General features: G+C 53.2%; 3 protein-coding genes, 1 long non-coding RNA gene and 2 other non-coding genes across 11 annotated transcripts; 2 read left to right on the top strand and 4 right to left on the bottom strand.

Annotated features, from left to right (window-relative positions):
• Positions 1–4,033: 4,033 nt before the first annotated feature.
• On the top strand, positions 4,034–14,023 carry GAMT (guanidinoacetate N-methyltransferase). The gene is made up of 6 exons (XM_049876162.1): positions 4,034–4,286; positions 5,184–5,329; positions 5,463–5,526; positions 6,634–6,701; positions 6,932–7,042; positions 13,639–14,023. The coding sequence occupies exons 1-6, from the start codon at positions 4,229–4,231 to the stop codon at positions 13,777–13,779; spliced, it is 588 nt and encodes a 195-aa protein (XP_049732119.1). The 5' UTR covers positions 4,034–4,228; the 3' UTR covers positions 13,780–14,023.
• On the bottom strand, positions 8,965–10,834 carry LOC126071838 (uncharacterized). 3 transcript variants are annotated; one of them, XR_007516386.1, is made up of 4 exons: positions 10,806–10,834; positions 9,813–9,996; positions 9,689–9,781; positions 8,965–9,595 (listed from the first exon to the last, which is right to left on the bottom strand). It is a non-coding gene; the product is annotated as an uncharacterized LOC126071838 (long non-coding RNA). The 3 variants fall into 3 exon arrangements; XR_007516387.1 differs by lacking the exon at positions 10,806–10,834 and having other exon boundaries at positions 8,965–9,322; positions 9,383–9,595; positions 9,813–10,141; XR_007516385.1 differs by lacking the exon at positions 10,806–10,834 and having other exon boundaries at positions 9,813–10,141.
• A 1,300-nt stretch (positions 14,024–15,323) lies between the features above and the next one.
• On the bottom strand, positions 15,324–24,430 carry NDUFS7 (NADH:ubiquinone oxidoreductase core subunit S7). Its single transcript, XM_049876151.1, has 8 exons — positions 24,193–24,430; positions 23,453–23,489; positions 21,609–21,677; positions 21,014–21,131; positions 17,546–17,725; positions 17,432–17,478; positions 16,376–16,464; positions 15,324–15,499 (listed from the first exon to the last, which is right to left on the bottom strand). The coding sequence occupies exons 1-8, from the start codon at positions 24,206–24,208 to the stop codon at positions 15,402–15,404; spliced, it is 654 nt and encodes a 217-aa protein (XP_049732108.1). The 5' UTR covers positions 24,209–24,430; the 3' UTR covers positions 15,324–15,401.
• A 31-nt stretch (positions 24,431–24,461) lies between these two features.
• On the bottom strand, positions 24,462–24,535 carry TRNAN-GUU (transfer RNA asparagine (anticodon GUU)). Its single transcript has one exon. It is a non-coding gene; the product is annotated as a tRNA-Asn (tRNA).
• A 109-nt stretch (positions 24,536–24,644) lies between these two features.
• On the top strand, positions 24,645–24,717 carry TRNAF-GAA (transfer RNA phenylalanine (anticodon GAA)). Its single transcript has one exon. It is a non-coding gene; the product is annotated as a tRNA-Phe (tRNA).
• Positions 24,718–28,427: 3,710 nt separating this feature from the next.
• PWWP3A (PWWP domain containing 3A, DNA repair factor) lies at positions 28,428–51,472 on the bottom strand. 4 transcript variants are annotated; one of them, XM_049876146.1, is made up of 14 exons: positions 51,402–51,472; positions 49,885–50,012; positions 49,227–49,312; positions 48,031–48,101; positions 45,488–46,381; positions 44,367–44,465; positions 41,636–41,706; positions 39,586–39,662; positions 38,299–38,359; positions 36,246–36,321; positions 35,844–35,894; positions 34,970–35,406; positions 33,521–33,609; positions 28,428–30,742 (listed from the first exon to the last, which is right to left on the bottom strand). In XM_049876146.1, the coding sequence occupies exons 2-14, from the start codon at positions 49,939–49,941 to the stop codon at positions 30,685–30,687; spliced, it is 2,127 nt and encodes a 708-aa protein (XP_049732103.1). In that variant the 5' UTR covers positions 49,942–50,012; positions 51,402–51,472; the 3' UTR covers positions 28,428–30,684. The 4 variants fall into 4 exon arrangements, with proteins under 4 accessions (XP_049732103.1, XP_049732107.1, XP_049732104.1 ...); XM_049876150.1 differs by lacking the exon at positions 45,488–46,381; XM_049876147.1 differs by lacking the exons at positions 49,227–49,312; positions 51,402–51,472 and having other exon boundaries at positions 49,885–49,973.
• Positions 51,473–60,948: the final 9,476 nt, after the last annotated feature.

Here is a 60,948-nt window from a genome sequence, read left to right as displayed (position 1 = left end):
AGTCTCTGAGGCCATTGTTGCAGCAACAGAGCCACTGTGTCAATCCATCTCCCGGAGGGTCTTCCTCTTTTTAGCTGACCCTCTCCCAAGCATGACGTCCCTCTCCAGGAACTGTTCCCTCCCGATAGCATGTCCAAAGTACGAGAGACAAAGTCTGGTTATCCTCATTTCTAAGAGCATTCTGGCTGTACTTCTTCCAAAACAGATTTGTTCCTTCTTCTGGCAGTCCATGGTATATTCAGTATTCTTCTCCAACACCATAATTCAAAGGCATCAATTCCTTGGTCTTCCTTATTTTTCGTTCATTTTTCACATGCATGAGGCGATTCAAAGTACCGTGGCTTGAGTCACTCCGACCTTAGCCCTCCAAGTGACATCTTTACTTTTCAACACTTTAAAGAGGTCTTTTGCAGCAGATTTGCCCAATGCAATACGTCATTTGATTTCTTGACTGCTGCTTCCACGGGTATTGATTGTGGGTCCAAGTAAAATAAAATCCTTGACGACTTCAGTATTTCCTCCATTTACCAGTTGTATGGACTTTTGTTTTCTTTATGTTGTGGTGTAATCTGTACTGAAGGCTGATTGCTGTGTATTCCATCTAGTGAGGTCCAGGTGTATAGTTGCCATTTATGTTGTTGAAAGGTACTTCCACGGAATTAGTTTTGCAAAATTCTGTCATGTGATCTTCAGCATCATTTCTGTCCCCAAGGCCATATTTTCCAACTAGTGATCCTTCTTTGTTTCCAACTTTTGCAATCCAATCACCAGTAATTAATTATCAATGCATCTTGATTGCATGTTTGACCAATTTCAGACTGCAGAAGTTGGCAAAAACCCTCAGTATCTTTATCTTTGGCCTTAGTGGTTGGTGCGTAAATGTGAATAATAGTCATATTAACTGGGCTGCCTTGTAGGTGTATGGATATTATCCTATCACACAGGGTTGTACTTCAGGATAGATCTTGCAGTGTTCTTTTTGACGATGAATGTGACACCATTCCTCCTCAAGTTGTCATTCCTGGCATAGCAGACCATATGATTGTCCGGTTCAAAATGGCCAATAACAGTCCATTTCAGCTCACTAATGCTCCAAGAATTGATGGAATACCAACTGAGATGTTTCAACAAATGGGTGCAGCACTGGAGGTGCTCACTCGTCTATGCCAAGAAATATGGAAGACAGCTTCCTGCCCAACTGACTGGAAGAGATCCGTATTTGTGCCTATTCCCAAGAAAGGTGATCCAACCGAATGCAGAAATTATAGAACAATATCGTTAATATCGCACGCAAGCAAAAGTTTGCTGAAGATCATTCAAAAACGGCTGCAGCAGTATATCGACAGGGAACTGCCAGAAATTCAGGCTGGTTTCAGAAGAGGACGTGGAACCAGGGATATCATCGCTGATGTCAAATGGATCCTGGCTGAAAGCAGAGAATACCAGAAGGATGTTTACCTGTGTTTTATTGACTATGCAAAGGCATTCGACTGTGTGGATCATAACAAACTATGGATAACACTGCAAAGACTGGGAATTCCAGAACACTTCATTGTGCTCATGAAGAAGCTTTACATAGATCAAGAAGAGGCAGTTGTTCTGACGGAACAAGGGGATACTGATTGGTTTCAAGTCAGGAAAGGTGTGCGTCAGGGTTGTATTCTTTCACCATACCTATTCAGTCTGTATGCTGAGAAAATAATCCGAGAAGCTGGGCTATATGAAGAAGAACGGGGCATCAGGATTGGAGGAAGACTCATTAACAACCTGTGTTATGCAGATGACACAACCTTGCTTGCTGAAAGTGAAGAGGACTTGAAGGACTTACTAATGAAGATCAAAGACCACAGCCTTTAGTATGGATTACACCTCAACATAAAGAAAACAAAAATCCTCATGACCGGACCAATGAGCAACATCATGATAAACGGAGAAAAGATTGAAGTTGTCAAGGATTTCGTTTTGGATCCACAATCAACAGCCATGGAAGCAGCAGTCAAGAAATCAAAAGATGCATTGCATTGGGTAAATCTGCTGCAAAGGACCTCTTTAAAGTGTTGAAGAGCAAAGATGTCACTCTGAAGACTAAGGTGAGCCTGACCCAAGCCATGGTATTTTGAATCACATCATATGCATGTGAAAGCTGGACAATGAATAAGGAAGACTGAGGAAGAGTTGATGCCTTTGAATTCTGGTGTTGGAGAAGAGTATTGAATATACCATGGACTGCCAAAAGAATGAACAAATCTGTCTTAGAAGAAGTACAACCGGAATGCTCCTTAGAAGCAAGGTGGCGAGACTGCGTCTTACATACTTTGGACATGTTCTCAGGAGGGATCAGTCCCTGGGGAAGGACATCATACTTGGCAGAGTACAGGGTCGGCGGAAAAGAGGAAGACCCTCAATGAGGTGGATTGATACAGTGGCTGCAACAATGAGCTCAAGCATAACAACGATTGTAAGGATGGCTCAGGACTGGGCAGTGTTTCGTTCTGTTGTGCACAGGGTTGCTGTGAGTCGGAACCGAATTGACAGCACCTAAGAACAACAACAATCCCTAGGGTATCTATCTTCAAGTATTTCATTTCATTCTTGAGAACTTCCAATTTTCTTAGATTCATACTTCGTATATTCCACGTTCTGGTTATTAATGGATGTTTGCAGCTCGCTCTTCTCATTTTGAGTCTTGCCACATCCGCAAATGAAGGTCCTGAAGGCTTCACTCCATCCACGTAATTAAGAGCTGCCTCTTTAGGAGGCAGCTCTTCCCCAGTTGTATTTTGAGTGTCTTCCAACCTGAGGGTGGCCCTGGTGGCACAGTGGCTAAGAGCTCCACTGCTATCCAAAAGGTTGACAGTTTGAATCCACCAGCCACTCCCTGGAAACCCTATAGGGCAGTTCTACTCTGTCCTGTAGATTTGCTGAGTCAGAATTGACTTGACAGCAACATGTTTGGTTCCAACTCAAGGGGCTCATCTTCTGGCATTGTATGGGACAGTGCTCTGCTGCTACTTACAAGGTTTTCACGGCAAATTTTTTCAGAAGTAGGCTGCCAGGTCCTTCTTCCTTGTCTTAGTCTAGAGGCTTCGGTCAAATCTGTCCACCATGGGTCACCCTGCTGGCATTTGTAACATGACAAAGTGACAGAGGAGAGTGGCCACCCAGAAGTGCCTGGGGATCTACTTCCAAAGCAGCCATTGAAAGCCCAATGAAGCACAGTTCTGCTCCGAATCCCATGGGGTCTTCCTGAGGTGGGTTCCCCCCCAGTGCCTGGAAAAGCGTTCTGTCGGATCCTCATACCCAGAAAGGAAGGGGCTTCACGCTGGGGTGACAGAGGGGGAAACTGAGGCTGGTGAGCAACTAGGTGGGGGGGACTCCCTACCAGCCCACTCTGCAGAGGACAGGCGTCGGGGGTCCCAGCGCTCCCTCCAGACGCCACTAGGGGCGTTCCGGCCCCGACCTGGCCTGCCCCCGACCGCCGTCCCACCAAGGCCCCGCCCACCTCGCGCGCCCGCCCAGAAGCCCCGCCCTTCACCCTCCGTGAGGGCCTCCCCGCTGCCGCCCAAGCTCCGCCCACCGTGCTGCCCACAGGCCCCGCCCAGCACCCGAGCCGAGGGCCCCGCCCAGCGCCCTGCAGGCTCTGCCCATAGGCCCGCCCAGTGTCGCACCCACAGGTCCCGCCCAGCGCCCTGCAGGCTCCGCCCGCCGCCTCACGCACAGGCCCTGCCCACGCCCGGCAGGCTCCGCCCACCGTCCCACCCACATGCGCCGTCTAGCGCCGGACCCGAGGGCCGCGCTCATTGTCCTGCAGGCTCCGCCCACTGCCCCAACCACAGGTCCCGCCCGGCGCCCTGCAGGCTTCACCCACAGGCTCCGCCCAGCGCCCGACCCTAGGGCCCCGCCAGCGTCCTACAGGCTCCGCCCACCTTCCCACCCACAGGCCCCGCCCACAGGCCGACCCGAGGGGCCCCTCCCAGCGCCCTGCAGGCTCCGCCCACCGCCCCACCCACGGGTCCCGCCCACCGCCCCGCAGGCCCCGCAGGCCCGGCCGCGCAGAGCAAACCCGGGAGGCGAGATCCCGGCGCGCCCGCCAGCGGCACCATGAGCGCGCCCCCCCCCCGCCGCCCCCATCTTCGCGCCCGGCGAGAACTGCAGCCCCGCGTGGGGTGCGGCGCCCGCGGGCTACGACGCGGCGGACACGCACCTGCAGATCCTGGGCAAGCCGGTGATGGAGCGCTGGGAGACACCGTACATGCACGCCCTGGCCGCCACCGCCGCCTCCAGAGGTAGCCTGCGGTAAACTGAGGCTGGGCGTCACCAGCGCCTCCCTGTGCCTCCGTTTACCCGCCTGAAAAGTGGGGCTAAGGGGGTGCGGAGAGGGTTGAATAGCGGTCCTGCCCGCACAGGCCTGCAGGCAGTGTGCGTCCCCTGAGTCGCGGGAACTTCCTTTCCGGGGCTGCAGGGTGGGTCTGCAGACGCGGAGACCCCGCCTGGGCTGAGCAGGGAAAGTGGCCGGACTAGGTGGCCCCGGATGGGCAGCCCCACCCCCTCCACCGGCTAAGAATAACCCTGGGAAAGCTGAGAGCACGGAGACAGCTGTGCGCGTGTGGCTGCCTGTCTGCGGGTTTCCGAGTAGCACTGAGGGGTGCTGGGGCTCCCGGGCCTCACACAGGCCCCCCTGGGGACCCGGGGTGCAGTCTCTGGGTGGTGGCCCTCAGTGTCCTCAAATGGGCACATGCAGGGTGCCCGGCACAAAGCGGTTGTAGAGAGGGGACTGCTTGGTTAGAGTGTTTTTCACAGCCTGTCTTTGTGATCAATGGGGATCCCCCCCATTGTTCCAGGTCAGGAGGCCTCGAATTCAGGTTTCACCTTGTCTACACAGAAAAGGAACCAAGAGGAGATAAGGGGATAAGGCCAAACAGTGTGGGCTGGGGCACAAAGTCCAATGGTCTGACCTCCCCCTCAGACTGGGCCTGAACACCGTGGTCACCCAGTCTCCCTGTCCCGCGGCTGGCTCCCAGCCAAGGCCCACACTGTTCCAGCCACCCGCCTCTGCTGTGCCCTTGACCCATGTGGCCAGAGTTCCTCACTGCCGGGGCCTGCCCCTGCCCCTGCCCCTGCCCCCGCCCGTGCCCCCTTCTCCGGCGGTCTGGCTGCCTTTCAACGCATAATTGTCTGCCCAGGCGGCCGCGTCCTGGAGGTGGGCTTTGGCATGGCCATTGCAGCCTCCAGGATCCAGGAGGCACCCATCGAGGAGCACTGGATCATTGAGTGCAACGAGGGCGTCTTCCAGCGGCTCCAGGACTGGGCCCCACGGCAGCCACACAAGGTGCTGCAGACATGCGGGAGGTGGTCGTCTCCCTTGGGCGTTCCTCCGCTCCCTCCCTCCCTTTTAGCAGGTGGCAGCAGGGAGACCTGGGGACCAATCTGACCCTTGGTCTTCTTTCCTCCTGTGCCTGAAGGTTGTCCCCTTGAAAGGCCTGTGGGAGGAGGTGGCACCCACTCTGCCAGATGGTCACTTTGATGGTGAGGGGCCTCTGGGGGCTGGAGAGGAGGCTTGCTACTAGGAGTGTGCTGGGCCTCCCCCCTCCCAGGGCCCACCCCCGCCTGCATTTCCACCATTAGTCCCCCCTCGCTTGCTGGGCCTCCCCACTCCCAGGGCCCACCCCCGCCTGCATTTCCACCATTAGTCCCCCCTCGCTTGCTGGGCCTCCCCACTCCCAGGGCCCACCCCCGCCTGCATTTCCACCATTAGTCCCCCCTCGCTTGCTGGGCCTCCCCCTCCCAGGGCCCACCCCCGCCTGCATTTCCACCATTAGTCCCCCCTCGCTTGCTGGGCCTCCCCCTCCCGGGGCTCACCCCCGCCTGCATTTCCACCATTAGTCCCCCCTCGCTTGCTGGGCCTCCCCACTCCCAGGGCCCACCCCCGCCTGCATTTCCACCATTAGTCCCCCCTCGCTTACTGGGCCTCCCCACTCCCAGGGCCCACCCCCGCCTGCATTTCCACCATTAGTCCCCCCTCGCTTGCTGGGCCTCCCCACTCCCAGGGCCCACCCCCGCCTGCATTTCCACCATTAGTCCCCCCTCGCTTACTGGGCCTCCCCACTCGCAGGGCCCACCCCCGCCTGCATTTCCACCATTAGTCCCCCCTTGCTTGCTGGGCCTCCCCCTCCCAGGGCCCACCCCCGCCTGCATTTCCACCATTAGTCCCCCCTTGCTTACTGGGCCTCCCCACTCGCAGGGCCCACCCCCACCTGCATTTCCACCATTAGTCCCCCTTTGCTTACTGGGCCTCCCCACTCCCAGGGCCCACCCCCACCTGCATTTCCACCATCAGCCCCCCTTGCTTGTGAAGGACCTTCTGAAGAATCAGTCCTTCTGATGTGACCCTTGTGATGACAGGAGCCCAGGGCAGGAGGGCAGAGCACAGTGTGCTGGGTACACAGTAGGACCATAATAAACACCCAAACGAGTGCACACAGTTCACAGAGGAGGCAGCTCAGTGGCCCAGAGGGCAGCCCCTGGGGTCTCAGACCCATGTTTCAATCCCACCTCTGCCCCTGACGTGTCTCACCCTGGCCGTGCTGGGTTTGGTGCCTCCTGGTGACTGGTGGGCATCCGTCCTCTTTGCAGGGATCCTGTATGACACGTACCCGCTGTCTGAGGACACCTGGCACACTCACCAGTTCAACTTCATCAAGGTGGGAATGGGTGGGGTGGCGCAAGGCCCTGTGTAAAGGGGATTGTCCCTGGGTGGCCAGGGGCCCAGGTGGTGGGGGTGTCCACTGTCCAGACTGGACACCTGACCTTCTGTTCATCAGTGAACGGCCAGGACTGGGGGGGAGGAGGCGGCGTGGGTTCTAGTCAGCCCCACTCACCAGAGAAGCCATCTGCCTGCACCCCTGGGTCCCTGACTGCTGTCGTCCCCCAGGAACACGCCTTTCGCCTGCTGAAGCCGGGGGGTACCCTCACCTACTGCAATCTCACATCCTGGGGGGAGCTGATGAAGACCAAGTACTCAGATATCACCACCATGTTTGAGGTGCAGCGCCTGGGCTCTCCGTCGCCAGCCCCAGCCCCACCCCCAGCCACCAGTCCCACCCCCAGCCACCAGCCCCATCCCCAGCCACCTGCCCCAGCCCCAGCCCCAGCCCCAGCCCCCAGCCCCACCCCCAGCCACCAGCCCCACCCCCAGCCACCAGCCCCAGCCCCCAGCCCCAGCCCCAGCCACCAGCCCCAGCCACCAGCCCCAGCCCCCAGCCCCACCCTCAGCCACCAGCCCCAGCCACCTGCCCCACCCCCAGCCACCAGCCCCACCCCCAGCCACCAGCTCCAGCCAAGCCCCAGCCCCAGCTACCTGCCCCAGCCCCATTCCCAGCCACCAGCCACCTGCCCCAGCCGCCAGCCCCAGGCACCAGGGACCCTGTTGGGAGGCAGTGGCTCTCCTGCCTCAGGCCCTCGGAGCTGAAGAGTCACGGGGATCTGTGTGTGCCGGGGCTACCGTAACAAAGTACAACAAAATAATGCAGGCTATCCTCTCAGTCTGGACACCAGAAGTCTGAATTCAGGTGTCAGCAGGGGTGCTCTCCCTCCCCAGGCTCTAGAGGAGGACCCTTCCTTGTTTCCCCCAGCTTCTGTGGCCCCAGGTGTTCCTGGGCTCATGGCCCCATCACTCCAGTCTCGGCCTCTGTGTTTACGTGGCCCTCTGTATTCTATCTCTGTCCAAATTACCCTCTTTTTATAAGGAAACTGGAGCCCTAGTGGTACAGTGGTTAAGAGCTAGGCTGCTAACCAAAACATCGGCCTTCGAATCTACCAGCAGCTCCTTGGAAACCCTGTGGGGCAGCTCTGTTCTGTCCTACAGGGTCACTATGAGTTGGAATCAACTTGATGGCAGTGGGTTTCCTTTTTTGGTTATAAGGACAGTAGTCATTGGACTTAGGACTCACCCTCCTCTGTGCGATCTCCTGTTCACTGATCACCCTCCTCCGTGTGACCTCCTGTTCACTGATCACCCTCCTCTGTGTGACCTCTTCACTGATCACCCTCCTCTGTGTGACCTCTTCACTGATCACCCTCCTCCGTGTGACCTCCTGTTCACTGATCACCCTCCTCTGTGTGACCTGTTCACTGATCACCCTCCTCCGTGTGATCTCCTGTTCACTGATCACCCTCCTCCGTGTGACCTCCTGTTCACTGATGACCCTCCTCCATGTGACCTGTTCACTGATCACCCTCCTCCGTGACCTGTTCACTGATCACCCTCCTCTGTGTGACCTCCTGTTCACTGATCACCCTCCTCTGTGTGACCTGTTCACTGATCACCCTCCTCTGTGTGACCTGTTCACTGATCACCCTCCTCTGTGTGACCTGTTCACTGATCACCCTCCTCCGTGTGACCTCCTGTTCACTGATCACCCTCCTCCGTGTGACCTCCTGTTCACTGATCACCCTCCTCTGTGTGCCCTCTTCACTGATCACCCTCCTCTGTGTGACCTCTTCACTGATCACCCTCCTCTGTGTGACCTGTTCACTGCTCACCCTCCTCCGTGTGACCTCCTGTTCACTGATCACCCTCCTCTGTGTGACCTGTTCACTGATCACCCTCCTCCGTGTGATCTCCTGTTCACTGATCACCCTCCTCCGTGTGACCTCCTGTTCACTGATGACCCTCCTCCATGTGACCTGTTCACTGATCACCCTCCTCCGTGACCTGTTCACTGATCACCCTCCTCTGTGTGACCTCCTGTTCACTGATCACCCTCCTCTGTGTGACCTGTTCACTGATCACCCTCCTCTGTGTGACCTGTTCACTGATCACCCTCCTCTGTGTGACCTGTTCACTGATCACCCTCCTCTGTATGACCTGTTCACTGATCACCCTCCTCCGTGTGACCTCCTGTTCACTGATCACCCTCCTCTGTGTGACCTCCTGTTCACTGATCACCCATCTGTGACCTCCTGTTCACTGCTCACCCTCCTGTGTGACCTCCTGTTCACTGCTCACCCACCTGTGACCTCCTGTTCACTGATCACCCTCCTGTGTGACCTCCTGTTCACTGATCACCCACCTGTGACCTCCTGTTCACTGGTCACCCTCCTGTGTGACCTCCTGTTCACTGATCACCCATCTGTGACCTCCTGTTCACTGATCACCCTCCTCTGTGACCTCCTGTTCACTGGTCACCCTCCTGTGTGACCTCCTGTTCACTGATCACCCATCTGTGACCTCCTGTTCACTGATCACTCTCCTCTGTAACCTACTGTTCACTGATCACCCTCCTCCGCGTGACCTCCTGTTCACTGATCACCCTCCTGTGACCTCCTGTTCACTGATCACCCATCTGTGACCTCCTGTTCACTGATCACCCTCCTCTGTGACCTCCTGTTCACTGGTCACCCTCCTGTGTGACCTCCTGTTCACTGATCACCCATCTGTGACCTCCTGTTCACTGATCACTCTCCTCTGTAACCTACTGTTCACTGATCACCCTCCTCCGCGTGACCTCCTGTTCACTGATCACCCTCCTGTGACCTCCTGTTCACTGATCACCCTCCTGTGACCTCCTGTTCACTGGTCACCCTCCTGTGTGACCTCATGTTCACTGATCACCCATCTGTGACCTCCTGTTCGCTGATCACCCTCCTCTGTGACCTACTGTTCGCTGATCACCCTCCTCCGCGTGACCTCCTGTTCACTGATGACCCTCCTCTGTGACCTCCTGTTCACTGGTCACCCTCCTGTGTGACCTCGTGTTCACTGATGACCCTCCTGTGTGACCTCCTGTTCACTGATGACCCTCCTGTGTGACCTCCTGTTCACTGATGACCCTCCTCTGTGACCTCCTGTTCACTGGTCACCCTCCTCTGTGACCTACTGTTCACTCGTCACCCTCCTCTGTGACCTCCTGTTCACTGATCACCCTCCTGTGTGAGCTCCTGTTCACTGATCACCCACCTGTGACCTCCTGTTCACTGATCACCCTCCTGTGTGACCTCCTGTTCACTGATCACCCACCTGTGACCTCCTGTTCACTGATCACCCTCCTCCGTGTGACCTCCTGTTCACTGATCACCCTCCTCCGTGTGACCTCCTGTTCACTGATCACCCTCCTCTGTGACCTACTGTTCACTGATCACCCTCCTCCATGTGACCTGTTCACTGATCACCCTCCTCTGTGACCTCCTGTTCACTGATCACCCACCTGTGACCTCCTGTTCACTGATCACCCTCCTCCGTGTGACCTCCTGTTCACTGATCACCCACCTGTGACCTCCTGTTCACTGATCACCCTCCTCTGTGACCTACTGTTGACTGATCACCCTCCTCTGTGACCTCCTGTTCACTGATCACCCACCTGTGACCTCCTGTTCACTGATCACCCTCCTGTGTGACCTCCTGTTCACTGACTACCCACCTGTGACCTCCTGTTCACTGATCACCCACCTGTGACCTCCTGTTCACTGATCACCCTCCTCCGTGTGACCTCCTGTTCACTGATCACCCTCCTCCGTGTGACCTCCTGTTCACTGATCACCCTCCTCCGTGTGACCTCCTGTTCACTGATCACCCTCCTCTGTGACCTTCTGTTCACTGATCACCCTCCTCCGTGTGACCTCCTGTTCACTGATCACCCTCCTGTGTGACCTCCTGTTCACTGATCACCCTCCTCCGTGTGACCTCCTGTTCACTGATCACCCTCCTCCGTGTGACCTCCTGTTCACTGATCACCCTCCTCTGTGACCTCCTGTTCACTGATCACCCACCTGTGACCTCCTGTTCACTGATCACCCTCCTGTGTGACCTCCTGTTCACTGATTACCCACCTGTGACCTCCTGTTCACTGATCATCCACCTGTGACCTCCTGTTCACTGATCACCCTCCTCCGTGTGACCTCCTGTTCACTGATCACCCTCCTCTGTGACCTACTGTTCACTGATCACCCTCCTCCGTGTGACCTGTTCACTGATCACCCTCCTCTGTGACCTCCTGTTCACTGATCACCCACCTGTGACCTCCTGTTCACTGATCACCCTCCTCCGTGTGACCTCCTGTTCACTGATCACCCACCTGTGACCTCCTGTTCACTGATCACCCTCCTCCGTGTGACCTCCTGTTCACTGATCACCCACCTGTGACCTCCTGTTCACTGATCACCCTCCTGTGTGACCTCCTGTTCACTGATCACCCATCTGTGACCTCCTGTTCACTGATCACCCTCGTCCGTGTGACCTCCTGTTCACTGATCACCCTCCTGTGTGACCTCCTGTTCACTGATCATGCTCCTCTGTGTGACCTCCTGTTCACTGATCACCCTCCTGTGTGACCTCCTGTTCACTGATCACCCTCCTCCGTGTGATCTCCTGTTCACTGATCACCCTCCTCTGTGACCTTCTGTTCACTGATCACCCTCCTCCGTGTGACCTCCTGTTCACTGATCACCCTCCTGTGTGACCTCCTGTTCACTGATCACCCTCCTCCGTGTGACCTCCTGTTCACTGATCACCCTCCTCCGTGTGACCTCCTGTTCACTGATCACCCTCCTCTGTGACCTCCTGTTCACTGATCACCCACCTGTGACCTCCTGTTCACTGATCACCCTCCTGTGTGACCTCCTGTTCACTGATCACCCACCTGTGACCTCCTGTTCACTGATCATCCACCTGTGACCTCCTGTTCACTGATCACCCTCCTCCGTGTGACCTCCTGTTCACTGATCACCCTCCTCTGTGACCTACTGTTCACTGATCACCCTCCTCCGTGTGACCTGTTCACTGATAACCCTCCTCTGTGACCTCCTGTTCACTGATCACCCACCTGTGACCTCCTGTTCACTGATCACCCTCCTCCGTGTGACCTCCTGTTCACTGATCACCCACCTGTGACCTCCTGTTCACTGATCACCCTCCTCTGTGACCTCCTGTTCACTGATCACCCACCTGTGACCTCCTGTTCACTGATCACCCTCCTGTGTGACCTCCTATTCACTGATTACCCACCTGTGACCTCCTGTTCACTGATCATCCACCTGTGACCTCCTGTTCACTGATCACCCTCCTCCGTGTGACCTCCTGTTCACTGATCACCCTCCTCCGTGTGACCTCCTGTTCACTGATCATCCACCTGTGACCTCCTGTTCACTGATCACCCTCCTCCGTGTGACCTCCTGTTCACTGATCACCCTCCTCCGTGTGACCTCCTGTTCACTGATCACCCTCCTCTGTGACCTTCTGTTCACTGATCACCCTCCTCCGTGTGACCTCCTGTTCACTGATCACCCTCCTCTGTGACCTCCTGTTCACTGATCACCCTCCTCCGTGTGACCTCCTGTTCACTGATCACCCCCCTGTGACCTCCTGTTCACTGATCACCCTCCTCCGTGTGACCTCCTGTTCACTGATCACCCTCCTCTGTGACCTCCTGTTCACTGATCACCCTCCTCTGTGACCTCCTGTTCACTGATCACCCCCCTCCGTGTGACCTCCTGTTCACTGATCACCCTCCTCTGTGACCTCCTGTTCACTGATCACCCATCTGTGACCTCCTGTTCACTGATCACCCTCCTCTGTGACCTCCTGTTCACTGATCACCCACCTGTGACCTCCTGTTCACTGATCACCCTCCTGTGTGACCTCCTGTTCACTGATCACCCATCTGTGACCTCCTGTTCACTGATCACCCTCGTCCGTGTGACCTCCTGTTCACTGATCACCCTCCTGTGTGACCTCCTGTTCACTGATCATGCTCCTCTGTGTGACCTCCTGTTCACTGATCACCCTCCTGTGTGACCTCCTGTTCACTGATCACCCACCGTCCTCCAGTGTGACCTCCCTTACAATAATCACATCTGCAGAGATGCTGTTTCCAAGGAAGGTCACGTTCTGAGGTGCTGGGTGGACATGAATTTTGGGGGGACACTAGTCATCCCAGTACAGGTGGGTTAGACTGTGCTGTAAATTCCATGAAGAAATCGGGCAAGGCCTCTCCCTAGCTTGACCACCTTCCGTGGCTCCCCAGGGCCCTTGGGGTGCAGCCCTGGCTCCCCCTCTTCACAGTCACCCTGCTTTGCCCAGGGTCAGCACACTTCATCAGTTTAGCAGGCTCCCCAGGGCCTTTGCCTGCGGGTTCCTCTGCCTGGAAAGACAGCAGGAGGGTGAAACTTGCAGAGCGCACAGAGGCCCTGAGCCCGGGACGGCTCCTGAAAACCAGCTTGGTGTCACTGGCCAGCAGGGCTGTGTTTCTATGCAAATGTGATCAGCGGCCCAGGTCTCCTTTTCCTACCGTGGTTCCTCCGCTCTGCTAGCTGCGCTGGGAAGACGGGGGAGAAGAGGCCATGCGTTGGCCACCTGGTCCATGTGAGAGGCTAGAGGTCTCCCACCCCAGCGGGACTGGCGGTGCACAGCTCAGTGGCAGTGAAGACATGCTGCCCATGTTTAAGCAACTGGAAACCTGGGACTCAATTGCCTTCTGCAGCTGCCCAGCCCCTCTGCTGCCCAGCCCCCACTCCTCACTTGCCACCGGCCCCTGGGGCTTTGGCGCTCATAAATCCTGTTCAAGGAAGGGTGGGTGCTAGCAGGGGGGTGCTGGGACACAGCCTCACAGGCCACCTAGTGCTTTCTCCCGTCACCCCCGCCAGGAGACGCAGGTGCCCACGCTGCTGGAAGCAGGCTTCAAGCGGGAAAACATCCACACAGAGGTGATGGGGCTGACCCCGCCAGCCGACTGCCGCTACTACGCCTTCCCACAGATGATCACACCTATGGTGACGAAGCACTGAGCTGCCCCAGGTCTCCTGACCTCTGGCAGCTCCCCTTGACCCTCCACCCAGTGCCTTCGAGGCCAGTGCACAGGCCCTGGCTTCCCAGCCCGGGTTAGAGCCCTGGCTGTGCCTCCACTACCTTTGACATCAGGCAAATTTCATAACTTTCCTTCTCCTCGTTTCCAAAAAGGAAACACTACTACCTGCCTCCGAGTTGTTGAGGTTGAAATAAAACGCTAACACTGGGCTTGGCCAATCAGTACTGTGCAAATGTGTGTTTCATCCACTGTCCACTCAAAAAAAAAAAACATGGGCACTCCAGGGAGACCAGTGTCTGAGCCTCCCTTTTGCCGCCATCACCAGGCCTGTGGCAGACGTTGTCAGTCAACCACTGATGGCTGCCCATTCCCCAGGCATGACCCGTGGATCAGAGCCAGATGAAAACCACTTGGCTGCCCCACCCAGCCAGACCAGCATCTCCCCTCCCTGGCCATCAAGGGGCCACAAGGACCCTTGGTCCACCCGCAGCTGAAGACCCTGGGCTCTGGCCCCAAGCACAGGCCTGTGCACCCCTGCCCCACGAGGCAGTCTCCCTTGTCATGAGCTCTGATTTCAAGTGTCTTGTGCCCCTTTCTCCCCAGCATCTGACTCATTGCACCCCCAGCCCCAGTGCAGGGGCATTCCCCTCCCCAAGGTCCAGTGTGGTTCTGTCTTGTGTCCTCCCACCCAGCTGGTCACACTGATGCCATCACTCTGCCCCAACTGCTCTGGATCTTCCCAGGGTGCCTGGCTTCTCTGAGGTCCCTACTGACTGTCCCCGCTGGGCACCTGGCCGGGCCCACCTGCCCCTGTACCCCCCTTCCCCTCGGGGCCCACCCACCCACGTGCACCCCACCATTGGGGCCCACCCAGCAACCTACCCATCCCCAGCCCTTGGGGCCCACTCACCCGTACCCTCTGCCCAGATTACTCCTCCCTCCCACCTGATGAGCCCCCCACAGCACTGGGTCTGCCATCGGGCCCTGATGCCTCATAGCTGAGTGCAGCACCCGCCTTCAGCACCGGCAGCGGCTGGCCAGATCTGGTTTGTTAAATGAATACGTATGTCTGTGACAAGGACAGACTCCAAAGGATGAAGTGACATGCCCAGAGCCCTGAGCTAGAAGGAGCCTGGGCCAGGTCTGCCCCCTCCCCACCCCTCCAGTCCTAGGGGACAGCAGGTGAGGGATACAGGCTGGTATCTTTCCAGTTCCCACCCAGGAACCATTTGGGTTTGGAGGGCATGAGGCGTTCCTCCCTGAGCCACTGCCCACGGCCTGCCTCTCTCCCATCGTGGGGAAATGGCCGGAGGCCTGGCAGCTGCACAGCACACAGCACATAGGAGGGGGAGAGAGGCCACCTGGCGAAGACACCTGACTTCCTGTCCCTTTGCCCAGGGGTCAGGCCGTCCCTGCACCTCCAGGATGCAGTAACTTCATAGAGTGGACACAGATAGATGCTGCCTGCCCTCCCCCAGCCCTCCTGTGGGACCCCGATGCCCACACAGTACACTGGCAGGCAGCTGAGAGGGAGCAGGCTGGGTTTATTAACAGTCTCAGGAGGCCGGCGTGGCTGGCGTGGCCGGCCAGGCGGCAGCGGCACTACCTGCGGTACCAGATGTGGAGCCTCTTCTCCCGCTTGATCTTCTTCTGTAGCTGCAGGATACCGTAGAGCAACGCCTCGGCCGTGGGCGGGCAGCCTGTGGGGGTCGCGCCTCAGTCTCCCGTATACTCGCCAGGGTGGACCAGGAGCCAGCCCCAGCGCCCTGACCACTGTGCCCTGACCACCCGCTGGGTCCCTGTGCAGACCTGGGGGACTTTTAACGGCCTCTGTGCTAGCCTTCAAGCCCAGAGCTGGCCAGCCTCAGGTGGGCTGGACGGAGGGAGAGGCCCAGGGTAGGAGCAACAGTGGGGTCCTCCCCTCTGGGGCTGGCCTGGCCCCGTCCTAGGCGATGGCCCTCCTCGTTCTCATCAGAGGCCCCAACGGGCGGTGAGACCACGGGGTGACCCCCACCCACCAGTCCCAGTCCTCAGAGAGCTCCTGGGGAGGAGAGAGGCCATCACTAAAGGATACAGACACATAGAAAGCGGGAGCAGGGCCTAGGCCAGGTCACCAGGAGGCAGAACACGGGGTGCCAGTTACATTTCAGTAAACTACCAGCATAAGTATACCCCATACGTCAAATGGGATATACTCATACTGAAAAATGATTCCTTGTTTCCTAGGCATTTGCATTAATCTAACTGGGTGTCTTACACCTTCGTTTGTTGAGTCTGGCCACCCCAGCGGCCCCTCCTGGAGCACAAGGACTCGGGGACAACCACCATGGCCCCTGGGAACCCTGTGGAACTGTAGTCTGAAAGCGGCTAATGAGTCTCTCCGATATCTGGATGCGCCCACCCTCTGGGCAAGGTAGCAGACCTTCCCGCCGAGGAGACTCCCGACCAGGAGGGGCAGGGCCTGGGAGTGCAGCTTCTCTGGATCAGTCTACACTCCCACCTGTGGAAGCCCCCCTCTAAGCAGCGTGGCCTTGGGGCTGGAGAGCGGGGGGGGGATGACTCTGGGCAGGGCCTACCTGGGACGTAGATGTCAACGGGAACGATGCGGTCGCAGCCCCTCACCACAGAGTAGGAGTAGTGGTAGTACCCTCCGCCGTTGGCACAGCTAGGGGGAGAGTCAGCACTGAGGGCCCCTCCCAGCACATGACCCAGGGCCTCCTCCCACTGCAGCCAGCAGAGGAGGACAAGAATGGGGACGAGTGGAATCCAGACTTTCTGGAGCCCTGGACATTGATGAGCACCGGAAACTATTGCCCTGAGATCATCTTTAAACCTTAAATCAAAAATATCCCCTGAAGTCTTCTTACTACCAAACCACAGTTTAGCTTAGTTAGGAAAAAATGCCTACTTTGAGCATTGTGCTCTTTTAAGAACTATCTATAAGGGATCAAATCAACAACAGCAACTCGAAAGGTTAGATAGGGGCCTCAAGGGGCAGGGAGCTGATGCTAATGGGGGAGGGACAACTGAGCAAAGGAGGGTGAGAAGGGTGACACAACTCACAGAATGTCATCAGTGTCACTGAACTGTCCATGGAGAAATTACTGCATCGATGCATGTTTTGCTGTGTTATTCTCAACAACAACAACAAACAAGATGATGGCATTACCGTATTTATGAAGCGGAGATGTGATGGAAATTAGCCAGGCTGCTGCTGGGGGTAGGAAACAACTATAACTGGACACCAGGGAATGTTCCGGGGGAAAGGAGACCTGGGTTGTCTCCTCGTGGGAGAAGGACCTACCACCAAACCAAAAACCAAACCCACTGTCATCAAGCTGCTTCCAACTCATAGCAACCCTATAGGACAGAGTAGAACTGCCCTGTAGGGTTTCCAAGGGGCAGCTGGTGGATTAGAATTGCTGGCCTTTCGGTGAGAGATGAACTCTTAGCCACTGGGCAACCAGGGCTCCACAGCCACCAAAAGGTACGAGGATTTGTCAGAAGTCACCATCCTGTCCCCTTCAAACATGTGATGTTACTGACTGGATGGACTTGATTAGCAGAAAGCACAAAGACTGGAAGGAAACTCCCTGCCCCCCTGCCAGGTGTCCCCAGAGCCTCACACTCACCTCCCCATGGATACCACGTAGCGGGGCTCTGGCATCTGGTCGTACACCTGGAAGAGGACGGGGGTCAGTGGGGCTCGGCGGCAGGAGGGCAGGGGCTGGGGGGTGCGGGCCTACCTTACGGAGTGCGGGGGCCATCTTGTTGGTGAGCGTTCCAGCCACAATCATCACATCAGCCTGGCGTGGGCTGGCGCGGAAGACCACACCAAAGCGGTCCATGTCATAGCGGGGTGCGGCCATGTGCATCATCTCCACGGCACAGCAGGCCAGGCCGAAGGTCATAGGCCACAGCGAGCTCTGGGGGGCGAGGGGGGAGTTACACCGGGACAGGGGCAACAGGGGAGATGGGGGCCAAGCGCAGCAGTAGACGGCTCTGGTTCGCCCCCAGTGTTTCAAGCAATTGGGAGATTTCATACAGAAAAACCTAGATCTCTGGCCTCTCTTGAAAAACCACACATCTGGCAGCCCCGGCTGAGTGAACCCCAGTCCCCGGCCTCAGGCACGTGTCACCTGTGTTTATGGCCGCTGGCCCAGTGCTGCCAAGATAAAAGGGGAGCAGCTCACTTCCCAGGAGCCACGGTAGAAAAAAGTCAGAAGTTGTTGTTGTTAGGTGCCATCAAGTTGGTTCCGACTCACAGCGACCCTGTGTACCACAGAACGAAACACTGCCCGGCCCTGCGCCCTCCTCACACCCGTGGTTACGCCTGAGCCCACTGTTGCAGCCACTGTGTCAATCCATCTGGTTGAGGGTCTTCCTCTTTTTTACTGACCCTCTACTCTATCAAGTATGATGTAGTTCTCCAGGGACTGGTCCCTCCTGATAACATGTCTGTGCTTCTGAGAGCACTCTGGCTGTACTCTTCCAAGACATTTGCTCTCTTGGCAGTCCACGGTATATTCAATATTCTTTGAAAAAACCATGGCTTGGGTCAGGCCCACTTTAGTCCTTAAAGTGACATCTTTGCTTTTTAACACTGTTACGGACTGAACTGTGTCCCCTCACAAAATATGTGTTGGAATCCTAACCCTACACCTGCGGAGGTGATCCTGTTTGATCTCCCTTGTTATGTTGTGAGGCGTGTGTCTTACACCTAACCACTCCTGAGACGTGCTGTTGCCGTGTGCCCTTGCGTCCAGCCCGACTCACAGTGACCCCGTGGGACACAGCATAGGGTTTTCTAAGCTGCCATCTTTACAGCAGCAAATCACCAGGCCTTTCTACCTTGGAGCTGCTGGATGGGTTCGAACTGCCAACCTTTCGGTTACCAGCTGAGCGCTTAGCCACCGTGCCACCAGGGCTCCTTTTTTGAGATATAAGAACAGAAGAGACAGAGAGATGAGCAAGCACAGAGGCCACGTGGAGATCACCCAGGAACCGAGGAACGCCAGGGCGATGGAGACTGAAAGAGGCAAGGACCCTCCCCCAGAGCCGACTGAGAGCCTTTCCCTAGAGCTGACACTCTGAATGAGGACTTTTTTTTCTTGAAAGCCACCCTCTTGTGGGAACCGTGTTTCAGCAGCCCTAGAAGACTGAGACAGTCACACAGTTCGTTAACCCAGCGTGTTGTGACAGTGAGGATGTGAGGCACCAGCTGATGAAAATCAAAGACCACAGCCCTCCGTGGGGATTCCACCTCAACAGAGGGAAAACAAAGACCCTTGCCACCAGACCAATGAACAACAACATGATAAATGGAGAAAGGACTGAAGTTGCCAAGGATTTCATTTTACCTGGATCCACAATCAACGCCCACGGAAGCAGCAGTCAAGAAATCAAACAAGGCATTGTACTGGGCAAATCTGCCGCAAAAGACCTCTTTAAAGTATTGAAAAGCAAAGATGTCACTCGGAGGACTCAGGTGCTCCTGACCCAAGCCATGGTACTTTCAATTGCCTCATATGCATGTGAAACCTGGAGGATGAATAAGGAAGACTGAAGAAAAATCGATGCCTTTGAATTTGGTGTTGGAGAAGAATACCGAATATACCATGGACTGCCACGAGAAGGAACAAGTCTGTCTTGGAAAAAGTACAACCAGTATTCTCCTTAGGAATAAGGATGGCAAGACTGGGTCTAGGTGTGAGACCTGGGGGTCAGCTTCTGAGCTGCGTGGCCCCGACTGCCCCAGCAGATGTGTGAACGTGGGTGACAGGCCATGGGCTGCAGGACAGTGAGGGCCACCAATGGCCTCCGGCAGTCAGAGCCCACCTAACCGCTGCCTGGGGCGGGGCAGACCCTGAGGTGGTTTCTGTTTTTACACATTTATAAACGACCTTGCAGTGGACCTTGTCTGATGCTGTCATGGACTGAACTGTGTTCCCCAAAAATAAGTGTACCAATTTGGCTGGGCCATGAGTCCATTTTGTGATCTGATGTGATTATCCCATGTGTTGTCAATTCTACCTCTGTGATGTAATGAGGTGGGATTAGCAGCAGTTATGTTAACAATACAGAACTAAATCTACAAGATCAGGTTGTGTCTAAAGTCAATCTCTTTTGTATTATAAAAGAAAAAAGTGAGCAGAGAGACAGGGGGACCTCATACCACCAAGAAACAAGAGCCAGGAGAATAGCGTGTCCTAGGGAACGAGGGTCCATGTGCTGAGAAGCTCCTCAATCGATCCATCAATTGGGGAATATTGATAACAAGGACCTTCCTCCAGAATGGACAGAGAAAGCCTTCCCCCGGAGCTGACGCCCTGAATTTGGACTTGTAGCCTACCAGACTGTGAGAGAATAAATTTCTCTTTGTTAAAGCCGTCCACTTGTGGTATTTCTGTTACAGCGGCACTAGATGACTAAAGCAGGTATTCACCCTGGTGTCGTTTATGGAAAACATGCAGAAGACAGAGAGGGCACAGGTCCATCAACAGGGATTGTCAAACTACACACCCATCAACAGGGGACTGTGGACCTCTGCCCGTCCTGGGCAGGCACTGTGTAGGCACCGATAAGAGCTACTGTTCGGTGAGCGGGGACGTGTGTCAAACGCGATACACAGATGAACAACAGGCTCTAAAGGTGAGGGAACAGCACAACAAATGTTCTGTGGCCTACTCTGAGGGCAGGGAGAGGTCTAGGGTCTCTACCAAGAAGGGTCTGCACTTCTAAACATGCATTACTTTGCAAATGAAAAAAATTACATTTTTTACAAGGAAGAGGAATGAACACAAGCAGAGAGAACTACAGAGACACGGCGAGGGGCTGGTGTGACTCAGACAGGAGGAGGCACCCTGTGCCAGAAGCCAGCTGCTGCACTGTGAGAGGAGGGTGTGCTGTGTGGAGGGGACCCTGGAGGGTGCAGCCTGCTCTCTGTGTGGGCCAGGATGCAGACTCCAAAGGACACAACTCTGTGCTGTGCATGAGTGCATACTCACATGTGTGCATGTACGGGTGCACATATGAGTGCCTGTGTATGCATGTATGGGTGCCCTGTGCACATGAGTTTGTGCGTACACACATGTGCATGCATGTACACGGTGGAACATGAGTGTATGTGTGCGTGTGTGTGCGTGTACACAGCCATGGGGCAGGAGGCCTGCAGGATGGGACAGGGCCACAGGCGTTGGCAGTAGGGGGCTTACCCGGCGGGCCCAGTTGATGAGGTCATCCAGCCTGGCCACCACATACTCGCCCCGGTTGCTGGGAAGTGCTGTGGGCTTGGGGACCACGGCTCCAGCCTTGGGCACAGCGGGTTGGGTGCTGCATACAGGGAGGTGCTGGTTGGTCAGGGAGGCAGGCAGGCAGGAGTGCTGCCACCCCTCCACCCTGCCCTTGGGACTTGCCCCTGAGCAGCTTCTCAGAGGCAGGACACTGGGGGCACAGGGCACGGTCTGGGGGAGCACGGTGCTGGAGAGCCCTTGCCTCAGACTGGGTGGAGTGGTCAGGCCCTGAAGAACCTGTCTGGCCCCACAGGACCCCCAGCACCCAGCCAGGTCAGGGACGAAAGACAGCATGGAACATTAACTCAGCCACCTCACTGGGGCCCCAACCAGGCCTGTGTCCTCTCAGGGACTCGGTTTCCCTGTCTGGGAACAGCGGCTCAGAGCTCACACTCTTTAACAAGGCCGCTCTGGCTGTGGAGATGGGCAGCAGGGCTCGGACCCACAGTAGCCTGGGGATGCAGAGGGCAGGGACCACAGGGCTGAGTGTTTAGCCTCCTCAGCAAGGCAGCGTCACCTATTTGGATGGTCAGTGGCCAAGCTCTGGTGGATGCTTCGTGCCTGAACAGCCGCACCCACGCCAGTGCTGCCAGGAGAGAGAACCTTGAGTCAGTGGACCCTCGTGGAGCCACAGGATAAGCCCAAAATCCTGACATGGCCTGGAGGCTCCTGCTTGGCTGAGCCTCCTGCCCTTCCCCACCTGCTCATGCATCTGTCCGGACCCCATCTGTCATTCACACCACTGGCCAGAGCCACGGGGCGCTGGGCCACCCCCTAACACCAGCACAGACTTTAACCCGAGTTCTTCTGGAATCTGCCTAAGATGGTCAGGCCAGGGCGTGAGGACACCATGAGGACAGTCCTGGGACCGTTCACAGAGGGGGCTCATACCAGCCACTGTACGAGGTTGTAATGTTCACCATGTTAAGCAGACCACCCCCCCATCACAAACTACTCAGGGATGGGCTCAAAGCTACACCCACTACAACCTGATGGGTGTCCTACACACAGGAAAAGGGGCCTGGGGCAGCTCTAGAGCAGGGACCAGAAAACCCACGTTCATGGGCCAATTTGGCCCCCAGCCTGTGTTTGTAAATAAAGTTTTATTCGCACATGGCCACACCCATGTGTTTGCATACTGTATCTGGCTGCTTTCCTGCCGTGACAGCAGAGTCAAGCAGTCAGGAGTCTATCTGGCCTGCGAAGCAGAAAATGTTTCCTATCTGGTCCTGTGCAGACATCCCACGCCAGCCCTGAGTCTAGAGTCCCTGGCTTTCATTTTATGCTTTTCCAGTTTTTCTTTGTTTTACAATGAACGGGCACTTTACAGCTAGAATAAAGGCCTTATCAAAACAATACAAAGAAGCTAGCCCAAATCTGTCCCCTCCTCGTAGCCCCCGGGCTCCTCTCCATTAGGGAAGCCCTCATTCCTCCATGTTCCTGCTGCTGTGTCCCTGGCCCGAGGGTGCTGGGTAGCATGGGGGGCCATCTGCCTTCTTGCTCTGCCCAAGTCCTGAGGACGCCCGCGTGAGTCTGCAGCCTGGGCACGTGCCCCCAATGCCTTCCTTCGACAGTGAGTTCAGGGGTGTCAACTTGGCTGGGCCATGATCCTCAGTGGTTTGGCAGGTGTATGATGTTGTAATCATCTTGATGATAGGATTTGATATGATGTGGTCACCTCTGTGACGAGATCAGCTGTGAGGAACCAATCAGTTGAAAGGGAGTTTTCTTGGGCATGCGGCCTGCACTGAATACAAGTGGATGCTCTGGGAAGGCTTGTGGGGCGTTGCTCACTCTGGATCCTGTAGCTGGTTCCTGTTCATCTGACCTTAGGTTCTCGGGCTTGAGCTAGCAGCTTACCTGTGGTCTTCCCTGCCAATCTTGGGATTTGTTGATCTTTGCAGCCTGTGAGCAAGAGCCCTTTTCTCTGTCCTGCTGATCTGGGGTTCAGCAGCCCCTGCGGCTGTAAATCAGGAGATGCCCACGGACTTGGGACGTTCCAGCCTCTACAACCACGTGAACCATTTCCTTGATATAAATCTCTCTGTATATATACATTTATTTGCTTTACTGGTTTTGCTTCTCTAGAGAACCAGCCTAAGACAGCTGATGTAGGCTCAAGTCCTGGGCCTGCCCCCCCGTACCACTACGGATTGTGCCCCTGATGGGCCCACACACCACCTGCTGGAAAACAGACTGTCTGCTCATGTCTGCCCTGACTTTGCTGTGTGGTCCTGAGCCAGTTGCTCCCCCTCTCTGGGCCACAGGGGGTTCTATAAATCCTCCCCCCACCCGGCCCCACAACTGAGCCCTCCTGATGTGTAGGGCATCACAGTGGATGGTCAGGGACCAGGCACTCACCGAAGACCAAGGATCCGGACACAGGGCAGGCCAGAAGCTGTGGAGAGAACCAGGGGGTGGGGTGGTGAGTGGCGGCTAGCCTGAGGCACGCGCGCGCACACACACACACACACATACCCCCCACACCAGTTGCCATCGAGTTGATTCCAACTCATTGTGACCCCATGTGTTACACAGTAGAACTGCTTTGTAAGGTTTTCTTGCTATAATTTTTATGGAAGCAGGTTGCCAGGCCTTTCCTCTGCAGCGCCACTTGGTGGGTTCAAACTCCCAACCTTTAGGTTAGTAGCCAACCACATTAACCCTTTGTGCCACTCAGGGAGGGGGGTAAACACGAAACACCTCCTGCCTCCTAAGGTCATGAGCTCTGGAGCCCGGCCCACCTGGCTCGGCCCAGCCTCCAGGTGTGTGCCTGCTGGATACGAGGCACCCCGCCCTCCGCTCACCGGGGACACAGACACCCAGACCCGGGGGTGCGGACACCCCCAGATACGAGGCACCCCGCCCTACGCTCACCGGGGACACAGACACCCAGACCACCCGGGAGCCTACGTCGCGCCCCGCTGAGCCTCAGTTTCTCCGACTTAACCAAGGCGCAGTAGCAGAGCTCGTTCACCGCAGGCCGAGCTGGAGCCCCGTGACCGGCCCAGGGTGTAGACGCCCGGAAAGGACGGCGCCCCGGCCCCGCTGGCGAACCGCGGTCCCCGGTCCCCCCGACCCCCGCCCGGCGTCCCGCTCACCCGGCAGCGCCGCCATCTTGGCCTCGGCCTTCAGACAACCTTTGAGGTCCGTCCTCCTTAGCGCTCCGGGTTCCCGTCCGGCGGTCAAAGCGGCTCGGCGAGAGCGCGGAAACAGGACTCGGGCCCGGACGTTCCCCGGCGCTTTCCGTGCGTCCTCCCCCAGCCCGCGAAGATGAATGGTGGAGGCAACGGGACGCACATGTGACCCGGCAAAAGCCAGCGCATCGCGCACTTTTTTATACGCTCAGAAGACAAAAAAAGCGACGGCTCGTCCCTGGGTGGGCTCGAACCACCAACCTTTCGGTTAACAGCCGAACGCGCTAACCGATTGCGCCACAGAGACAGCGCTATCATGAGGCGCCCCGCGCGGCCCTACAAAGCGAACTCGCCCGGCCGGTGCTGCCTGCGCGACGAGGGGCGGAGTCTGGGCGAGAGCGAGGCTCCACCGCCCGGCCGAAATAGCTCAGTTGGGAGAGCGTTAGACTGAAGATCTAAAGGTCCCTGGTTCGATCCCGGGTTTCGGCAAACTTTTGGGCGTCTGCAGCGAGCAACGTTGGTTTTTGCTCCTAAATGAGCCAAGAATTGTTATCCTTTATTTCTTTGGTAACCATCTCAATTTTTTTTTTTAAGGTTACATATTTTTTAAATTGTGGCTAAAATATACCCACCAGAACGTTGGCCAACACAACGTCCACATTCACAGTTCAATGACGTTGATTACATTTTTGACGTGTGCCATCCTTGTCACTATCCTTTTCCAGAATATTCCACCGTTAACATAAGCTCCATACCCCCCAAACAAAACTCCCCTTTCCCCCTCTCTCCCACCCTTGTAACAATTAATTATCTTTGGTTTTTATAGATTTGTTGCTTCTTTCACGAGAGGTCACACAGCATTTGTTCTTTTGTGACTGTTGGCCCATTTGGAAGACAAGGAACCCAGACTATGTGGGCCCCCTTCTCGGGTGCAGCCCGATGGCGGGGGATGAGGGACTCGGAACAAGCAACTGAAGCCGTCTTTTCTCCACCCCAAGACTGTCTATGATGATTCCTGCCATACTTCTCCCTCTTCCACCCTGAGTTCAGTATTCTCAGATTGTAGGGTTAGCACCTACAGTGGTAATTATAAAAAAAAAAAAAAAAAAAATTATAAAAGTGACCACTAAATACTAAAACTAGCAGAGTTTGCAAAATACTTTCCATGGGTGTATCATTTAATTTTGACAATCCTGCTGGGTATTTGTTCTCCCTGCTGTACGTAAGAGGAAACGGAGGCACAGACAGGTAAACACAGGTGAGAAGCAAGGTTGGCCTCATAGCAAACACAACAGGTGTTTATTGAATTCCTACTACAAGGTCGCTGTGAGTCGGAATCGGCTTGACAGCAACAGGTTTGGTTTTGGTACTGTGAGCGGTATCCGATGGTGAGCAAAGCCGGGTCTGGCCCCTGTTCTCGGGGAGCTTGAAGTCCCTTGGGCTAGAGAGGCAACAGACATGGGCAGCCGGGAGGGCATGGGAGGTGTCGCCCAAGCCAAACACAGCTGCTGAAAGGATAGCCCTTCGGGAGAAAAGGGGAAGATCGCATCTGGGCTAAGGTTACCTGAAGAAAAGAAAGGGCATGTCTGACAGGAATTTCAAGTTTTTGCAGGTACACAAAGCCTCTTTCCCTTGAAAAACCAGTTGACTTCGAGTTAATGGCAACCCTGTGTCAGAGAACTGTGCTCCTTAGGGTTTTCAATAGCTGGGCTTTGGGAAGTAGGTCACCAGGCGCCGCTGGGTGGACTCCAACCTCCAGACTTTCAGTCAGCCACCAAGTGTGTTAACTGTTTGCACCACTCAGGGGCTCCCTTTCCCCTTCAGTTCTCAACAATTGGTCATGCTGTGGAGTTTTTTTTTTTTTTTTTTATCTTGTATTTTAGATAAGTTTTAGATTTACAAAAATGTTGCAAAGATAGTACAGAGAGTAGTCAGTTCCCCCATGATTGACATCTTACATTAGTGTGGTCCGTGTTTCATAATAAATGAATCAATATTGGCACTTCAAGTGACATCCACGCTGTATTCAGAATTCCTCAGTCTTCCCACTAATGTCCATTTTCTGTCCCAGGGTCCCAGGTTACATTTAGGTCGGGCTGTGACAGCTTCCGACTTTGTTTATGATGACCTTGATCGTTTTTCAGAGTGCTGGTTATTTGTGTCATGCCCCTCACTTTGGGCTTATCTGATGTTTTTCTCCTGGCAGAGTTGGAGTGTTATTTTTTTCTGTGTCCTTGGTATGCGCAAGCTGACAAGCTGTGCTGGACCTTTCCTGCAGGAAATGGGGAACCGGTGAAGCAGTTTTGGCGGACTTTAGCCTTTTCGTAATGCTGGTGGCAGGGGGGAGGGGACGGAGACTTCCGAGGGAGAGGGACCAGCTGGGACACTTGCTGGCCCGGCCCTTCCTGGACCTGGGGGCTGAGAGATGGATTTGAAGGCCTTGGGGCAGTGTTGGGAACCCTGGCGGCATAGTGGTTAGGTGCTACAGCTGCTCACCAGAAGGTCAGCAGTTCAAATCCACCAGGCACTCCTTGGAAACTATGGGGGTAGTACTACTGTGTACTATAGGGTCACTATGAGTTGCAATTGACTTGACGGCAATGGGTTTGGGTTTTTTTGTTTTTGTTTTTCGTTAGTGTGGAAGCCAGCATCCAAGATGGCCCCTGATGACACTCACCTCCTGCTACTTACGCCCCGTGTCGTCTTCTCTGACATTCAACCAGGACTTCACTGTGTGACTGTTATGGATTGAATGGTGTCCCCCAAAAATGTGTTGTAAATCCTAACCTCTATACCTGTAGTTATAATCCCATTTGGGATGTCTTTGTCATGCTAATAAGGCAGTATTCGCATAGGGTGCGTTTTGACTCAATCTCTCTTGAGATGTAAGAGATTACATAGGCAAGGGAACAAGCAGAGATGGGGAAGAAAGGTGTTACACCACACAAAGATCCTGGAGGAACCAAGATACAGAAGCAGGAGAGAGAAGGACCTTCACGCCCTTTCTCCTCCCCACTCAGTGTGTGGATTCAGATGTGTGCAGCATCCTAGGACGTCAGGTCAGGTGATTATGGGATGCAGTCTCTTGGGGTCAACGGGATCCCCTAACCCAGGGGTTCTCACCCAGGGTGATTCTGCCCCCAGGGGACACTGGGTGATGTCTGGGGACATCTGTGGTTGTCACAGCTCGGGGAGTATTACTGGCATCGAGTGGGTGGAGGCCAGGCATGCTGCTCAACACTCAACACCCTACAGTGCACAAGACAGCCCTGCCCCAGGGAAGGACCTGGCCCTCATGTCAGCAGTGGTGGGGTGGGAGACCCAGGTGTGGGGGATCCAGTTGTCAGGTGAGGTGGGTGGAGTGAAACGGTCGCTATGGAGATGTGCGTGCTGGTTGCTATGAAGGGTGGGGAGTCTCGAGGCAGATGGGGGAAGGGTGGTTCTTGTGGGGGTAGAGGCCTGTCCCAGCAGGAGGGCCCAAGCCAGTGGGCGGGTGGCCTGTGGACAGCACCCCCTGCAGCATGCTGAGTCAAGTCTGTCTTCTTGGCGCTTTTTCCTACAGAAGCAGCCAAGTGACACCAGCTACCCTGGGCAGGCCTTGACCACCTGAAAGGACCAGTACTCGGCCAGTTTCTTCTCGGGCCTTTCCAGAACATTCCTTATTTCACATGCTAATCAGGTCAACTGATCTGACTTCCCAATCGACAGTCCTACCTGCAATTCGAAGCATAAACAGACAGCACCCCCACGACTGAGGGAGACCCCCCCAGTGCCAACTCCAACGGCCTAAGGGTAGGCTTAAACACCCCAGACCTCACAAAAAACATAAAACGGAAAGAGCTGAAAGTACCTTTTCCGGCCCAGGACTGGGAGGTGGGGTAGGGGCCTGTACATGGAGGCCTTTTAGCACGTTTGATTAATGCTGTGTGTGTCACTTTGATAATTTTTTTACCTGACATATGTCTGCTCTACTCAGGCTGCTTAAACAGCCTCCCTGAATCCAACCTGTGAAATAAGGAAATGTTTCCCAGGTGCCTGTGGAACTGCCACGGGATCAGTGCTCCCCGCCGCCCCCCAGCACCCCAGGGACCAGAAGGTCAGTCTGAGTTCCTAAATTCATGCTGAGAAACGGCTTTATCACGGACATCCCCGTTGCTGAGGCAGAACGCGTTTGGGGGCTAAAAAAGACAGGCCAGAGCTCTAAAAAGGCATTTAATTCCAGTTTCAAGAATTAAATCCAACAATCAAACTGCAAGAACACGCTAAGGATAAGCAGAAAGATGAAGATATAAAAATACGTCACAGGAATGGAATCGGCCGCGCACTGGCCGCTCAGCTTCCACAAACCCACCAAGACATTTCCTACCACGAGCACGTCGCATATACGGTACGTGCCAGCTACTCTTATCATTAACCAATTCAGTTGGGGAAAGCCAGCTTCCTGTCAAAACGTGGCCGGTTGTGAGCTGAGCGGTCTGGAATTTCTCCACGAGGAAGCACGTTTGTGTCCTCATCCTCTTCCGGCGGTGGGTGGAGGGGTCTCTTCCTCTGTCCCAGGAGAGTCACCTGTGCTGGGCCAGGTGCCAATAAGGGCCACCCATCACAGCTTCAGACTCATGCGTTACCTGCGAGCCTTATTGCCCCTGGGTCCAGCCTGCCTGGGCTCCTCTGTGGTTCGTGTGGCGGCCTCAGACATGACAGAAAGCCTGGCAATGGGGGAGAAGCTCGACGGGGAAGCCTGCACACTCACTCCTCCTGACACCATCGGATGATTTGAGTGGGACCACGGGCAAAGGTGGGCAGAATGCCAGGCCAGCCCTGGATCTGCGTTTCCTCAGATGTGACCATTCTGGGTGCGCTGATGTTGGCAAGCAGCGGGTGCGCTCCCAGCCGCTCCCTGGAAACCTAGAGGGCGCCTCATTCTCTGATGGACCCGTGGTCATCCTTGCCAATATCCTCCTCAGACAGCAACGCCTTAGGACAGCGAGGCCCCCACTCCAACTAGCGTTTCCTCCTGGTTTCCCACTGCAGATGCTGCTGCCGAGTGAAAAAGAAACGCAGAGGCACCTTCCTCGCACAGACCCATCGGCTGACAGGCACCTCACAGCAGGGGAGGGAAAACTGAAAACAGCAAGAGGGGAGGTGCAGCTGGCCGGCTGGTGAGAGGTGCTCACCTTCATGCTCACGTCAGGTCAGAAAACTAACTTCGCCAACGACGACTTCCATGCGAAGCCTTGCACCGGCTTAGAACAGGTGATTCCTTGGTTTGTCACCTTGACCGGTAACAGCATGTCTAGAACCATGTCTGAAGGCTGGCTGAGGTAAACCGAGTTGTGGGCCCTCACAGAGCTAACTGGTGGTGGCATGTACCTAAACTTGGGCACCTGGGGCACGGAGGCCTTCTGGCCAGGGCACGGGGGCCTGTTGCTTGTATTTGGGGAGGGCATGTGAGCCTGGCTCCAAACAAAGGGCCTTGTTCCCGAAGGTGTCAAGCCCAGGACACGGTGCTTGCTCCTCCCGCGGCGTGTGACCCCACAGCCCTAGGCCAAGGGGCCGAACTGCCCACACAATAACTGTGGCCACCGTTAAGAGGGGTGGTGGCCACCTCAGGACGCCATTACAGCTATCTAGCAAGATGACCCGGACGGTGTGCTGATGCCGCTCAGCTGCCGAGGACAGACACAGTCCTAAGGGGAATTCACATGGATACGGAGTCAAGTGAGAGGAGTGTGCTGGGGCTCCCTCGGCATGGCCGGCACAGAGACCCGCTCGCTCACGTGGGGACTACAGGGAAAGGCCACCAGGAAGAGATTTGTTTTTCAGTTTGTTCTCCTGGACGAGTGGCCACAGCAAACACAAAAGCACAACAGCAACTTGTCTTTGGTTCCACCTCTTACAAAGATTTTTTTTTCCCTCAAAAATATATATAGGAGTGGGAGAGAAAATTCCAGAACTACCTGAAGGGAAAACCACACACAAAGGGGAACAAAGTGGAAAAATAAACTGGTGCTTCTCAAGCTACATATATATAGCAGACACTTCCAACTCCTGCTGTTTAATATCTGATGGCATAGAGATTACACCGGCTCTTATGGACAGGTGCTCTGCTTTTTAACATAAAAATGGTCAACGTGCACCCTCTGTTAACTCGCGAATACACAAAATGCTATCACATCCTTTTAAACACACTCCAGGAACTGTTCCTTCTAAAACCAGGCAGAAGAGAACAGGTGTTGAGCGTGCTCACAACACTGGCTTTGCCGACCTGTAGAGACAGGACATTGTGACACCAGGAACCCACAGACACAATCAAGAAGGAGCCACACACCTTCCCGTGTCTCCCACGGTCCAGAACGTATTCATGTCCAACAGAGAGCAGTTGAGAGTCCACACAGACAGGGCTTCTTGCTAACAAAACGCCCTGGGGGTGCCAGGAATGGCGGGGCAGCAGCTCCGTTACCGGTGCCGACGACTCCGTTCTTCCAGGACCTGGTTGTCAAATATCTCCTTCTCCCTTCAGAAAACAAAATGGACACCTGATTTTAGTACTCCGTCATCCTGTCTTAAAAAGCATGCAACGTCAAATTGTCCTTACCCAGTGACCTCCCTGTTAAGGAGAGTTATTTAAGGCCGTTTATGGTGACAGGAAACGTGGCAAGGTTTAGGGGTGGTGACTACACAGAGGTGATTAACACGACAGATGTCACTAAATTGTACACCTGGAAAATGGAGAGCTGGCAAATGCTCTGTTACAGATATTTTTACGACGATTACAAAAAAAAACAAGTTATTAGAATTGCTCAGCTATCAGACCCTCTCAGGAGTAAGCAGTGCCTCAGGATAAAGAAGTCACAAACAGGGACCTCAGCTTGGAAGCTTAGTCTGGCAAAACCCTCAATGACAGACGAAATAAACGAGAACGAGCTGACTTGACAGAGAAAAATACAAAAGAGCCATAAAAGACACAACAGTGGCAACAAGACAAGAACTGCCCCCAGTATAATCCTGCAGTGCAGGGGGAGGTGAAGCTGGGCTTGCACGCTCCTGAAAGGCAATCACTCACTGACAGGACGAGGGCAAACATGAAAAAGGAGAGCCCTGACATCCGCAGACGGCTCCCCGACGCCAACTGTAAAACTGAAGTTGGAATTGGGGACAGAGGTCACACGTGGGCGTCGTATCCTAATCATGGTATTTAGACCACGTCCCCCATGTAATAAAACGGTGGGCTGTGTGTTCACCCTAATTAACTTCTCCATCATGGCCCTGCACATCATCTCACACAGCTCATCTGAGATTTTTACAGCAAGTAAAGCTACGAAGGACTCAGAAGGCTTTTGGATATTGGCAGCCCTGCACAGTAGCTCCTCCCAAAAGGAAAATCATTAAAACGAAGCATTGCAACCATCGGTGTAGAATGGTTAAAAAAAAAAAAAAAGTCCCCCAAAGGAGAGGAGGCAGGAAGAGAAGACCTTGGCCAGGAGGTGAGCTGTCTCGGCTGCGGACCCTCCTCCCAGGACGCCATTTCTGTATTTGTGTATCGAAGGGCGTCAGGCTAGACTGCTAAGATCCAGGGACAGAAATGGCAAGCTTCTTTTCCAGAGGTCCTTCTCGCTCCGTAAATCTAGCTGGGTTAAAACTCTTGCAAATGAAGCCAGATTAAGTCTTCTGTGGACAGCTGGCAGGAAGCCTTCCTGAGATACAGATTCCCCAACACCACCGTGCCCCCCGCATCCCTGCTGGCTCATCCGATGGGCTCTGCCCTGCTCGCTGTGGCCGCAGTCCCTGCCCCTCGGACGGAACCTGGGCTTCCACAGGAGCCAGGGTGGCCCACCACGTGTCTCCCTGGCCTGGCGTGCTGCCCTGGCCAGAGACCCTGTCCTGTGAGTCACACTAGGTCTTCACAGCAGCCGCGCTGTGGCCCCGCCTGACTCCCACACGTCTGGCAGCGTGCCCAGAGACAGGATTAGGGCTCTGGGGCCAAAAACCCGAGGGCAGCCAAATGCCCCGATGCAAGAGAGACATCTTGCTCACAGCTTCATTTTGTCCAGCAGAAACCACCCGAGTGACTGCCACCCCATGAGCTGGCCGTCTTTTCTTGAACAGCCATGGGGATGCGCAAGAGGGGAAAAGTCCAAAACACCTGCAACAAGAGATTAACGGACGCAGCCTGGCACGTGTCCAGTGGCCAGCCCTCTGTACCACACTCCAGTGCAGGCTGGTCCCACGGGGGCTCATCGGGCCGAGCCGTGGGGAGCAGGGACCTGGCCTGGGTGCAGCTCTGCCCAGCTCGTCGGTGATCGGGTCTGTGCAGTGCTTGCTCTGTCAGATACGGAGGGGCGTTTCTGAGTTTCTGTAGCACATGTGGCGGTCAGGTACCCGGACCGCCTGGTGAGGTGGAGGTGAGCACGGACGCCTTGAGCCAAAGCTGTAAGTATGCATGGAAGTAAGGGCCTTTGTGGATAACTGCAAAACGCGCTTGTTCTGTATGTTTCTATAACGACTCCAAATCCCTGTTATGCTTTCAAAACACGTTATAAGCACTCATGATATGAACTTAAAAATATATCTACTTTGTGAGGCTCTCTAACATTAACTAGAAGTCACTAGAAACCTGTACGTCATGAAAAAGTTAATTAGGAGATTTCTGAATGCAGACACAGAAACACAAACCCATGTGAGGCGTGTGAAGAAGGTAAACAACGTACTTTAAGTTCACTTTGACCCGGCATGCTGTGACACAAGAGAACACAACACAGATCTAAACAACTGCCCTGATCTCTAACCTTGACAAGAACGTGGATCGTTCGGCTACTCTCTAACCCTGGAGAAGACACATAACATAGCAGTCTCTGACGTCACACTGGCCCTTGTCATGTGGAACCAAGGTGAAAAATTCACATATAAACCCTGAATTTCTGCTCGCTCACTGAGAGAAGGCAGAGTTGGAACTGAGATCCTGTCTGCACCTCCGACCTCAGACCCTAGCTACGAGCGACCTCCACCAAGTTCAAGCTGGAGTTATGCCTTCCTCCAGAGGCTTCTCATTAGAGATAAAAATAGCCTGAAGGCTAAAGATTTGGACTCTAACCGTTAAACTAACACTATAATTGTAATTATTAATTCTGATTCTCTGGTTTGAAATTAATATTATGAGGTATTACTTGCGTGCCTTGCCACGACTACCTTGGGATAAACTAAACGAATTTACACGTGACAAACCTGAGTTAATTTTCTAAGATTTCTAAAATCCTGCACGACAGGGTTCGAGACAGTGCTCGCGGCAGCCTACCGGTAGCTGAGAGATGGTCCTTTTATGTACTTCTCTTCGGCCGTCTTGTAATCTACTGCGTCCACCGCAGAAATGGCACAGATGATGGCCTGCAGGAGGGCACACGGGGCTGAAGGGCGGCGGCGGGACCCGGAGGGCCAGCCCAGCACCACGCCAACCCTGAGGCACGTGCACTCAGCCAGTTTAATCGCACGCAGTCCCACTTGATAGTACCGGATCCACGAAACCCCAGCTTGTGATGAAATTTCTGGTTTAAGGCAATAGTGTTATCTTCTGAACTAGAGACCAAAGTCCAACTCACGTTCAAAGCAGAGAATAAATGGCAGGTCCTCCAACTAGGGAGCGCCATTTCTGAAAACCTGTAAGTTTACTGTACAAAGGTAAAAGATGAGACCTGGTGGGGGTTATCTGAATCCCCAATAGCTGTCTGATACTAAGGAATCATCACTACTGTTTTTAGCTGGAAAAATGGTATTGCAGTTGTGTTCAAAAATTTACAAAAATCCTTATGGTCATTCAGGCCTGGAGATCTGCTTCTGACAGGTCACGGCCTTAAATCCCCATGCGGTGCAGTTCTGCTCTGCACACATGGGGTTGCCAGGAGTCGGGGGTCGGTTCCACAGCTACTAACGGCGGCAATTTTATACCAGGTCTCTCCCTCGGCACTGCTGACACGGGTGGGGGCATCCTGTGCACCGCACGGTGCTGAGCGGCATTGCTAGCCTCCAGTCACTCAATGCCAGTAGCACCCACCCCCAAGTTGTGACAACCACAAATGTCCCCAGACATCAAGTGTCCCCTGGGAGCAGAACTGCCCCATGTGGGACCCCAGTTTCAGACATACACACTGAAATATTTATGGATTAAAACGTAAGCTTGAGTTTTTTTCTACAACAATAGGGGGAGGAGAAGAGGAGCTTCACCACGAGGGAAAGCCTTCTCCTGCCAGGAACAGGCACAGAGAGCCTCCCCATCTCGTCTCTGTCAAATGTGAAGTTTCCCACAATTACTGAGCTAAAGCACTTTGATGCTGTCTTTTCAGCAGATGCAAACATGCCATGGTCCCCTCCCTCAAAGCCCCTGAACTTCCAGGCAATTACCTCAATGTCAGCTGCTGCAGCCCCACCTCGGGCAGCAGTTCCCAACCCCGGGGAGCAGTTCTTCCACCCTGGGCAGCAGTTCCCCCACCAGGGCAGCAGTTCCCCCACCGGGGCAGCAGTTCCCCCACCGGGGCAGCAGGGCCCCCACCGGGGCAGCAGGGCCCCCACCCCGGGCAGCAGTTCCCCCACCGGGGCAGCAGTTCCCCCACCGGGGCAGCAGGGCCCCTCCCTGGGCAGCAGTTCCCCCACCAGGGCAGCAAGGCCCCCACCAGGGCAGCAGGGCCCCCACCCTGGGCAGCAGTTCCCCCACCGGGGCAGCAGAGCCCCCACCCCGGGCAGCAGCCCCTACCTCAGGAAGCAGCACATCCAGGATGAAGCGGATACGGTCACCGTTGACACGCGTCAGCACGGTGCTGCCCGTCTCCTGGTAAACGCCCTGCAGGTACTTCACCACCAGGTCCAGCTGCTCCTCGTCTTCCAGGTACGTCTCTACGCACGTCACGTACTGGCCTGAGTTCAGGAACGTCTTCAGCCACCGGGACGGCTTCCTGCTCTTCAGGATGGCACGCAGGTGGCTCTCAGCACCCTTGGCCTTCACAATGTACTCCACCAGCTTCTGGTTGGCTCGGTCCCGTGCTGCCCGTGACCGGTCCGGGAGGACCTTCCGGCAGCGATGGCTCCGGCCCAGGGGGCTCTCTGCCTCTGGCTCCTCAGGGTCCCCCCCGCTCAGCTGGGGGAACCTGGCCCCCAGGACGTCCTGCTGGATGGATTTCCTCACGGGGTAGCCTGCAGGATGCACAGGGCAGGGCGGCCCACGCTGAAGTCACAGTACCGCTACTCAGCCGTGGGCTGGTGCCTTGGCGCTTGCCACATGGAGGCCAGCCCAAGCCCAGGAGTATGGGGTGGCAGTGCTGGGGCAGCTGAGACGCTGCCATGCCCCTTGGGGTGACCTGAGGGCAGACTGTTCATGTTCCCCAGGGGACCTCCCTGGACAGGATTCCTGGTCTCTCCTCAAACAGACCCCACTCTCTCTGCCCTTCCATTGAAAAGTAGAAAAGAGCCTCCACCCCTGCTGAGAACCACAGTCATCTGCCCCTGTCACAACTGCAGTGCCAGGCCATTCCTGTGCTGTCAACAAGTAACAGGGGGAAGGGTTCTGAGCCCAGAGCGGGAGGGCAGCTGTTTCTAAAGGGCTGGAAAGCCAGCCACAGGTGCAGACTTACTTATAGCAGCAGCGTAGTACTCCAGGAAGGAGCCAGAGAAAGAGCCACATCCTGCAGAGGACGGAGAGTGGGGACGGTGACATGTAGGAGGCCCCAGAAGCACTTCCAGCCCGACAGCCCGAGGCCCCGTCCTGGGCTCTCCAGGCCAAGACCAAGCCAGACCCCCTTCCACGCCTCCCAGTGAGGATGCAGCCTCCACCACCCAGGCCACAGCTAGCCAGCATCTGGGGTGCGGGCCTCCTGGGTGACCCGAAAAAACCGAGCCGGCTTACTAACGGCAGCTCAGTTAAATATTCCCATCAGCACCTCCTGTGTGTACCCAGTAATAGGGAGGGGCTTTCATCGGGCACACGGGCAGAGTGGCCCAGCTCTCATCCCATCCCCCATTGGGGCCCCACATACCTAGGCGGACTCTATAGTCAGTGATGAGGGACACGCACCAGCCAACGTCCTGCTCGAAGTCCTGCTTGGCTTTATCCTAGAATGGAAGCCAGACAGAGGCATCGGCGGGGGCTGTTGAGGTGTCCATTCCTCACACCAAGTGAACAGACCAAGAACCAGGCCACGGCGCCCCTGGCTGCCCAGAGCCCACAGGCTTCTCCCAAGGCTACTCCTCCAGGTGATGTCTACTGTCACTGTCGCAGGGGCCATCGAGTCAACTTCAACTCACAGCAACCCCACGTAACAGAGCAGGACTGCCCCACAGGGTTTCCCAGGTGCCAGGTCTTTCTCGCGAGGAGCTGCTGGCTGGGTTTGAGCGGACAACCTTCCCATTAGCAGCCGAGTGCTGCACCATTACGCAACTGCCGCTACTGTCCCCTAAAACCTCAGCGTTTCACTACCCCCATGCGCCTGGCTTCACGGGGAGGAGAGACATTGCGTTCTAGAGCATTTTGGGAGTCTCACAGCCGATGTGCCATGTTCTTGTAACCTGACCATTTTGTGACAAAACACACTTGTGTTGTGTTCAGGACGCGCGGCTGAGAGCGAACAGAGTCCTTCTTTCCTTGCCCCCTCATTTCTGGGGAGCGTTTCAGAGCCCCAGAGTAGAGGCCACTGAGTCAACCGAGTGTAGCTGCAGCCTGGGAATGGAATGACGAGCTCGCAGGGGGGCCCTTTATCCGTGTTTCGGGAACATGGATGCCTCCGGCCCCCTCCCCACGCCACCACTGGCTACCCTGCATCTGACTGGAGTGGGGTGCTGACAGCTGGTTACAGGTTAGAACCATGGTAACTAATTTGGGCAGACGACACAGGCACATACTAGGGCTTCCACCACAAGAAGCTCCAGAAACACCAGACTGAAAGTAAAAACTTGAGGTACTATTTAGGGATCAACTTTCCAGAGAGTTAAACATTTGAAACAAAAACAAAAACCCCACACAAACCCAGTGCACACAGTCTTGCTGTGAAAAGCAGCACCCATGAACTCCTCGGACAAACCACAGCCCGCCCGCCCGTGGGAGGGGGGCAAAGGCTCCCAGAAGCCGCACTTACAGCCTCGTTGGCCAGAGCCACGGGAACAAATGCTTCTCCAACAGGAAGGACCTTGCTGAGCCCAGGAAAAGCCGACCCCCAAACCTCACGCTGGAAGTTGGTGTGTTCAGGTGGTGGCTCAATGAGCCCTCATCTACCCAGCCTCCATTTTTTTTTTTTTGATGGAAAATTGGAACAACAAAAACGAGTGTTTCCAAAGTCAGGGCAGACATTTTTGAACGGGGCACACATCAACACAGCAGACAACGAAAGGCTGATGAGAGGTTCAGGGGGACGTCAGCCAAGAAAAGGCACGGAAGGCAGCTCTTCCGAGTCCCTCCCTAATCAGTCTGTGGACGCTCAGGCTTCCTTCAAACACCCCAGGGCGGATCAGGGCCCAAGGCGTCCGTGCCACAGGCTACTAAGTGGCGGCCAGCATAGGCAGCTGCCTTCGTCTTGGGCTCTGCCGCCTCACTGTGGCCCTGGGCACAGGTCCTCCTCGCCAAAGCCTCGGTTTCCTCCCCTGCAGAATGGGAATGTGTGGCCGGCAGGTTTCCCAGGTTGCTGTAAGAATTCAAGCCAGTATCCCCAGAAGTGACTGCCCGGAGCCAGGCACAGGCAAAACCCCCTACAGACGTTACTTCACATGGCACCTCACCCACAGATACGTGAGCAAGGGGCTTTCACAAGCTGCACAGAGGACAAATGGCCGAACCAAGTCCACTGCCGCTGAGCTGATTCCAACTCATAGCGACCCTGTAGGACACAGCAGAACTGCCCCATAGGAATTCAAAGGCTACAGTCTTTACAGAAGCAGGCTGCCACATCTTCCTCCTGAGGAATGGCTGGTGGATTCAAACCACCAACCTTTCGGTTAGCAGTCACGTACTTAATCACTGAGCCACCAGGGCTTAGGACAAACAGACGAATCACCAAGTAAGCCATGGAAAGAAGCAAACGGAGACAACACCCCACCTACCAGCAGTGTCTGTTTCTCTTTGCAGTCAAAATGCTTCAGTCTTCGCAGGGACACCGTGATGCTTGAGCGGGCAGAGAGGGCAGAGTTAGCAAGGATGCACACCGTGGGCCTAAACGCAGTCCCTCCCTTCCTCTGGTCACAGTGAGGGCCCACGGGGGCCTCCAACAGCCCCAGTTTCTTCATCAATCGCTACTGTCTCTCTTGTTTCCTCAGCTGCCCAGGGAAGCCACACGCTGGTGGGCGCCTGGGGTGCCAGGTGCTGCCGGTGGGGGCAGGGACATTTGGCAAAGAAGGCGCCCTTGGGGAAGGATGTGACTGGTCTACAGTTGGGGACAGGCAGCTGGAGGGCACACCCTGGGAACCGGGGTCTGGAACTGCTCTCTGGACATCACGTCCCCAGTCACCAGCAGGAGGCAGTGGCAACCTAGACTAGCCAGCAAAACCAAAAACCAAACCCACTGCTGTAGAGTTGATTCCGACTCACAGCAATCCTATAGGACAGAGGAGAACTGCCCCGCAGGGTTTCCAAGGAGCGGCTGGTGGATTTGAACCGCCGACCTTTTGGTCAGCAGCAGAGCACTTAACTGCTGCGCCACCAGGGCTCCAGACTAGCCAGAGGGGCAGGGAACACCCACTACCCCTGCTGGGCTCAGGGACGTGCCATGCTATCATCATAAAGCCTGCTGTATGTGGGCTGACGTGTTTGTCTTCATTCCATAATTAACAGCCTGGCGGAAAACAACTGGCAGGTCACTCACTGTTCTAAACGTTTTTTGTGGCCACGTTTTATTGTACCCATTACTATGAGTTGGAATCAACTGGACAGCAACGGGTACGATAAAACGTGGCCACAATAAATTTAAAAACTGAGTGACCTGCCTATGACCCACAAAGGCTTGTCATCGGAAGGCGGCCACGGGCACTGAGCCCCAGACCCAGCCCTGCATTACGGCCAAGTAGCCAAAGAGCAAGACCCCACGGGGCAGAAACGCTGCCTGCCGACTGGGGCCAGCTGTACTGTGAGGGGTCTACGGGTGTCTGACTCGGCTGCCTTTCACAGTCGGCAGTTTTCAAAATCTCGGCGTCCAGCCAGTTCCTTTAATTACAGCCACTGTCTGCACTGCTCCTCTGGGAAGAAGGAGTCCTGAGACACTACACCCGGGAGTGCTGGGGCCGGGGCTCCTGCTCGCAGGCCTCCCCCACCCGTGGTCATGGGCTCCCTCAGCCTACACCTGGGAACCGAAGCACAGGGGCCATTTATGAAAAGTAGATCACAGCAGTTTTTACCCTCTCCCTTTTGGGTTCATGTTTCCTTCGATAAAAAGCACACTCGCCTTCTTATCTCGGCGCCTGAGGCTTTTGACCTGTTGGCAAATCCGAGAAAACAAGTGTCAAGAACAAAGGCGAGGTCATGGGTTTTACTTTCCCCAACATCGCCCCCCTTAGCTTTACAGTAAATACCCGATACCTAAGAGAGGCAACCCCCAGTGTGGGAGGCTGTGTGTGTGGCCCAGGCAGTGTCTGCTGCTGGCAGGTGCCGTCTAGTCCACCCCAACTCACGGCGACCCAGTGTGGGAGGGTGTGTGTGTGTAACCCAGGCAATGTCTGCTGCTGGCAGGTGCTGTCTAGTCCACCCCGACTCACGGCGACCCGGTGTGGGAGGGTGTGTGTGTGTGGCCCAGGCAGTGTCTGCTGCTGGCAGGTGCCGTCTGGTCCACCCCGACTCACGGCGACCCCACGGGACAGAGCAGAACTGCTCCACAGGGCTTTCAAGGCTGCGATCTTTCAGAAGCAGATCACCAGGCCTCTCTCTGAGGCATCTTTGGGTGGGTTTGAACCACCAACCTTTGGGTTAGCTGTCTAGCACTTAGTGGCCTGCATCACGTGGGGGCTCCCAGGCCAAGTCTGGCACTGTAAAACCTTAGAAATGGGCCAGCAATTCACCCATGTCACTGCCAGGTGGTCATGCTGGAGCAGAATCGGGCAACCTCGTTTGTTTAATAACAAGGACAGCACCTTCTATTGCCAGCTGTCTTTTTACATAACTGTCCCATTAATTCTCCCCAGGGCTCAGCAGCGGTTCTCCTCCCCATGTTGTGGACGAGCAATGCGGGCTCAGGACGTGCCAGGGCACACAGGACAGGCCAGGGCACGCAGGACACGCGAGCTAAGCCTGCACTGCCCCGACCCGACTCACACATGGTCTCCTTCCCCGGCCGCCGGCCACACTCGAGAGGAACGGCTGCCAACCCGTGAACTCTCGGGGCAAGGACAGCCTATATATCAGCTACCTGCAGAGACCCAGGGTACTAATGAACTCGAGGAAAGGACTAGAAAGCTCTAGGAAAGGGATGCCAACCGCGGGGGGTTAAGACAGGGTACCCGCTGGGAAGCTAGTCCAGAAGGGAGGACAGAGCAGGGCCCTGATAAATTCAGCCGCCTCACGACCGGGCCCAGAGATGTCCCTAAAACCCCTAGGCTGCCGCCTCGTCATCTATGTTCAACCTATTAACTTATTTATGTACAGATTCCAGTTTTCTCTTCCAGTTTTCTCTAACCATAGCCAGTCATGTGCAAGGAGCCACTGGGGACTGAGATGAGATTTATGAAAACAACAAAAGTTTCTCTTAGCTGTTGCAAATACCTTTTGGATCTAAATTAGATAAAATTAATGATATTTAACAAAAATTAAGGAGATGCAACTAGAACAGTCGGAAGCCTGCCCATGCTGGGGGAGGACGAAGGGGGAGATAAAGGGCAGAGCACAAAGGAGAGCGACTGTAGGAGGCAGCTGCCTGGAAGACACTCAGGTGAAGAGCCTGCAACTTCCAGGTGCCCAGAGGAAGCTAAGCTGAGAGTCTGGCTGCACCGACCTCACTGACTGCTGTGAACTCCTCTCTGCTGTTGCTGTGTGACTTCAAGTCGATTCTGACTCACGGCAACCCTGTCACTCTGCTGGGATCTCAAACACCTGTCCTTACACACACAACTAACCCCAACCATAAAATCTAACCAATGCGGGGGGGGGGGGGCGGGGGGCAGAGGGCTTGAGATGCATATTTGAGCATTTTTTTTTTTCCAGAAGGGTTTTCTGGCCCACTTGGTTAAAACAGGACCTACAAATCTTATACCAAATTGTGCGAAAATGACTAAACTCCCTTTATTTAGTTACGTGTCTCCTGAAACTGTGTTTGTAAACCCACCGATTTTTTTCCCACAATGATAAAATAACGGGAACATTTTGCCAAATAATCAAGAATTCAGGAGAAAGAGAATGGAAACTCAAGAGGCCCGAGGAGCTGGCTCTTAGGAGACAGAGGAGGAGGTAGGTTCTTACCACTGCTGGCCAGAAGGGATATTTTTGGTATTTAAGCCAGACTAGCATTCCTACTTCAAAGGAACGTGGTTCTAGAATTAAAAAAAGAAAAACAAAACAAAACAAGAATAAACAAGTCAAATCTATATCAAGCACCAAGTGCAACAGCTTGAAAAAACATGATCGTCGTGATATTGTCCAAACCTGAGCTTGATATAATTCACTTAGTAACATCCACAGAATTTGAACGGTCACTTGTAACTCCCATTAAAAAAAACCGAAGCTAACCAGCTGCCATTGAGTCGACTCCGACCCAGAGCAACCCTACAGGACAGAGCCTGACCGCCCTTCTGGTTTCCACGGAGCGGCTGGTAGGCTGGAACCGCTGACCTTCTGGTTAGCAGCCAAGCTCTTAACCACTGAGCCGCCAGGGCTCCGCAGGCCCTACCACCTGAGCCCAACCACCTGTCACGAGAACATGAAACAGGAACAACAACCCCCCCAAGAGCCAGGTGTGAGGCTGGTTTCTCAGTGGTGACGAAGGCACCGTGGTTGCACGACGCCGACGTTCGGGGAAGCCGCCTGAGGGAAAGTCAGGCACTCTTCCCACTATCTCTGCTACTCTGCCGTAAAACTAAAATTTTCCAAAATAAAACATTAAAAATAAAAAAAAGATGTGGCACAAACGCAGAAATGAAGCAACGGCACCAAGACAGGCCCAAACGTAGGAGTGTCATTTCTAAGCGCTTTACGTGTTTGAGAAATCGGGGTCTCAAAAGAAGGGGGAAAATCACTATCTAAATGATCACAAGGTAACGACAAAGGTATCAAAAAAATTTAGCTGCCTTTTTTACCAAAAACTTCCAGAGCGAGTAAACAATTTAAATTATGTCGGGAAAAAAAAATCAAGTAGCAGGATATTGCTTAACGGGCATAGAGTTTCTGTTTCGGGGGTAAAAAAGTTCTGGAAATAAATAGTGGTGTGGTAACGGTTACAACAAGAAAAAGTCCAGTAACAGACAAACACGTAGAAAGCAGAGGCTGGTCGGACACAGAGAGCCAGGATCCTCTCAGCTCTGACACCACGCTACATGGAAGGAAAAAAGGAAAGCAGCAAAATTTGGCTATTTAAAAAAACAAGAAGGTCTATAAAGTGAAAAAAAGGCCAAGAGGAGTGGGAGGCCAACTGGGAAAAATGCTTGCCTCAAACGTGAGGGCGGGCTACTGCCCACCTGGTGAGAAGGCATTTGGTTGAAGAGAACTATTAGGCCCCAGGAGGACAAAGGGCCCAAGGACAGGAACAGGCAATTCAGAGGCCGGGGGACAAAGACTCAGGAAAATGTCCCACCTTACTAGTAAAAACCAAAACCAAATGGAAGCAAAGAACACTCCCAGTTACCAACAAGGAGACCACAGCAAACACCTAGTTGTGCGAGGCTGGGGTGAGCCTGGCGGCCTGCTGGGGGCAGTGTGAGGGAGGTGACAGCCCTTCTGGGAAGCGGTGTCCCTTCTCGGGGGGCCCAGCCAACCCAGTTCTCGGGCACTGGCCCCACGGAAACCATATCCTAGAAGAACACGTAAGCCACCAGCATGCCCAGGTCGTAAGACCACCTAGAGTCCGTGGGCTGGAAGACAACTCAGTAAGTGGCGGCCTATCCCCGCAGTAATACCTAATGGCCACCGAGAACAGCCAGGAGACCAAGCTACATTTAGGTGCAGAAAACAGAGAGGCACAGCTGTAAGGAGGCTGAGACAATGGTGGGAAAGCACTCAAGCACTGTGGGGAAAAAGGACACATGTAGTAAGACTGTGTACACACGCGTGTGCGTGCACACGCACACAGAGTGCGTGTGAAACCAGTGAGAGCTGAACACGCCGTGGACTGTACCAATGCCAGACTCCTGGCTGTGGCCTTGTCCTACAGTCAGGTAACAAGCGGGGTGGGTCCTGGGGCCTCCCTATACTGTTTCTGTGACACCCTGTGAATCTAAAATTACTTCAAGACAAAAAGGTAAAAAAACGTAAAAACAAAAAACCGGACGAGACTATGTTAAGATAAACAGTTAACTGATGTACTGTATGGTGTGTGAATTACAGCTCAATAAAGATGTTTTAACAAAAGGCACCCGTCCGTTGCTGTCGAGTCAGGTCTGACTCATAGTGACCCTACAGAACAGAGGAGAACTGCCCCATAGGGTTTCCAAGGAGCGCCTGGTGGATATGAACTGCTGACCTTTTGGCTAGCAGCCACAGCACTTAACCACTATGCCACTGGGGTTTCCATAAAAAAAAAAAAAGGGCACACCAACCAAAAAAAAAAGGAATGGTTAGCCGGCAAGTCTAAAAACGTAAATTGTTCTGAATCAGGCAGTTTGCACAGCAGACTTTCTGTGCACGGCCACTTCAGAACCTCCTCTGGGGCAAACAGCTCCTTGTGGGAGCTTGGGAAGATCCTGCCTCCCAGGCACACACCCAGATCCCGGCTGTGAGATAAGCCACCCACCCCTTCCTGTGGCTCTCCTGTCCCCGAGAGAAGCACCGCTCCAGCAGGGATTCTCTCCCAGGAGCCCTCCCTTTGTGTAGATTATTGCTAAGACAGAGGCAGGAACGCAGCCTCCGAAGACCCTTGCCAAGTCTCAGGTCACTTAGGAGACTAAACTGCAGAAGAAGACTTGTGGGGGGGGAGGTCAGAAAACAGTCCAGGATAGTAGCAATTCCCCCAAGTAGTCCTGACGGCTGCGAGCACACCTACCGTGATAGAGAAGGATTCTGGGGGGCTCTTCGTCCTCGTCCTCATCCAGGATGGAATGAAGGGAACCCAACTCCACCGAGCCCTCTGAAGCCTGGCGGCCTGTCAACAATGGCAGACTTGACTGTTACTGCATCGTTCTGGGGACGCAGCCAGGAAGGCGTCCGTGCTACACGACCAGCAGCGTGAAGGGGTTCACACAGCCAAGCTCCAACGGGGCCCAGCTCCATTAAAGTGCATTTTAAAGAAAATATTGCAAACGAGAGAGAGAGAGAAAGAGAGAGAGAATGCCCCCTCTGGTCCGTAAGGAAAGGGAGACACAGGCAGCAGCAATCTAAAACGCTGTAAGTTGAGTGACCTCTAGTTGGGAATTCCTCTTGTCCTGACGCAGCTTATCCCTCAGACATATGGGGAGTAGGGTACCAGGAACCCAGAGTTAACTGTGGGGCTGAGCAGGGGTGTAGCTACTTTCTCCTCAGCAAACGGCGAAGAGGCAGCCTCCAGACGTGCTAAGGAGACGGCCCAAGGACAAAGCGTGGGCTAAGGAGACACCTACAGCCAGCGTGCAGACAGCGGGTTTCAGGACGCCAGGCTGTGCAGGGACTGAGAGTTCTCAATTAGCATCTCAAAACTAAGTCTGGTGAGACAACACAAAAATGGGAAAAAGCCCAGCGCTGGGCTGCAGACACACGGAAAGGTACCGTCCCAGGAATTACTCGAAAGTCAGGGGCCTTTTAAGTGCGGTAACCTCTTTTGAGATCTCTGCCCAATCTAATGGCAACGTTGTTGCTTCTGCAACAGTCCCAAATAAAAGAGTTAATCCTCGGAGGAGGCGTTGGGGCGTTACCACCGCGGCACATCTGAAGGCCGGCACAGCCCGCAAGCGCTCCGTCACTCTCTCCCGTGGGCCCCTCCTCAATCCCTCTGGTTCAAAAGTAAAAACGTACAAATATTTGGGAAAGGCTGAGGTAATTACAGCCCAGTGGGAGAAAAGAGCCAGAAGGAATTAGGAAATTTCGGCTCCATGGCTATTTTGGTAACGAGCTCATTAGGGTCCGGTTAAAAATACACAAGGGCCCTTCTCCAAAACCACAACTGCAGTCTCTCAGCTGAGAGACCCTTACCTTCTTCCTCAGCCTCCTCAGGGTCCGGGAAGTGAGGGCTGAGCGTGTGGGTGGCGGGAGCTTGCTCCACGGGCCCCCGCCTGGGGTGCAGCACTGGCCCTGCGGGCCCCATCCCTGGTTCCCCAACACACGGCCTCTGGCGGCCCCCCAGGCGCGGCCTCTTCGCGGGGAGTTCTCCGGTGTCCAGGCGGGCTGGGTATCCCAGGCAGGGGGGCCCCGTCTCCTGGCAGGCATCACCTGCCATCTTTCTTGAGGCTGGGAGTGCAGGGAGGGGCCCCGCTGGCGACACCAGGCTGCCCCTGTCAGCCCTGGCGCATTCCTCATCCTCCCTGACATTGGAGGGTGAGGCCAGGTCTGGGGGGCTGCCCGCCTTCTCCTCGCTCTCTTTCTCCTCCTCGCGCCCTGAGACAGAAGAAGGTACGTCCTGGTGCAAGCTGGACGTCTGGGCACTATTTCTCTCCCTCTTCCTTGGGCAAGTCCAAGCTTTTCGGTGTGTTTGTGACCTGCTTCCGTCCCGACAGCCAGCTGCAGCTGGAGGGGCCGGCGGGGCTTCTGGGTTTCTACCGCACCCCGGCCCCTGCTCAGATTCCACCGGGCACTTGAGGTCCTTTCCAGGAGTGGGTGAACTTAACCGGCTGTGCTGGGCCCGCCCCCTCCTCCCAGCTCGGGGACTGCCCGACGTGTCTCCATGGTGGAAAGTGGCCGAGTCGGAGCCACAGAGCGAGGAGGCCGAGTCCGTGGGCTTCCTGCTTGGAGACAGAGCCTCCCTTTCTTCCCTTGAAGGGCTTTCTTGACTTGAACTGGCTCCCTCGTTCAAAACATCCAGGGCCACTCGAAGCGACCTTCGGTAGGTGAGCTCCTGGAGGGGTGTGGCCAGGGCCTCATTCTGGGAGGCTGGGGATGGAAAACGACAATGGCAGGTGATGGTGACGGCCGGTGACGGTGATGGCCGACCACAGCAGGGCCAGAAAAGCATGCTAATTCTGATCTCGGGTTTTCCGAACCAAATGAGTGATGAGGGGAAACGACAGTTCACAACCACACTTTCCCAAAAGGGGACGAGGCTACAAGACAACAGCAATTGCTACACACCTGCGTGGCTTCGGGGTTTTTTTGTTTACAAAGAACAAATTCAGTGACCTTAACCTTATCGGTTAAAAAGATAAAGTCTTCCAAGTTACAGAACAACACCACGTGCAAAACGTATTCAAATGTTTTGCGAATCCTCTCTGGCCTTACAATTTCAAATGCCATCAGGGTCAATAAAACCCAATGCCAAGTACCTAAAGAGCTCCACTGGCAACGCACGCTTGACTGGGAAGGGGGCACGGCACTGCCGATTAAAAAGCCTCACTGTGGGCTGGTCAACTCTCAACACTTGCTCGCGAGGGCCTTTCAACACCAGAAACAAGCATCGCGGGCCTTCAGAGTCCAGCCCAGCCTCCCTGCTGCAGTGTTTTCATTTATTCATCCCCACACGCAGATAATGGGACGAGGTGCTTGAACAAGACGATGAACGCCATGTCGCCACTCAGCAGGCATAATACCTCCATCAAGACAGCACCTTCCCCTCTTTAATATTAAAGGCGCCCACAAATACGCAGCCCCCCAACACGATCTGAACAAACAATGAAGGCAGCACTCGGAGGATGCGGTGACGCTGCCTGAGGCTTATGGGATGGATCTTGCTTGAAACAATAGCTGCGTTTCTGAAGCAATACGAGAACAGGCCTTATCTTAGAAACACCATCGGAAGGCATTCTGGTCAATGTTTTCACAGAGCAAACTCATCTCCGTAAATGGAACAAACGATCCCATTTTGAAGAGAGAAAACAATTTTTTTTTTTATGTTTGGGTTCGCTAACTCCAACTAGACAAGCGGAGTGACTGATGTCTGTCGGTTTTGTGTGTGTGTGTGTGTGTGCACACGCACGACACGTCCCTGGCTTGGCTGGGCTCGTGAAACCTCACCTCTAAAATGCAAAGTGTGTGTCCAGAGAACACTCACTGGGAAGGAAGGAGGCAGAGATGTCCACCTCCCACCTGCCCCACCCCACCTATGACAGCACCCACACACAACGGCAACCACCAGCGCTGGGTACTGGGGACTCCACTCTTTCTTCCTCCCCTGGGTTCAGAGCCGGAATTTTAAACACAAAACCAGCTGCTTTCCAGCCCGTGGTAAGAGGCCACGCCAGCCAAGCCAGCAACAGGACCGTTTCGTAGGGTTAATAGCAAATGAGCTAAGGGGGAAAGGGGAAGGCGTTTCCTCTCTCTGTGGAAGGAAATGCATTCTGCCTTGTCTACTCTAGAGACCACGGACGTAAACCAGAGGTCCCGGTGCTCACCACTGGCCTTTCTGGGCAACAAGATTAGAATCAGGTCTAGGGCAAATGCTGGAAGAGTTTAAGAAAGTGAGCTGTTTTTTCTTCTGTTGCTCAGGTAATTCACATTCCCTGGTATGGAGATGAGAAAAAAAAGGTCAACGGGAACTGTCCTGTATTTCATCCAAACTGAACGGTTACTTAGAAATACACTCTTACCTAACAATGAAGCAATGTCCTCAATTCGAGACTTCTTTAGGATCTCAACTCCTGTGCTCTTCACCTTCATTCTGCAGAGACAGAAATAACCATTACACACCACCAGCCAATGCCAAACATTTTCAAATGTTTTTCTTTAGACGAGAAAGGAATTAAATTCATTTTCCTTCTTCTCAACCTTCCATGCAAACCAAAAGTCACAGCCAACTAGGAATTCATATGCCTGAGGTTAGAGGCAGCAAGGACCCTGGTGAACGTGGTTTTTTGTTTTGTTTTTTTTTCTTTCTCCTTTTAAGACAGAAAAAGGTTGGCTGGATTTAAGAGTAAAAATGAATTCAAATTGTGACTTTTATGAGGCACATCTTACTTTCAACTGCACAAATAAGTCTTTTGTTAGATTTTCAGAGTCGATGATAATGTCCCTAAAAGCTGTTTACAGCCCAGCAGGTGTGTCTTAGTTTAAAAGGATACGCTTTCCTTTTAAACTCAAGTATTCAATTACCTTCCCAGCCGCAGGGAAAGTGTGAGCTGGGGACCAAGTAAGCTTAGGAGGCAGCTCTGAAGATGCAGCTCCCAGGAAGGAGCGGGGCAGGGGCAAGCGCCATGAGGACTGGAACTATTGCTAGATTGGTTTTCTCGCTCTGCTTGGAGCTGGGAATTCTCAGATAGACACGCCACCATCACAATCTTGTGGGCATTTTAATTGGCATCGTTCTACGTGGTCTAGGGCTTCCCAGGGCCAGGTCATCAAGAGCACAATAGTGCTGATCGTGGTCTCCGTGCCTTTTGAATGCTGAACAGGAGTTCCCTATTGAGTGACAGTCTCAAAAGCCATGTATTTCAAAACTGATGGAGATACAGGTTTCTGACAGGAGAAAAAAAAGCGCCTCCAATCTATTAAAGGAAATACCACTATTTAACCACAAGGAGATAGATCATCTCAGGTAATAATTTATATTTATTCAATTTTTGCAGTGCTTTCTCTATAAACCTCGCAGAATGCCTTGTACAGATAGCCATTTTCCAAAGAGACATAAAATAAAAACTTGTTTTCCTCATGAGATGATTACGAGCACTAATGAATTAATGATACGTGTGACTTCACTTTTCTTCTTTTTGGACATATCAGAAATCCCATACGGGGGTTAAAAAAAAAAAGGATATTTAAGGAAAAAAAACAACGCACAACACTTAACTTTTCATCTAGAGAGAGTATTTGAACATCTAGAAAAAATTCCTTTTTTCTCTTATTTTTTGTTGATCTCTCGGTCCTGGCCAAAACCTATGTTACAAAACAAAGAAATCTTGTTATCACGAGAAAACAGGTGACAACGCACAGAGGCAACATATGAACGCAAACACAGGTAATTCCTAACGTACACACCACAGGATTTCAGAGCATGGGTTCAATCCCGTTTCACAGCTAGAGGAAAACTGAAGGAGGAGAGGTTGGTGGTGGGGACTAGGACAAGGACCCAGGACTCCCGCCTTCCGGTTCAGCGCTCCTTTTACCGCGCCACGAGAAAGCCTCCATGACACCTACCAACATTTACTATCACAGGGCTCCTTGCCAGCTATTTCCTTGACTTACAGCCTTACAGGTCTTTTTATAGCTGACTCTATTAACATTTTTTAACTGTGGAAAAAAGAGACACTTCCAGAAGTAGAACCTTGTAAGCGCCAGACCAAAACCCCATTAAAAGGGAAAGAGAACCAGTGCCAACAGATACGGGCACCACCTGTTCAAGCTCGGTTATTTCACTGAGGCAACTCCTAGGTATCTCCTGATAAAGATTTTACTTGTCACCCAAAAGTCATTTCTAATTCCTGAAATTACAGAATAACGACTGTCACCTTTGCAGGCCATAATCGCTTTTTCCATCTGCAGAGGACATACTTGGCATCCATCATGATTTAGACTCATGTGGCAAGCAGTAATGATTTGGCACAAACAGTACTTGAAGGTCTGATGTCGACGTGCCCTGCAACAAAATTTGCACGGTGGTTTATAAAAGCATTCCCGTGCCGTTTTAATGCAGACACAGCCCTCAAGGGCAGGGGTTAGTTCAGCTTATCCTCAAGTAGATGGTTCAATGTGGAATCGTGCATTGAGACGCTCAACGTAAAAAGCAGACTGACAAACAAAAAGGACTGGTCCCTGTACCGAGGGAGACGACTGTGTTTTTTGATAAATAAAATACCACCAGAGTCCCTCCCCACAGTTCAGTCTAGATTATTTTAAAAAGACTTCTGAATAAAACAGCTCTGGGCTCAAGGCCTGCCTCTGACCTCGGTGTGGGAGGTGTTTTAAACAATCAAAGCTTACAACCTCCCCCTGTTTGGGAAGTAAATCGGCAGACGACCACAGAGCAAAAAAAATGAAATAAGACCAGAGGGGGGACGAGTCCTGTTCTGGCTGCGATGTCCCTGGAAGGACGGGGACAGCTGCAGACTGCCCATGATATCAATGGGCAAACTCAACGTGGCTGTTAACAGCAACAAAAAGATCTGCGGGGGTTCCTTTCACCCAAGGGGGAATTCACTGCAGCAGAGATGGGGGTTAGGACAGCAGAGACGGGGGTTAGGACAGCAGAGACGGGGGTTAGGACAGCAGAGACGGGGGTCAGTTCATTAGAGATGGGGGTTTGGGCAGCACAAATGGGGGTCAGGAGAGCAGAAATGGGGTCTGGGCACCAGAGATGGGGTTCAGTTCATCAGAGATGGGGGTAAACAAAGATGGGGGTTCAGGACAGCAGAGATGGGGTTCAGTTCAGCAGAGATGAGGGTGTAGTTCAGCAGAGATAGGGGTTTAGGGCAGCAGAGATAGAAGTTAGAGCAGCACACATGGGGTTCAGTTCAGCAGAGATGGGGGTTCAGGGCAGCAGAGACGGAGGTTAGAGCAGCAGACATGGGGTTCAGTTCAGCAGAGATGGGGGTTCAGTTCAGCAGAGATGGGATCAACAGAGATGGGGGTTCAGTTCAGCAGAGATGGGGGTCAACAGAGATGGGGTTCAGGGCAGCAGAGACGGGGGTCAACAGAGATGAGGTTCAGTTCAGCAGAGATGGGGGTTCAGTTCAGCAGAGATGGGGGTTCAGGGCAGCAGCGACAGGGGCCCAGGGCGGCACGGATGGGCAAACGTCCCCGGCGGGAAGGTCCCTTTTGGGGTCCGCCCCTCCCCCCGCGGCCCGAGGAGAGCGGGGCGCGTCGCCTCACGGGACCGAAGCCCGCCGGGCCCACCCTGCGCGCCGCCGCCTTCCCCAGCCCGCGTCCCGAGCCCGGGCGACGACGCCGCGGCGGCCACAACGGCACTCACAGCCCGCCCGCCGCCAACTGCAGCCGCCACCGCCCCGCGCGCCCGCCCCGCGCTCACCGCCGCCTCCGCCGCCGCCGCCGCCGCCTCCGACGTTCCCCGCGGGGCCCGGGGCGGGGCGGGCTGCGCGGCGGCGACAAGCCCCGCCCCCGGCGTCCAGCGCCCAATGGGACGCGCGAGCCACGCCCCGACGGCGTCTTCGGCCCCGCCCCGCTGCGCCCTCGCCCCGCCCCTTCCGCCCGGGAGAGCGCGAAGGCCGCTGGGAGGCGGCGGCCTCCATCTTGCGGGCCGGGTGCCCTGCGTGGGTGCCGGGAGGTTTTCGTTCTTAAACTGGGGCCCCGCGCCCGTCGCCCCCGTGTGTCCAGTCAGGCCTCCGTGGCCGGGTCGGCGCCGCAGCAGCCTTTCCCGCGGCCTGGCAGCCGAGCGCCACACACCCCGCCTCCGACGCGGCCCCGGGTTCGACTCCGCGCAGGAGCCGCTGCGAGAACCTTCGAGAACCTTCGGTCACTGCCGCTCTGCCCGGGAGCTCGACGGTGCCGAGCCGGGCTGCAGCCTCGGGGGCGGGGCCCAGACGCACGAAGGGGCGGTCGTCGCGAGGTTCGCCATCACACGACCCAGAAGTCCGGTTCCTGCGTGTCAGCACGTGGGAGCAGTTCGCAGGGCCGGGTTCCGAAAAGGGCCTCGCGACCGGCGGGGACGCCCTGTTTCTGGGGGGCCCTGCACGCCGCAGCTGGTCCTGTGGGGGACACTTGAGGAAAGGGAAGGGCTTGAGGTGCATATTGTCAGCTGAGGCCCCTAAGGCCCCTCATCTGGCCCGGGGGCTAACGGGTCCAGATGGTTCTCGCTGTCGGGGAAGAAAGGCTGGGAATCAGCCGACCCGGCCCATCAGTCGTCAGCCGGGGGGCCCCGAAGCCAGGTGACAGCCCCGTCCTTGTCTCCTGGACCCCCAGTCTGACAGCCCCGTCCTTGTCTCCTGGACCCCCAGTCTGACAGCCCCGTCCTTGTCTCCTGGACCCCCAGTCTGACAGCCCCGTCCTTGTCTCCTGGACCCCCAGTCTGACAGCCCCGTCCTTGTCTCCTGGACCCCCAGTCTGACAGCCCCGTCCTTGTCTCCTGGACCCCCAGTCTCCCCGTTGTCTGGTGAACTGTCTGGTTTAAAGCTGAGCCAGGGAGGCTGCAGCATCGAAACCCGGTGACAGCCCCGTCCTTGTCTCCTGGACCCCCAGTCTGACAGCCCCGTCCTTGTCTCCTGGACCCCCAGTCTGACAGCCCCGTCCTTGTCTCCTGGACCCCCAGTCTCCCCGTTGTCTGGTGAACTGTCTGGTTTAAAGCTGAGCCGGGGAGGCTGCAGCATCAGTGGACACCTGTACGGCTCCTTACGGGTACACGGCTGGAGGTTTGCCCCTGTTTAAGCCAGTGGTTGTAGCACAGTGTTAACAAGGCCAAGGTATGGTCAGGGTTTCCACTGTGGTCCCCTTATGGCCTAATTAGGAGCTTGAATGGATTCAAACACCGTTCAGAGGCTATTTTGATGTTACAGTTCAATCATTTTGGAAAATATAGATTCCGTTCTGGTTCAGACTGGCTCACGAGGGAGGGGTGTGTGTGTGTGAGAGTGAGTTCATGGTTCAGTAACTTAATACATTTTTTCACCCATCATCAAATTAACAAAGGTGAAAGAAATAGTAATGCTTGTCTCTAGTGCAGGCCTGCTGGGAGTGGGAATTGGTACCTTTCTGAAAAGCAACTTGATGTTATCTGTCGGATGCCTTGAAGACATTCAGACCCTCCCACCCAGCAATTTCCATGTCCAGGGATTTATTACGAGGCTATAATCAGATGTGCACAAACATGTATGTGCTGTGATGCTTTTTGCACCATTATTTTTATTGTGGAAAAAATCAGAAGTCACCTAAATGTCCAACGATAGACGTTTGGTTAACTATGATGGAAGCCATTTTTAAAAATGTTATAAATAACATGAGAGAAATGTTTATGATATATTTCTAGTAGAGAAGGGAAATTTTTAATTAAGACCATGACTGACTTCCAAGCAGGATGGATCCTATTGAAAAGTGTCCTCTCAGCAAGTCTGCCAGTCATTTGTGCTGCTTTAGAAGTAGACTTTTTAGTTCAGCTGAGAACCTCGATGGTTTGGGAGATATATTCATTCTATCAACAAATACTTGAGTGCTACTTGGTGACAGACATCGGACATAAAACGGTGAGGAAAACAGCACTAGGAACTCAGAGCCTAATTGGGAAGACATTTAATAAAATAACTAATGTTTAATCACTTTTTTTTTTTATACTGGTGCTAATATAATCACTTTAGAATCATGCACCTACTTAATGCAAGAACCCTAGGAGGTTTGAATAGTAATTGTCTTCATTGTTTTGGTTATCACTGCCTAACAAACTGCCCCAAAGCTTATTGGCTAAATCAATAAACACTTTATTTACTGACAATTCTGCAGTCTGTGCTGGGCTCAGGTGGATGGCTCTTCTGCTGGTCTTGCTGGTGGGTGGCTCAGCTGGAGACGGATGGTCACTCCAATAGAGTACCCGGCTTTCTTATTTGGCTGCCCAAACAAGGCTCCCAAGAGTGCAACGGTGGAACCGGCTAGTCCTTCGTAAACCTTCGGCTCAGACTGACACAGCATCACATTGTTGTACTCTCTTGGTTGAAGCAAGCCACAGTGCCAGGTCAAATTTAAGGGGAGAGGATTATACAAGGGCAATGAATACCTGAGGACGTGCTTCATTGGGGACCCCCCAGTATAACAGACTGCCACACTCAGTTTACAGACAAGGATACCAAGACACAAGGAGGTTAACTCCCTTGCCCAAGGCAAGTTGAGGTGCAGAGCCCATTAATCATTACAACACACAAATAAGTACAGTATGTGAGATGGTTGTGACGACATAGGGGAAGTGCGGAGAACGATGAGAATGACAGACTTAACATAGTCTGAGGTGTGTGTTGGGAAGAATCAAGTAAGTAACATTAACCCTGAAACCTGATGTCTGAGTAAGGGCAAGGGCTAGGAGAGAACCTTCAGAGCTGAGGGACTTTAAAGCTGCAGGATCTGTGCAGAGACCTTGAGGAAGGCCCAGGTTGTCAGAGGAATGAAGAGGATATGCTGAGGCCAGGGCCAAGGTGGCAGGAGTCCCTCAGGGCTTGGGCCGTTGCCCTGAGAGTAGTGGAGAGTCTTGGGAAGGAAGAAAGTGCAGGCTAGGACTCTGAGACGGTCTCGGGGGCCAGGGAGAGGAGGTAACCTGGAACTCTTAAGTGGTTGCCTGGGTGGTGTGTCATCATAAGCCAGCCAGCTTTCTGGAAAATCTCTGCCACACCACCATCCTTGATCTGCCCTTGCCTTTACTAGGCATGGAGCCCTGGTGGCGCAGTGGTTAAGAGCTCAGCTGTTAACCAAAAGGTCAGCAGTCTGAATCCATCAGCTACTCCTTGGAAACCCTATGGGCAGTCTTACTCTGTCCTATAGGGTGCTATGAGTGGGTATCGACTTGACGGCAAAGGGCTTGGTTTGGTTTTTTGGTTACTAGGCACGAAGGCAAAGAGATGGTATCCCTTACGTTCACTCCAGCCTGGAGGTAAAAGGATAAAAAGGATAGACATCCAAAAAAAAAAAAAAAAACCCAAACAAGTTGCCATCGAGTCAATTCCATCTCATGGAGACCCCATGTGTCGCAAAGTAGAACGGGGCTCCATAGGGTTTTCAAAGCTGTGACCTTTGGGGAGCAGATAGCCAGGCCTTTCTCCCCAAGTGCCCCAGGGTGGGGTCGAACAGCCAACCTTTTGGTTAGTAGTCGGGTGATGAACTTTTTTGTGCCACCCAGGGGGGACACCAAGTGCCAGGCCAGCCTTCCTCTTCCTCTGGAAGTCACAAAAATCCGGTGAAGGGTAATCAGCGCCTGCAGAGGTTGTAGTCTAGGAATTTAAGCCAATCTTATCTTGATCTTAAAGGCCAGAATGGTCCCAGCTGAGGACAATATTACATCTCTTTGACAGAAGAGAGCAGGTGATACAATAGGTCTCCAGACTTCCTTCTTGGTGCCTATCTGTATGCCCAGGGGACCTCCAGTTCTTACCCATACTGAAAATTTGCATTTCTGACAAGTCCCCAGGTGGTGCTAATGCTGCTGGTTAGGGACCAATTCTGAAAACCACTCAAAAAAAAAAAAAAAAACCAAACCCATTGCCATCCAGTCAATTCCAACTCACAGCAACGCTATAGGTCAGAGTAGATCTGCCCCATAGGGTTTCCAAGGAGTGGCTGGTGAATTTGAACTGCCGACCTTTGGGTTAGCAGCCAAATTCTTAAACCCTGTGCCACCAGGGCTCTGCTGGTAGAGCCAAAACCTACCGCTATCAAGTTGATTCCCACTCAGTGACCCCCCAGGGTTTCCAAGGTTGTAAATCTCTATGGAGGCAGACTGCAATATTTTTCTCCCAAGGAGTCGCTGCTGGTTTCAAACCACCGACCTTTTGGTTAGCAGTTGATTGCTTTAACCACTGCTCCACGAGGGCTCCTTACTAGTAGAGCAGAGATTCTCAAATTTATTATACACAAAAATCACCTGGGACATATCTGACAAAGGTCTAATCTCTAAAATCTATAAGAAAACTCAACACCTCTACAACAAACAAACCCTGGTGGCGTAGGGGTTAAGAGCTACTGCTGCTAACCAAAAGGTTGGCAGTTTGAACCCACCTGGTGCTCCTTGGAAACCCTATGGGGCAGTTCTACTTTGTCCTATAGGGTCGCTATGAGTCAAGTCAGAACTGACTTGATGGTAATGGGTTTTTTTTTGTTTTGTTTTTTTTTTTTGGTTTACAACAGGCAAACAGTCCAATTAAAAAATGGGCAAAGGATGGTAACAGATACTTGACCAAAGAAGACATTCAGGCCGCTGACAGACACATGAGGAAATGCTTACGATCACTAGCCATTAGAGAAACGAAAATCCAAACTGTAATGAGATACCATCTCACCAGACATTACCGACACTAATGGAAAAAACACAATAACAAATATTGGAGATGGTGCAGGGAGATTGCAACTCTTATGCACTGCTGGTGGGAATGTAAAATGCCACAACTACTTTGGAAAATGATACGGCACTTCCTTAAAAAGCTAGAAATAGAAATACCACATGATCCAGCAATCCCATCTGAGGAATATATCTTAGAGAAATAAGAGTTGTCACACAAATAGACACATATACACCCATGTTCACTGCAGCATTGTTCACCATAGCAAAAAGATGGAAACAACCTAAGTGCCCATCAACAGATGAATGGATAAACAAACTATGGTACACACACAAAATGGAATACTGTCGTTGTTAGGTGCTGTTGAGTCAATTCAACGTGAAATGAAGTCTCGCCATCTTCGTTTCTAAGAAGCATTCTGGCTGTACGTCTGCCAAGACAGATTTGTTTGTTCTTTTGGCAGTCCGTGGTATATTCAGTATTCTTCACCAACACAATTCAAAGGCATCAATTCTTCTTCAGTCTTCTTTATTCATTGTCCAGCTTTCGCATACATATGAGGTGACCGAAAACACCATGGCTTGGGTCAGGCGCACCTTAGTCTTCAAGGTGACATCTTTGCTCTTCAACACTTTGAAGAGGTCCTTTGCAGCAGATTTGCCCAATGCAATGCGTCTTTTGATTTCTTGACTGCTGCTTCTATGGGTGTTGACTGGGGATCCAAGTAAAATGAAATCCTTGACAACTTCAATCTTTTCTCTGTTTATCATGATGTTGCTCATTGGTCCAGTTGTGATGATTTTCATTGTCTTTATGTTGAGGTGTGATCCATATTGAGGGCAATGGAATATTATGCAATGATAAAGAACAATGATGAATCTGTGAAGCATCTCAAAACATGGATGAATCTGGAAGGCATTACATTGAGTGAAATAAGTCAACCACAAAAGGACAAATAGTATATGAGACCACTATTATAAAAACTCAAGAAAAGGTTTATACACAGAAAGAAACAACCTTTGGTGGTTACCAGGGAGGGGAGGGATGGTGAGGGAAAAACACTAAATAGACAATAGATTACTGATAACACTGATGAAGGGTAAGACAGTACACAATACTGGGGAAGTCAGCACAACTTGACCAAAGTCATAGAAGCTTCACAAACATATCCAAACATCCTGAGGAACTGAGTTACTGGGCTGAGGGCTAGGGACCATGGTCTTGGGGAACATCTAGATCAATTGGCATAACAGTTTATAAAGAAAATGTTCTACATCCAACGGTGGTGAGTAGTGTCTGGGGTCTTCAAAGCCTTCGAGCAACCACGTAAGGTACATCTACTGGTCCCATCCTGGCTGGAGCAAAGGAGAATGAATGCAAGAGAAAGATTAGTCCAAAGCACTAATGGACCACAGCTACCACGGCCTCCACCAGACTGAGTCCAGCACAACTAGATGGTGCCTGGCTACCGCCACCAACTGCTCTGACAGGGATCACAATAGAGCTTCCTGGACAGAGCGGGAGAAAAATGCAGAACAAAATTCACATTCACAAAGAAAAGACCAGACCTGCTGGCCTGACAAAGACTGGAGAAACCCTGAGATTATGGCCTTTGGATACTCTTTTAACTCCGTATTGAAGTCCTTCCCAAGGTTCACCGTTCAGCCAAAGATTAGACAGGTCTATAGGACAAACACTAACACACATGAGGAATATGCTTCGTAGTCCAATCATTTATATAAGACTAAATGGGCACACCAGGACAAAAGCAAAGACGAGAAGTCAGGAAGGGACAAGAAAACTGGCCGAATGAAAATGGGGAACCTGGGGTAAAGAAGGGAAGAGTGTTGACATGTCGCAGGGTTGGCAACCAATGTCGCAAAACAATTTGTATATTAATTGTTTAATGATAAGCTAATTTGCTCTGTAAACTTTCACCTACAGCACACACACAAAAAAAGAATCACCTGGGAATTTGTTAAAATGTAGATTCTGATATCAGGGTGGAAAGGCAAATTCTCAGGAGCGGTTCAGACCGGTTTGAAGCTGTTATTCATCTCATATGTCTACAATGAGCAGACGTTTTGTTCTCAGTTAAAATATTCTAAAAATCAACATCAGTTATTTCAGAGTGCGGGGATTACGGGTATGAACTTTTTTCTTTATACTTATCTGTGCAAATTAAAACATATACAGATCTATATTATGCATATATTACTCTCTGTCTGGGTTCCTGGTTGCAAATCTAGCTTGGATTATTTAAACTCAGGTTTTTTTTTTTTTTACTTTCTATCTTGATGACTTTTTTTGTCACTTCGTCTTCTTTCTCTCTGCATTTCCTGGAGCTGCCCTAACAAAGCACAGTGAGACCTTCAACTGTCAGAACCGGTGTAAGGCAGAAACCTGTCAGAGAAGAAAAACTCAAAAATTTCCCACTAACACGAGTGACAGAAAACTGGTAAGGCTGCACCCAGTCAAAGGCAGAAAGCTTGCGAGACCTGGAAAAAAACAAGGCAGTCCCGTCGTGTTCCGGCTCTCACAGGTTGCACTGTACCACAAAGTGAGTTGAACTTTGAAAAACAGAAATTTATTGTCTCTCAGTTCTAGAGGCCAGAAGTCCAAATTCAGGATGTCAGCAGGGTTGTGCTCGCTTCAAAGACTCTCAGTAGGATCTTTTTTTGTCTCTTTCAGCTTCAGGGAGTCTCTTTCTTGGCTTGGAGTTGCAGCATTTCCTCCATGGTCACAGGGCCACCTTCCCTCTATCTGTCGCTCTGTCTCTCCTCTTTTATCAGGACACCAGTCACGTGGGATTAAGGCCTATCCTACTTTGGTATGTTGGTGGTGGTGGCCTTAAGTCAATTCCGACTTATCAAAACCCAAAAACCAAACCTGCTGCTGTTGACTCGATTCTGACTCACAACACTGTAGGATAGAGAACTGCCCCATAGGGTTTCCCAGTCTGTAATCCTTACGGAAGCAGACTGCCACATCTTTCTCCCATGGAGTAGCTGGTGGGTTCAAACCGCCAACCTCTTGGTTAGCAGCTGAGGGCTTGCCCACTGAGCCACCAGGGCTATATGACAGAGTAGAAGTGTCCCATAGAGTTTCCTGGGCTGTAATCTTTATGGGAACAGATCACTAGGTCTTTCTCCCACGGAGATTTCACTTAGCAGCCGAGCTCTCAACCATTGCTCTGCCAGCGCCTCACGTCTCATGTTAATTTAACTAATCTTAACATCTTCAAAGACCCCATTATGAAACTAGGTCAAGTTCACAGGTCCCGGGGATCAGGACGTCAACATACCTTTTTAGGGGACAGAATTCAATCCATAACAGGCTTTCCATCTATTTAGCTCTTTCTGTTCTACGCTGAGCGTGATGGTGCTGGACTTCCTGCCTTACTAAACACAGAGGTAGCCACGTGACCTGCTCTGGCTAATGAAATTTGAGCAAAATGCTGAGGCCAGCATGCATTTCACCTCTTTCTCTTTCCTTCCTGCCTCTGGGACGCTTGACTACTACCTGGAAGATTGGCAGTTCAAACCCACCCAGAGGTGCCTCAGAAGACAGCCCTAGCGATCTGCTTCCAAAACGTCACAGCCATTAAAAACCCTATTAGGAGGGGAAATCACTAGATAGTAGACAAGTGTCAACTTTGGTGAAGGGAGAGACGACACACAATACAGGGGAAGCCAGCACAACTTGACCAAGGAAAAATCATGGAAGCTTCCTAGACACATCCAAACAACTTGAGGGACCAGGTTGCTGGGGGTGAAGGCTGGGGACCAGAGTCTTGGGGGACATCTAGTTCAACTGGCACAACACAGTTCATAAAGAAAATGTTCTACAACATAATTTGATGTGCAGCATCTAGGGTCTTAAAAGCTTGTGAGCAGCCATCTAAGATACGTCTATTTGTCCCTTCCTGTCTGGAGCAAAGGAGAATGAAAAAAAACAAAGACACAAGGAAAATATTAGCCCCAAGGACTAAAGGACCACATGAACCAGAGAATCCACCAGCCTGAACCCAGAAGAACTAGATGGTGCCTGGCTACCACCACCAACTAATCTGACAGGGATCACAATAGAGGGTTCCGGACAGAATGGGAAAAGAACACAGAACAAAATTCAAATTCACAAAAAAAGACGAGACTTACTGGTCTGACAGAGATTGGAGGAACCTCCAAGACTATGGCCCCAGGATACCCTGCTAACTCAGAACTGAAACCACTCCTGAAGCCCACTTTTCAGACAAAGATCAGACAGGCTGATAAAACAAAAGTAACACACGTGAGGAATATGCTTCTTAGTTCAATCAAGTATGAGACCAAATGGGCAACTCCTGCCCGAAAGCAAGATGAGAAGGCAGGAAAGGACAAGCAAACTGGACAAATGAACATAGGGAACCTCAGGTGGAAAGGAAAAGGGGGAGAGTGCTGACACATTGTGGGGATTGAAACGACAGAAAACAACAGGTATATACATTTTTGAATGAGAAACTAATTTAAACTGTAAACTTTCACCTAAAATTTTTGAAAAAACCAAAACACTATGGAGCAGCACTACTCTGTCACATGGGGTCGCTGTAAGTCG

This window comes from Elephas maximus, chromosome 3, assembly GCF_024166365.1.
Source record: "Elephas maximus indicus isolate mEleMax1 chromosome 3, mEleMax1 primary haplotype, whole genome shotgun sequence".
Lineage (NCBI taxonomy): Eukaryota > Metazoa > Chordata > Mammalia > Proboscidea > Elephantidae > Elephas > Elephas maximus.
This window is presented reverse-complemented; position numbering and strand designations above follow the sequence as displayed.

Bases quoted from the DNA above. Each gene is read 5' to 3' on its own strand.
- PWWP3A (XM_049876146.1), bottom strand. From the start codon at position 49,941: ATGATGGATGCCAAGTATGTCCTCTGCAGATGGAAAAAGCGATTATGG. The intron at 39,663-41,635 runs GTAAGAACCTAC...ATTTGCCAACAG, and splicing joins ATCCCTTCTGGCCAGCAGTG to GTCAAAAGCCTCAGGCGCCG. The intron at 35,407-35,843 runs GTAAGTCTGCAC...TGCATCCTGCAG, and splicing joins GTACTACGCTGCTGCTATAA to GCTACCCCGTGAGGAAATCC.
- GAMT (XM_049876162.1), top strand. From the start codon at position 4,229: ATGGAGCGCTGGGAGACACCGTACATGCACGCCCTGGCCGCCACCGCC. The intron at 5,330-5,462 runs GTGCTGCAGACA...CTGTGCCTGAAG, and splicing joins CCCCACGGCAGCCACACAAG to GTTGTCCCCTTGAAAGGCCT. The intron at 6,702-6,931 runs GTGGGAATGGGT...GTCGTCCCCCAG, and splicing joins ACCAGTTCAACTTCATCAAG to GAACACGCCTTTCGCCTGCT.
- NDUFS7 (XM_049876151.1), bottom strand. The intron at 17,479-17,545 runs GTAGGCCCGCAC...GTCCTCTTCCAG, and splicing joins TGGCCCCCGCACTCCGTAAG to GTGTACGACCAGATGCCAGA. The intron at 16,465-17,431 runs GTGAGTGTGAGG...CTCTCCCCCTAG, and splicing joins TACGTGGTATCCATGGGGAG to CTGTGCCAACGGCGGAGGGT.